At 45.8% G+C, this 60,948-nt stretch overlaps 1 protein-coding gene across 1 annotated transcript; it reads left to right on the forward strand.

The window, feature by feature from the left end:
- The first annotated feature begins 3,453 nt into the window (after positions 1–3,453).
- CORO1A (coronin 1A) lies at positions 3,454–60,589 on the forward strand. Its single transcript, XM_082261154.1, has 11 exons — positions 3,454–3,582; positions 11,150–11,355; positions 39,604–39,726; positions 40,322–40,451; positions 46,061–46,242; positions 48,405–48,524; positions 50,365–50,469; positions 56,093–56,238; positions 56,359–56,416; positions 56,499–56,714; positions 60,448–60,589. The coding sequence occupies exons 2-11, from the start codon at positions 11,158–11,160 to the stop codon at positions 60,544–60,546; spliced, it is 1,377 nt and encodes a 458-aa protein (XP_082117280.1). The 5' UTR covers positions 3,454–3,582; positions 11,150–11,157; the 3' UTR covers positions 60,547–60,589.
- Positions 60,590–60,948: the final 359 nt, after the last annotated feature.

Below are 60,948 nucleotides of genomic sequence, written 5' to 3' on the forward strand. Positions count from 1 at the left end.
GGGGCCTGGTGTGGTTTTTCTGCTAGCTGGTCAGGTCAAGGTTTTTAAGGGTTGGGTGTTCAGAAACACATTGGCTATACATTGGCTATTGGAGCAGCTTCATGTTGGCCTGTATGTCTACGACCTCCCTCTTGGTATCATAACTTCAACTTCCTGATATCAGACAGAAGGACATTTATAGCGTCAAATTTTAAAGAGTTTTTATGGTGTGGGTTAAGTGACTCTTCAACAACCAAGATCCAGGTAAAATTTCAAAAATGTTCAATATTTGGTAATCTGGTGCCCCCTGTGGCCTCAGTTATGGTTCCTTCATGACAGGAGGGGGGCCTGGTGCGGTTTTCCTGCTAGCTGGTCAAGGTTTATTGGGTTGGGTGTTCATAAACAACCTTCTCTACATTGGCTATTGGAGCAGCATCATGTTGGCCTGTATGTCTTTGACCTCCCTTTTGGTATCGTAACTTCAACTTCCTGATATCGAACAGAAGGACATTTTTAGCGACAAAGTTTAAAGAGTTTTTAATGGTGTGGGTTAAGTGACTCTTCAACAACCAAGATCCAGGTAAAATTTAAAAAATGTTCAATATTTGGCAGTCTGGTGCCCCCTGTGGTGTCCTTTATGGTTCCTTCATGACTGGAGGGGGGCCTGGTGTGGTTTTTCTGCTAGCTGGTTAGGTCAAGGTTTTTAAGGGTTGGGTGTTCAGAAACCCATTGGCTATACATTGGCTATTGGAGTAGCTTCATGTTGGCCTGTATGTCTACGACCTCCCTCTTGGTATCATAACTTCAATTTCCTGAGATCAGACAGAAGGACATCTTAAGCTCCAAATTTTAAAGGCAGTGGGGTTGATTTACTAAAACTGGAGAGTGCAAAATCTAGTGCAGCTCTGTACAGAAACCAATCAGCTTCCAGTTTTTTTTTTTAAACCTTAATTTAGCAAGCTGAAGTTGGAAGCTGATTGGCTACCATACACAGCTGCACCAGATTTTGTACTCTCCAGTTTTAGTAAATGAACCCTATAGTTCACGTTTATCAAAACACTGCCAATGCAGATAACGGGTGCCTGTAGATTAAATAAAACAGTGCAGCTTTGAGTAAAGTTAAAAAAAGTCCTTGCAATTGGCGTAGGCCATTTTTTGGATCTCCTGAAGCCTGACTGGAAAACTTGCAGAGATGACATCATCCTGCCTTGTTGCTAGGACGTTGCTAAGACACAACCAGCTGGTACTTTTCACCTTCACCATCTCAGGAGCGAGCTTTCAAATGCTGAGCTCCGAGCTTACTGAGAAAGAGCAGGGGAGGGGGTCAGAATCAGAGACAGAGCTTACTGCTATGATGATGGGGGGGAGCAGTAATGGCTTGGAGTGACTTAGCAACATCCTAGCAACAAGGCAGGATAGGAAGTTGCCATCTCTGGGAGTTTATCAGTCAGGCTTCAGGAGGTACAGATTTGAATTACCCAGGGGTCTCCAAACTTTCTAAACAATGGGCTAGTTTACTGTCCTTCAGACTTTAGGGGGGCCAGACTGTGGCCATCAGGAGTAGAAAATATCCTAGCAATAGCATCAGTTAGAATAAGCAATGCCAATCTTTGGTGTCAGTGAGAGGAATTGTGTCCCATAATTTGTGTCATTGGAAGGAGTTGTGCCCAATTGTGGGTGTCCTTGGTAGGAATTGTGACCCTTCATTGGTGCCATTGGGCCTTATCATTCGTGTAATTGGTAGGAATTGTGCCCCATCGTTGTGCCATTGGGAGGAATTGTGCCCCATTGTTGGTACTACTGGGAGGAATTGTGCCCTATCGTCAGGCACTGTGGAGGTGGGGGGTGCCACAAGGAAATTGGGGGGGGGGGGGGTTGTGTTTGAAGGGGGAATTTGGAGGGCTGCAGGGGATAACTATTGTTCTGCGAGGGGAAATTTGGAGGATGTTAAGAAGGATGACTTAGGGGGATTTGTGTTGGCAGGGGGATGGGGGTAGAAGATTTGTGCTAGCTGGGGGGATTTGGGGCCAATTTGTGCTGGGAGGGGAAAATTTGAAGTGGAGGGGGGGGGGGGGGACATGTAAAAGGACAGGACATTTTAGGGGTAGAGGATTTTTTATTTAAGCTGGGAGATTTGGGAAATGGGGGGTTGCAAAGATTTGTGTTAAGAGGGGGAATTTCAGCAGGGGGGTAGATTTGTACTGGGAGGAGGGGGATTTATGCTTAGGGGGTATGCATGCAGATTAGTGCTCAGTGTTTTTGTGGGAACATTTTTGCTGACACATGCTCATTGGCATGTTCGCCCTGGGCTCTAGATGACCTAGTCCCCGTACTGCCCATCGTTGGTGTCATTGGGAGGAATTGGGCCCATTGTTGTTGTCATTGGGAAGAATTGTGCCCCATCGTTAGTGTCATTGAGAGGAATTGGGCCCCATCGTTGGTGTCATTGGGAGGAATTGTGCCCTGTCGTTGGTGTAATTGGGAGTAATTGTGCCCCATTGTTGGTGTCATTAAGAGGAATTGTGCCCCATCATTGGTGTAATTGGGAGTAATTGTGCCCCATCGTTAGTGTCATTAGGAGGAATTGTGCTCCATTGTTGGTGTCTTTGGAAGGAATAGTGCCCCATCATTGGTGTCATTGGGAGGAATTGGGCCCCGTCGTTGGTGTCCTTAGGAGGAAATGTGCCCCATCGTTGGTGTCATTGGGAGGAATTGTGCTCCATCGTTGGTGTCATTGGGAGGAATAGCGCCCTATCATTAGTGTCATTAGGAGGAATTGTGCTCCATTGTTGGTGTCATTGGGAGGAATTGTGCTCCATCGTTGGTGTCATTGGGAGGAATAGCGCCCTATCGTTGGTGTCATTAGGAGTAGTTGTGCTCTATCACTGGAGTCATTGGGAGGAACAGTGCTCCATCGTAGTTGTGTCATTGATATGAATTGTGCCCCATCATTGGTGTCATTGGGAGGAATTGTGCCCCTTTATTGGTGTCAGTAAATGAAATAGTGCCCCAAGAGCCAGATAAACGCAGGCAACGGGCCACATCTGGCCCCTGGGCTGCAGTTTAGAGGCCATTGGCCTACCCCTTTAACAAGGGCATTATTCAACTTTGGTCAAAGTTGCACAGTTTGTTTTTATCTACAGACGTCACTTATCTGCATAGACACCGATGCCCAGACTTTCATTGGTCATCACAGAACGAACAAATACCTGAAAAAATGGATCTACAAGCATGAATGACGTCTCATGATTATACTTCTAGATCAGAAGCTCAGGATACCATTAGATGATCAGCATGACAGCCAGGCAATAAGCATTTTCAGAAATGAAATGCCACCAGCCTCCCAACGCAGCTCCTCTAACCCCTTAGTTGACCTAGACATGGGCACCATAATAACCCTCTGAGGCTCGGCCATAGTGCCATATCTGGGTTAACCCCTCCTCTGCTAGTGAGGAATCATGACCCCCCCTCGCTTCCTGCCCTCCCTCTTCTTTTTTTTTTTTTGCAGAATATGTTTTAGAGAAAAGCAGAACTCTGAGACAGACGGCAGGAAGCTGACAGAGAAGCACTGAGCATCACCCCGGGGCCGATCAGCAGTCACAGGTATGTGGTTGGGCACAGACAGAGGGCACAGAGAGTGGCAGGATGATGGCGGAGGGGGGGGGGGGGGTAGTCTTGTGATAGAGGTGATGGCTGTCATTAGACACAGCTGGACTGAATGATGGAGAGACAGAGAACAGAGACAGAGACAGTCCATTGCTGACTATCTATAGACCACACTGGCGGTGGCGAGCAGATGGCATTTTTCGGGCAATGAGTGTAGTGACCGGTATTTTCCTAGAACCATCCCTAACCAACTAAGATTGTAAAGGGCTAAGCAAACTGTTGGTACTATATAAAACCTGTATTATAATAATAATAATACTGTCTTAGAAGATCCCAGATTCTCAGTTGGTATCATTAGAACTTGTGATTTGTGCCACCATCTCCTGTGCCGCTGTATAAAGGGATCCACACAGGGGTGGGGGATACAGATCTGCCACTGATAGGGACTGTGAGACTTCTACAGCAATCCTGCCATATAAAGATCCCATGTGGGGGGGGGGGGGGGGGGCTTTATAGAAATCTCCAAACACTTCTACCATGAATGCATAAAACCCAGCCTGGCACATAGATTGTTATCACCTAGAAAAGTCAGAGCTCCATTACTGCCCAGAATCATGGATACAATAAACTGATTACATGTCTGATATTATCAATGGGTAATACAACATCTAATGTCACAAAAAGGTATTGTAATATTATAAAAGGGTTTATTTTAATATCTAATTATATAAAGGACTAATACAATATGTAAAATCTAATCTTATAAAGGTCTAATACAATATATAATATCTAAGCATATGAAAGTCTAATACCATAAATAATATCTAATCTTATAAAGGTCTAACACAATATACAATATCTAATCTTATAAAGGTCTAATACAATATATATTATATAAGCATATAAAGGACTAATACAATATATCATATCTAATCGTATAAAGGTCTAATACAATATATATCTAATCATATAAATCTAATCATACAATATTTAATATCTAATCTTATAAAAGTCTAATACATTATAAAATATCTAATCATATATATGACTAATACAATATATAATATCTAATTATATAAAGGACTAATACAATATAGAATATCTAATCTTATAAAGGTCTAATACATTAAAAAAAATATCTAATCATATAAATGACTAATACAAAATATATAACATCCAATCTTATAAAGGTGTAATACATTATATAATATCTAATCATATAAAGGTCTAATGCATTATAAAATATATAATCATATAAAGGACAATAAATAGTATCTAATTGTCATATAAAGGACAATAAATAGTATCTAATCTTATAAAGGTCTAATACAGTATATAATATCTAATCTTCTAAAGGTCTAATACAATATATAATATCTAATCTTATAAAGGTCTAATACAATATATAATATCTAATCTTATATAGGTCTAATGCATTATAAAATATTTTAATCATATAAAGGACTAATACAATAAATAATATCTAATCTTATAAAGGACCAATACAATATATAATATCTAAGCATATAAAGGTCTAATACAATCTATAATATCCAATCATATAAAGGACTAATACAGTATATAATATCTAATCTTATAAAGGTCTAATACAATATATAATATTCAATCATATAAAAGGATCAATATAATATATAATATCTAATCATATAGGTCTAATACAATATAGAATATGTATTCTTATAAAGCAGTAATATAATGTTACAAGGTATAACATAATAAGTTATGATTTGAAGTGCTAATACAACATTTAGTCTATTGTTATAATGGGTTAAAACAAAATGTAATGTCATAAGGAGGTATTATAATGTCATAAAGGGGTAATATAATGTATGTGAACATAAAGGACAGACACAACATCAAGTCTAATTTTATAAAGGGGTAATATAATGTTAAATGTCATAAAGAATTAGTATAAAATTTTAAACGGTAATATGACAAGTAAATATTTGAAGGTGTGTTATAATGCCTAGTCTCATCTTATAAAGTCATAATATAATGTTTTAAAGAGGTAATATAATGTCTAAGAACATAAAGGACTAATACAACATCTAATGTCTAATGTTTTAAAGGGGTAATATAACATTGAATGTCATAAAGAAGTATTAATGTTATAAAGAGGTAATATGACAAGTAATTATATGAAGGTGTATTATAATGTCTAGTCTAATGTTATAAAGCCATAATATAAAGATTTAAAGGAGTAATATAATATCTTATATCAAAATGAGGCATTACAATTTAATAAAGGGATAATATCATATCTACTGATATAAGGGACTTATACAAGATCTAGTCTAATGTTATAAAAGGGTAATATACCAATAATGCTATCAAGGGGTAATATAACATCCAATGTCGTAAAGAGGTAATACAATGTTTCAAAGGGGTAATACAACATCCAGTCTGTTATAAAGGAGCAATATAATGTCTGATGTCATAAAAAGGTATTATAATGTTATAAAAGGGTAACATGACATGAAGCGATATAACCATGTGTTATAATACCTAGTCAAATAAAAGGGTAATATAATGTTATAAAACGGTAATATAATATTCAGTGACATAAAGGCAGGGGAGGACTGGGCCAGGGGGGCAATTGCCCCCTGGGCCACTTTGATGCCCCTTAAAAAGGCTGCACCACTTCTTCCACAGACATGCCACTGACCTACTAAATGCGGGTTGAAGACAAGGACAGAGTGCAGCCCCCCCCCCCCCCCCCCCCAGCATGGATGGTGTAAGCTGTGTCTGAGCAGAGGCCGGTTCCTTGCCCCACTGGGGACTCTTTTCCCCCGGCCAGCCCCAACCAAGCTGTCCCAGCTTCCCCCAAGCGCCCCCTGCTGGCCAGGTTGGGAACCCGGATTTAGCCGGTGGATAGAAAGTACCTGAAGCAGAGCATCAGCCTGGAATGGGGGTCAGGTGGAGGCCAGGAAAAGGGAGAGTGGGAGGGGGGGCCGAGTTTTCTGCACCATGGACCTCTGGTTTGTATTTGCCCCCTGGGCTGAAAGTTGCCAGTCAGACACTGCATAAAGGGCTAATAAAACATCTAGTCCAATGTTATAAAGGGTGATATAGTAAAATAAAGGTGTATTACAATTCCTAATGTTCTAATATGACTTTTACTGTAATAAGGGGATACTGTTACATTGAGAAAGGCTGCTGCAGGCCTCGTTACACATTCAAAACATTGGAGTATTGTTTTTGAATGTTAAATGCATCAGAAAAAAATAACTTCAAAAGAAATATATACGGTATATGAAAAAGTCAGCTTAAAAGTCTGCCGGTCCACAAATGAGATGGGGCAGACATTTTCTCTTAAGTCCAGTGCTCAGATGTTGTAATATAATACTGAACCACCCTGGAAGCGACCATTCTGACTCCTTGTAGCTTTTTGCTCTCAGAGAATTAAGGTTTGACATGGATAATTGTTCACTGCGAAATATTTAGCTAAGGGTCTTAAAACTATGGCCCTCCAGCTGTTCAGGAACTACAATTCCCATCATGCCTAGTCATGCCTGTGAATGTCAGAGTTTTACAATGCCTCATGGGATGTGTAGTTCTGCAACAGCTGGAGGGCCGTATTTTGAGGATCCCTGAGCTATAGCAACATAAATGTGTGACATAAAAAGCGGGGTACTCCAGGCAGTGTTCTGATGTAAGCCATATAATGGGGTATTTGGGGGTCATACACAGTCCTGGGCAATGTGCAGATAATGATGAAACTTTGCAGAAGAAGGCTTGGCTTGTGCCTCTTGCTGATTAGAATTTCCTCCTTTTGATTTTTTTTTGATCTTTCACTTCTCTCTTCTGCTTTTGCTATAACGTTCTTACTTTCTTCTCCATATCTCAGTCACCACAACCGAGCCCAGAACCCTTTACACCATCCTGAGACAAAAGTGTGCAAAGTGCAGCAACTATACTGATCCATCTGTCATTGTTCTGCATATTCAAACATCCAATTCACATATACCACAAATTGGTCGCTACCAGGGCTTTTTTTCTCAGAAAATAGGTGCCGGAACTCCCCCTTTCTGAGTCAATTCTTGTCTCTGCCCCCTAACCACTTTCTTGATTCCACCCCCCACGCACCTCTCAGTACCGCCCCTTTTAGAGGATACAGAGCCAAGTACCATTTTCTGATGCTAAGTAATTTGTATGGCAACAATAGACCCCCCCAGTCACAATAGATGTCCCCCAGCAACAATGGACCCCTGCAAAAAATACCACCCCAGCCCAGCAATAGATCTTGAGCACCATGCAACAGATCTCCCAGCAGCAAGCATCGATAGACCCCTCCCTCAACAGCAAAAGACAAGCAACAATTGACCCCCCCCCCAGCAACATAAGCACCCCCCCCAGCAAACAGAAGCAACAGACGTCCTCAGCAACAATAGATCAACATGCAAAAAAAGATCCCCTCCAGCAACAATAGATCCCCCAGCAGTCAGCATTGATAGCTCCTCCAGCACACCCCAGCACCTCTTGTCATTACATTCAGTGATAGAGGTGCCGGAACTGCGTTCCCCCGCGTTCCCACTGAAAAAAAGCCCTGATCGCTAAATTCCAAAAATCTCTCCCCCCTATTTAAAGAGCCAATGTAGACTATTGATGCTTGTGATTAAAACATACAGATTATTAAAAACATGCTATCAAACAATACATCCTGCTTGGAGCCAAAAGGATAGTCCTCATAAAGTTAGAATTGAACAGCTAGCTTGTAAACTGCAAGTGAAAGTGTTCCAGTTTATATAATGTGTATCCTCCTATAGTCATGGGTGGTATTTGGATACAATGTGCTAGCAATCAAGCTTTGTAACCACAGTCTGCTCTTACAAATTCCCCTCCTTTATCTGAATATATTTATATTTAGAATCCCTTCCATTCTTCAGGACAATTATTTTTCAAGTCACTTTTCCTCCACCATGTTATGTCTCTCCTCCATGTCAACCCTCCTCTTTCAGGTCATTTTTCCACCTCCAGGTCACATCTCCTCCAGGTTACTTCTGCTCAAGGTCACCTTACCTCTTCCGAATCTTTTCGCCTCCTCCTCACCTCAGGCCACTTTTCCTTCTCTAGGACAGGTCACTTTTCTCCAGATCACATCTCATCCTCCAGGTCACTATTTCTCCTTTAGGACACTTCTTTAGGACACTTCCGCTCAAGGTCACCCTACCTCCTCCAAATCTTTTCTCCTCCTCCTCACCTTTCTTCCTTCAGGTCTCCTCCAGAAACCTCTCCTCCTCCAGATCACATCTCCTTATCCAGGTCAAATCTCCTCCAGGCCACGTATCCTCCTCCAGATCACATCTCCTTATCCAGGTCAAATCTCCTCCAGGCCACGTATCCGCCTCCAGATCACCTCTCCTTATCCAGGTCAAATCTCCTCCAGGCCACGTATCCTCCTCCAGATCACATCTCCTTATCCAGGTCAAATCTCCTCCAGGCCACGTATCCTCCTCCAGATCACCTCTCCTTATCCAGGTCAAATCTCCTCCAGGCCACGTATCCTCCTCCAGATCACCTCTCCTTATCCAGGTCAAATCTCCTCCAGGCCATGTATCCTCCTCCAGATCACATCTCCTTATCCAGGTCAAATCTCCTCCAGGCCATGTATCCTCCTCCAGATCACATCTCCTTATCCAGGTCAAATCTCCTCCAGGCCATGTATCCTCCTCCAGATCACATCTCCTCCTCCAGGTCAAATCTCCTCAAGGCAACGTATCCTCCTCCAGGTCAAATCTACTCCTTCAGGACACTTTTCTTCCTCCTGGTCACATCTACTCCTCCAGGTCACTTTTTCACCTCTAGCTCACATCTACCCCTCTGGGTAACTTTTTTCCTCCAGTTCACCACTCCTCGCACAGGCCACTTTTCCTCCTCTAGGACAGGTCACTTTTCTCTAGGTCACATCTTATCCTCCAGGTCACTACTTCTCCTTTAGAACACTCCAAGTCACCTCTTCTCCTCCTGGTCAAATGTCACCTCCATGCCCTCCTCTTCCAGGTCCTGTCTCCTTCTACCAGTAACGTCTCTTCTTCCAGGTCACTTTTGCCCCTCTTCACCTCTTCTTCTCCAGGTCACTAATTTTTCTTGAGGACATTTCTCCTTCTTCAAGTCACTTTTCTGCCTCTAGGTCACTTCTCCTCCTCCTCATCTCTTCTCCTCCAGGTCACCTCTTCTTCTACACATCACTTTTGCTCCTCTTCACCTCCTCTTCTCCAGGTCACTATTTTTTCTTGAGAACATTTCTCCTTCAATTCACTTTTCTGCCTCTAGGCCACCTCTCTTCTTCCTAATCACTTCCCCTCATTCAGGTCATGTTTCCTCCCCCTTTTCCTGCTCTCTTCAGGTCACTTTTCCTCCAGGTCAAGTCTCCTCCTAAAGGTCACGCTTCCTCCGCCAGGTCACTTTACCTCCTCCATGTCACACCTCCTCCTCCAGGTCACGTCTCCTCCTCCATGTCACTTTCCCTGCCGGGCACTTTTCCTTTTCCAGGTCTCATCTCATTCTCCAGGTCATGTCTCCTTCTCCAGGTCATATCTCATTCACCAGGTCACCTCTCTACCTCCAGGTCATGTCTTCTCCTTTGGGTCATGTCTACTCCACCAGGTTTTGTCCATCCTCCTCTAGATCCCTTCTCCCCCTCCATGTCACTTTCCCTGCCGGGCACTTTTCATTTTCCAGGTCTCGTCTCATCTCATTCTCCAGGTCATGTCTCCTTCTCCAGGTCATGTCTCCTTCTCCAGGTCATGTCTCCTTCTCCAGGTCATATCTCATTCACCAGGTCACCTCTCTACCTCCAGGTCATGTCTTCTCCTTTGGGTCATGTCTACTCCACCAGGTTTTGTCCATCCTCCTCTAGATCCCTTCTCCCCCTTCACTTTTCTTCCTCCAGGTCACCTCTCTTCTTCCAGGGCACTTTTGCTTATCCAGGTCATGTCTCCTCCTATAAGTCACGTCTCCACCACCAAGTCACTTTACCTCCTTCAGATCATGTTTCCTCCTTCAGGTCACCTTTCCTCCTTTAAACCCTATCTCCTCTTTCAGGTCTCTTCATCTCCCCCAAGTCACTTATCTACCTTGAAGTCCCTTCTCCTGCTCCGGGTCACATCTCATCCTCCACTTCTACTAGTTCAAAACTGATTGGAAGCTGTGAGGCATCACAGTTTCATTGGCTTCCTCTAGATCAGGCATCACTAAATGGCGGACCGCGGTCCGGATCCGAACCCAGTTAATGTCTCATCCGGACCCCTACGGTCACACCCTTTAGAGACGTTTTGCCCACAGCCATCACCACTGCCAGTCTCACAGAGCCAACAGCTGGAGGCAGGACAGCTATAGATAGAGGGCGCGGGCTATCCAAGTTAACAAGCAGGTGATTGGTTGCGAGGATACAGGGCGGTCATTGCACAAACATGCGATTTGGACCTCTGCTGGAAGAATATTTTACTGACTGGACCATTGTAAATTTTAATTCAATACCCCTGCTCTAGATCATTTCTCTTCCACCAATTCACTTATCTTGTTCATCTTCGTCTGTCCACAGCCCTCGCCATGAGCCGGAAAGTTGTCCGCACCAGCAAGTTCCGCCATGTCTTCGGCCAACCAGTGAAAGCCGACCAGTGCTACGATGACATCCGAGTGTCACAGAACACCTGGGACTCCAACTTCTGTGCTGTCAACCCCAAGTTCCTGGCCATTGTGGTAGAGGCCAGCGGGGGTGGAGCTTTCCTGGTCTTGCCTCTATCTAAGGTAGGTCAGAGAGGGCATTTAGATGGCTATTTTTGTTGTTGTTTTTGAGTGTGGTTTCTTACCTTCAGGACTCTGGTGTCATGGCATGGAGTTAGTGAAGGTAGTTCCTACCTCTATGCTGCTGTGTGTATTTAAAGCTTAGCTCCCAGCATGTCAAATAGAGTGGGAGGGGCTGCACTAAAAGCAAATCAGCTGCATGCACATGTGCCAACATGAAATATTGGCAGAGCTGAGGACCCATTAGAGTGTTGCTGCTCATTCCCTATTGAATAAACAGGCTGTGGGCAAGATTTGGCACTACTTTATTTCTTAACCACTTTACCACCGGAGGATTTTGCTGTCTTCCGTCCAGGCCACTTTTTGCGATTCGGCGCTGTGCGACTTCAACTGACAATTGCGCGGTCGTGCGACGCCGTACCCAAACGAAATTTACGTCCTTTTTTTCCCACAAACAGAGCTTTCTTTTGGTGGTATTTGATCACCTGTGCGATTTTTACTTTTTGCGCTATAAACAAAAAAAGAGCGTTTATTTTGAAAAAATAACAATATTTTTAACATTTTTTTATATGAAATTCCCCCCAAAAAAGATGTAAAAACCAATTTTTTAAAAAATTTTTTGGCCAATTTGTTTTCTGCTACCTATGTTTGGTAAAAAAAATCACAATAAGCGTATTTTGATTGGTTTGCGCAAAAGTTATTGCGTTTACTAACAAAGGGAAAGATTTCTGTCATTTTTGGTGTTTTTTTTTTTTTAACGCGCAATGGCGGCGATCTGCGATTTTTTTTTGTGGGACTGCGACATTGCGGCGGACAGATCGGACCCTTGACTGACATTTTTGACACTTTTGGGGTTACCAGTGACATTACTGCAGTAATCAGTGCTATATATATGCACTGTTACTGTAAAAATGACACTGGCAGGGAAGGGGTTAATTTTATTGGAGAGGGAGGGGTTAATGTATGCCTGGTGCTTACTGACGTGTAGGGGGGGAGGTGACTGAGTGACACAAGGACAGATCGGATGTCCAGCTATGCTGAACACTCCGATCTGTCACTCCCTGTCACTTGGGAGATGTGTAAACACAAGCGGGCGGATCTCCACACTAGATCCCCGGCGATCGGGGCAGAGCAGCGGCGATCGCCGCTGCTCCTCCCCTGGCCCGACTCCCGCTGTGAATGAAAACAGCGGGAGCGAGCCTCCGGCGGCGCGCAAGTGCCGCCCAGAAGGGGGAGTGTCTGACGACGTTAATACTACGTCGTCAGACGATAACGAACCACTTTGCCACAGTAATATTACCGTACTCAGTCGGCAAGTGGTTAAAGTGTTACTAAACCCACAACAGTAAAATCAGTCTGTATATGCAGTAAAGCATGCTTGTTACTCATTGTGGAACATAAGAGGTTTATCCTCTGCATTGTGTAAAAAGGTTGTTTGATCCTGTCTTCTCTGATTCTCCCCTTTTTCCACAATCCCCAAACCATCCCCTGATAGAACAGACCCTTTGGGGCATTCTGCACATGCTCAGTTTGGTGTGTATTGCTAGAGATTTTTTTTTTTCTTGAGAGAATGCATGTGATCAGCGCAGGGCCAATCAGCACTGTTGAGACAGAGGGTCAGGGGTCCTGCAGCCTCATCAGACAATCAGAGGAGAATGAAAACTCCTCTTACAAGCTTTAACCAGACATTGATAGAAGTCACAGGACTGCTATATACTGCTAATGAGAAAAGGTATTTAGCAGTTTATTTACTAAAATAATTGCATTTCCATGTTCTGTGTACTGTGGGAGACCAGATACTGTGAATGCAGGGTGCTGGGTTTAGTAACACTTTGAATCCAATAGAGAAAGTGGCGTCACCCTCTTGGCTGTACAGTCTGGCAAAGGTGTATGAGTCACAAAATTGGATGGACAGAATTACAAGCCTTTTGGCAGATAAGGCAATTCAAAGATGCTTAGTACAGATACAGTATATTACCAAAAGTATTGGGACGCCTGCCTTTACACACACATGAGCTTTATTGGCCGCACCCAGTCTTAGTCCGTAGGGCTCAATATTGAGTTGGCCCACCCTTTGCAGCTATAACAGCTTCAACTGTTCACAAGCTTTAGGAGTGTGTCAATAGGAATGTTTGACCATTCTTCCAGAAGCGCATTTGTGAGGTCAGGCACTGATGTTGGATGAGAAGGTCTGGCTCACAGTCTACGCTCTAATTCATCCCAAAGGTGTTCTATCGGGTTGAGGTCAGAACTCACTCATCCATGTCTTTATGGACCTTGCTTTATGCACTGGTGCGCAGTCATGTTGGAACAGGAAGGGGCCATCCCCAAAACTGTTCCCACAAAGTTGGGAGCATGAAATTGTCCAAAATGTCTTGGCATGCTGACCCCTAAAGCTGGATACACACCATACAATTTTCTTTAGATATTTTCCTTTACATTTACTAAAACCATATAATATGAGGTCAAACCTAAAAACTTTCAATTTGTATGCAATCAGGCAGGCCCTTGCACTACATAGAAAAGGTAAATCTGAAGGAAATCTAACCACAAAAGTTGTATGGTGTGTATCCAGCCTTAGAGTTCCCTTCACTGGAACTAAGAAGCCAAGCCCAACCCCTAAAAAACAACCCCACACCATAATCCCCCCTCCACCAAATGATTTGGACCAGTGCACAAAGCAAGGTCCATAAAGACATGGATGAGTGAGTTTGGGGTGGAGGAACTTGACTGGCCTGCACAGAGTCCTGACCTCAACCCGATAGAACACCTTTGGGATGAATTAGAGCGGAGACTGCGAGCCAGGCCTTCTCACCAACATCAGTGCCTGACCTCACAAATGCGCTTCTGGAAGAATGGTCAAACATTCCCATAGACACTCCTAAACCTTGTGGACAGCCTTCCCAGAAGAGTTGAAGCTGTTATAGCTGTAAAGGGTGGGCCAACTCAATATTGAACCCTACGGACTAAGACTGGGATGCCATTAAATGTCATGTGTGTGTAAAGGCAGGTGTCCCTAAACTTTTGGTAATATAGTGTATGTACTGTTGTAATCTAAATTTGAACAATTAAAGATTTTTCTAGACCAACGCTAATGCTGTGTCAACTCCTAAGGCTTCATGCACACGGATGGTGGGAGGCTGAAATTTGGGCAAATGCTGTCTTCTTAGTGAAGTGTAATATTTCTATGTGCCTAAGCTTCCTTTAGGTTGATCTGCTCTGGGAATAATCATGCAGATCATCGATCACAATTGCCTAGATCAGTGGTTTTTAACCAGGGTTCCTCCAGAGGTTGCTCGGGGGTTCCTTGAGCAATGGGCAATTTCTGCCTCTAAGTTCCCAATGACATCATTGATCTTTTTAGCTATCTGGAAGAAGGTAATTCCTCCCAATGCCCACAAGTGTAAGAGAATAGGTGCAGGAACTCCCACTTTTGGAGTTACCCCTTGTCTCCGCCCCCTACCCACTTCCGAGCACCGTTCCTAGGTTCCACCCCCTACCCACCTCCCAGTACGGCCCCTTTTAGAGAATACACAATCAAGTATCATTTGTGGTACTACATAATTTGCATGGAATTTTTTAATGATAACAAGAAAAGCAGTAAAATAACAACAAAAGACCCTCCAGCAACAGTAGATCCCTCTAGCAACAGTAGATCGGCCACAACAAAATACCCTTAGCAACAATAGACCCTCAGCAGCAACAACAGATCTCCCAATAGACAGCATCAATAGACCCTCCAGCAGCCATTTACAATAGATGGTTCCCTCAACAGTTGATCCCTCTCAGCAACAATCGACCCTCCCAGCAATATAAGACCAACCCCAGCAACAATAGACCCCCTCTGTAAAAATAGGCCCCCAGCAGCAACAGTAGACCTCCCCAGCAAAAATAAACCCCAACAAAAATCAATCACCTCCAGCAACAATAGATCCCCCACCAGCCAGCATCAAAAGACACCCGTAGCAAAGCCCAGCACCCCTTGCCATTACATACATTCAGTGCTGGAGGTGCCGGAACTGCGTTCCCCCACGTTCCCACTGAAAAAAAGCCCTGGTAAGGAGCATTCATCCCACTGACCATCACACTAATGTAAGATGAGTTGTGTGACCCTAGATCCATGAATGGTTTATCTGCAGATCAGACGTATTTGTGTGCAAACATTCTTCTAATCGTATAGGATTTATAGAAAGATATTGACCAAATTTACAAATCTCTTCATTCATCCCCTCCAATCCTATTGTGAATGAGTTTGTCTTTTCTATCAAGGGAATTTGTATCTTGAGATTAATGTTCCTCTAGCGCGGTGCACAAACGTCTGATCACGTCCTGTGTGTCAGGAAGCTGTGGTCGGGGACGGGATGTGGGCAGGCAGAGCAGGTGAAACAATTCTTCTGCAAGCATTAGAGACATATATGTACATAAATGAAGCTGCAAGAAAACAGAAGAGATCTCACACCGGATACACTCGGGTGTATCTTGTCCGCTGAGTAGTCAGAGGGCTGCCATCTGCAACAAGACATTTACTTCTCTGTCTGCTCTGAGTCGCTGAAAGCTGATTGGCTGCGTGCTTCTTGCAGATCGTCACTCTCTAAGTTTTTTTTTTTTTCTGTAAAATTTATTTACCCAAATCTTCAATTCATATAAAGGGCCTATTTATAAAACATTCGTTGTACGAATGTCAAAAGCATCCATGCAAGTTGAATGAAACATCACATATTTTAAATATCTAATAATGATGATAATATTGATATTAGGGATCGACCGATTATCGGCAAAGCCGATATATCGAGGGCCGATACGCACTTTCCCCGATATATCGGAATCGGCCACCTTGGTACGATATTTCGGGAAAGTGCTGTACCGGAGTGATGTCTGCAGCTAGAGGCATCACCCCGGTACTGGCGTCCATAGCCGATGGTCGGCTGTCTTGTAATGACAATCGATGCAGCCGCTCGGCTGTCATTACAAGGAGCAGGAGGGGACGCCCCCCCCCCCTCCCACCACCTTCCGCGGCTCGCCCGGGTCTCCCGTCCCACCGGCTGCCGAAGACCCGATAAAAGCCTGATCGGGTCTCCATGTAAAAACCCGGAAGTGATGTCATGACCGATATGCATTGGCCAAAATATCGCTATCGGCAACGAAAAACCGATATCGGTCGATTACTAATTGATATATTTTTATATCATAGAGAACAAAGTGGTTGTAAAGGTATTCGATGGTAAAAATGGCATGAAGGTTAAAAACCTTCCGTGTGCAGGACACCCCCCCCCCCCCAATACTACCTGAGCCCCCTCTCGATCCAGTGATGTCCATCAGATTCTTGGCTTTTCTGAAACTCATGATTTGCTTTTGGTGGCAGAGGGAGCCATTGGAGTCAATCACAGCCAATGAGCCAATTGGGAGACGAAGGGGGCAGGGCCCGAGCCACAGCTCTGTGTGCGAATGGAGACACAGAGCTGTGGCTCGGGAGCACGCCTGCTTGGGTGCCCCCAGAGCAAGCTGATTGCTGTGGGGGCACCTGGTGGGAGGGAGGGGCCAGGAGCATGGGCATGGGATCGGAGAAGAGGAGGATCTGGGCTGCTCTGTGCAAAACCAACTGCACACAGGAGGTAAGTATAACATATTTTTATTGTTATGTATTTTATGTATTTAAAGCTGGGACAAGGGGTGGGCAGCTGTCGCCCCCTGATCGCATGCAAGCTCCAAATCAGTGGCTAGCAGCCAGTGGACCGCAGCTTTATGTCTGCTCTGACAGATACTGGTACTTATATGGAGTAACATGTGACACCCCCCAGGTCATGTGTGGCTCATTGCCAATCACTAGGACGATGTCCCATTGGGGAGATTTCTCTCCACTTCCTGTCTTGCAGGCACAACTGGAAGCAAGAAGAAAATCTCTCCGATGAGCAAGAAACCCTCTCTTAGACACGTGTCCCCATTGAAGATTTCCCCTGTATTCCTGTTCTGGTGACAACTCAAAAATCTGATCTTTTGTTCACTTTTGGTCCCAAGGACAATGGCCACCAGGACAGATAGAGAGGGTGAATCTCTTCGTCCCCGTTCACACTAAGGCGACCTGTGAGGCGACCTGGTCGCCTCACAGGTCGCCGTAGGTCGCCTTCCATAGGGAAGCTGTGGACCCGTTCTAATAGGAGCGACACAAGTCGCTCCGACTTAGAAAAAGGGTCCGGAGCTTCTTTGGGGCGACCCGGAGGCGACCGCCATAGACTTCAATGTTATGAAGTCCGTGGCGGCCGCTCCGAGGTCGCGGCGCGCTGCTCGCACCGCGACCTCGGAGGTCGCCCCCCCCAAGTCGGATCGCGGCAATGTGAACGGGGTCTTAGGGGGGGACACAGACAGCAAAAAAAGCCAAATCGTGTTTTAATAACTTTAGGGTGGATGACTATATAAGCCTTTTTTTTAGTTATTCTCTACAAATAGTATTGAGGAAGACATTAGTCCAATAATTTTTGTTGAAATGATTATACAGTATACTGATAGATCCTTTTTTCTTTTTTTTTTTCTGATAGATTTATTTAAAACGAAAAAAAAAAAAAAAAAAAGTATAGGCTTTAGATACTTTTTGGGGTATAATTCTAAAGCATTTGTTGCAAGAACATCAGAAGCATTCATCCAATGAGATGTCCCGTATTTTGTCTAAGAGATGAATTCCTGTATCATCAGCTCCAACTAGTGGCTGAAAAAATGCGGTATTGTTTTTCTCATTATGGGATCTCAGAAAACTTTACTGCATTTTGACCACTACAATGCAAGCAGTACTGGGACAGGTTTGTCTGTGACTCAGGGCAGGAATGCAGAACTGCCCCCTCCTAATGCATGCCGTAGAATGGGTAGACCACCTTATGCCCATTTTTTGCCACCTTGCTCCAATTGTCCATGGTTGGCATGGAGAGTGCACTTCCCATGTGTGGCAAGTCCCTTGCTTTCTTGTCACTAGACAGTTATATGCACGGGCATGGTGTGTTTTTTATGTCGGGGAGGGTAAGTAGGGTCCAGGTATGGTAGTGAGAAGCGAGGGATAAGGGGTATGGGGAATACAAAGGAATACATTTCTACCACACCTGGACAGTGGGGATTTGATTGTACCACATATCCACTAAAGAAGGTTTCATATAAAATTACAATATTTTATTTGTACAGAAAACTCATTAAATTCATTAAAACACATACAAATCGGATGAACCACTTCTGGACCGGAAGATTTTCCCCCTTAAAGCGGAGTTCCAGCCTTTTCACTCACCTGTCCAACGGTCCAGCGATGCGGCCGCCCGAAGCCTCGATCCTCTCCCTCTGGTCTCGGCGGCGCCGGCATCACTGCTGTGGGCACCCGGCTGTGACAGTTTGCGGCTTCACAGCCGGGTACCCACTGCGCATGCGCGATTCGCGCTGCGCGTCTTGACTGGCCGGCAATCTTCTGGGACCTCTGACATGTCCCAGAAGATTGCAGGGAGGGAGGGGGGAGAGGAAAACTTCCGTTCAGGGCGCCGCGGCGCTCCGAGCGGAAGTGAGAGCGGGTACATGTCAAAACTAGGTACCCGCTCCCCCCCCCCAAAAAAAATGACATGCCAAATGTGGCATGTCAGGGGGTTAGAATACCTAAAGCAGAAGTTCCACTTTTGGGTGGAACTCCGCTTTAATGACCAGGCCCTATTTTGCGATTCGGCACTGCGTGACTTTAACAGACAATTGCACGGTCGTGCAACGCTGTACCCAAACAAACTTGATGTCCTTTTTTTTCCCCACAAACAGAGCTTTCTTTTGCTGGTATTTGATCACCTGTGCGGTTTTTATTTTTTGCGCTATAAACAAAAATAGAGTGACAATTTTGAAAAAAAAAAAAAAAACAATATTTTTCACATTCTGCTATATAACATTCCCAAAAAAAAAAAAAATCTAAATTTTTTAACATTTTAGGCCGATTTGTTTTCTGCTACATATTTTTGGTAAAAAAAAAATCGCAATAAGCGTATTTTGATCGGTTTGTGCACAAGTTATTGCGTTTGCTAACTACGGGAAAGATTTATGTCATTTTTATTGTTTTTTTTTTTTTTTTTAGTAATGGCGGCGATCTGCAACTTTTAGCGTGACTGCGACATTGCGGCAGACAGATCGGACCCCTAACTGACATTTTTGACACTTTTGGGGGGTACCAGTGACATTACTACAGTAATCAGTGCTAAAAATATGCACTGTTACTGTAATAATGACACTGGCAGGGAAGGGGATAACACTGTGGGTTATCAAGGGGTTAAATGTGAGCCTAGGGGAGTGATTCTAACTGTGAGGGGCGTGGCTTCTGAGATAACCACAGAGACCTGTGATCCTATATAGAAGGGTCACAGGCGCTCTGTGATCATTCCAGAGAGAAGAACGGTCGGATGTGTTTACAACAGCTGACCGTCCTTCTCTCTCAGTGGGAAACGATCGTCGGGCGGCAATCGGAGCTGCCTGAAACACGTGCCTGCTTCCCTGCTGACGATCGGGGCCCCCAGCTCCTCCCAGGTGAGTGACGTAGGTCTATGTCGTTTTGCCTGCCCAAGCCTCCCTGCCGCAGTAAATAGGCGGTAGTTGGTCGGGAAGTGGTTAATGATACATCTGCAAGGAGAATTAAATAATCTGAGTATATACAATATGGTTTGCTGACTGACCAACGCGTTTCGCTGACATAGCTTCTTCAGGATTTAACCAGTGTGTATTATATTACAAAGTATCCAGATATCCGTTTCTTGAAATCAAACAAGAGCCTGTAGGATACGGTAGGAGGTGATGTCGTCTTCAAACCCGCTGTATTGGAGGTGATGGAGAGAGGGAAAGACAAGAGATCTCTCCTAGTGAAATAGTCAATCCCCACAATAATCAGCTTGATGATAGGCGGGAGGGGGATACGCCCTGCCAGGGGCCAGGATAGATGAAAAATCTCCAATAATCCCTTCTAGTATTCCAAAATGGTCAGAATAAACTCCAGCAAGCACGAACAGCCAAGGTTTAGGGTACCGCCATGGTAGCTCTGGGTGGATGGTGGGCATGTGGGGGCACAGTGAGACAGTAGGGATTATCACAGCAGATCAGGGTGGCAGAGAAGGAAGGGAAGGTCAGTACCGGCTTTTTATGGTTTGTTCTTTAAAAATGTCAGTTAAAGCTGAACTCTAGACCAGGGGTCTCCAAACTAAGGCCAGTGGGCCAAATACAGCTGATTGCAAGATATGATGCTGTCCGCAGCTCGGGGTCGGTGGGTTCTCACACAGGGATTCAGGTCAGTTTATGGTCGCCGTTGCTCCCCATCTTCCACAACCCCCCATTCCTCTCCAGTACAGTTTTCCCCTGGCTGCGCTTTCTTTGTTCTGTCATTGGTTGCTAGGACCATGGCCACCCTACAACCACCCATACTTTATGCTTGCCCCAGCATTCCTAGGAGGATGGCTCATAGCCATGCTGTAATGGTGGACTCTGATGTATTGGTGGACTCTGGATGTAAGGGGAGACTCTGATGCAAGGGGGACTCTGATGGGTACTATGATGGAAGGGGGGAATCTGATGTATGGGGGCACACAATCTCCCATTCCCCTCCAGAATTTCATTGTACTGTTGTTGGTTGGACTCTGATGTATTGGTGGACTCTGGATGTAAGGGGAGACTCTGATGGAGATCGTGATATCAGGGGAGACTCTGATGGGGACCATGATGTAAGGGGAAATCTAATTTATTGATCGACACTGGTGTAAGGGGGACTCTGCGGGGGACTCTGATATAAGGGGGGATTCTGATGGGGACCATGATGTAAGGAGGACTCTGATTTATGTATGGATTCTGACCATGATGTAAGGGGGACTCTGATGGGGACCATGATGTATGGGGAGACTCTGATGGGGACCATGATGTATGGAGGACTCTGATTTATGGATGGACACTGGTGTAAGGGGGACTCTGATGGGGACCGTGATGTAAGTGGGACTCTGTTGGGGACTCTGATGTAAGGGGGGGCTCTGATGTAAGGGGGGACTCTGATGGGATCATGATGTAAGGGGGACTCTGTTGGAGACTCTGATGTAAGGGGGGACTCTGATAGGGACCCTGGTGTAAGGAGGGACTCTGATAGGGTCCCTGATGTAAGAAGGGACTCTGATAGGGTCCCTGATGTAAGGAGGACTCTGATAAGGACAATGATGTAAGGAGGGACTCTGATAGGGACCCTGATGTAAGGAGGGACTCTGATAGGGACCCTGATGTAAGGAGGACTCTAATAGGGACCCTGATGTAAGGAGGGACTCTGCTAGGGTCCCTGATGTAAGGAGGGACTCTGCTAGGGTCCCTGATGTAAGGAGGACTCTGATAAGGACCCTGATGTAAGGAGGGACTCTGATAGGGTCCCTGATGTAAGGAGGGACTCTGATAAGGACCCGGATGTAAGGAGGGACTCTGATAGGGTCCCTGGTGTAAGGGGGGCTCTGATAGGGTCCCCGATGTAAGGAGGGACTCTGATAGGGTCTCCGATTTAAGGAGGACTCTGATAGGGACCCTGATGTAAGGAGGGACTCTGATAGGGTCCCTGATGTAAGGAGGGACTCTGATAAGGACCATGATGTAAGGCTCAGGCTTATTTTGAAGGTTTTGCTGTGTTGAAGTTTTCTCTCTGTTGTTCTCTAGGTAATATTTCGGCCAATCAGTATTAGTGAAATAATAAATGATGTGACCCCGATAATGGAAAGTTTGGAGACACAAATGAATGCAGCTCTGTACTCACCAGCACATTACTCACTTCTTATTATTGTGTTATTACAAGCAGTGTGGGTCCCTGTATGTGACCTGGTGTCAGTCTCTTGCAGTCCCGTGCAGCAGGGCTGGAGTGTGAGAAGAAGAAGCAGTACAAGGAACTAATCAGTTCATGTGCTGACAAGAAGCATGCTGATAGGAGGAGAGAGCAGAGTGACCGAGAGGTTGGCTCATCACTGTGCTGCTTCTCCTTATACAGTCCAGTGACAGGCTGGGGGCGGGTCCAGGACACCCCCGGGGCTCAGAGAAAGTGGGTCGAATGATGTTACCCATCAGACTGAGGACACAGAAAAATGTACTGCGGGAAAAATCTCTGGATTGAAGCCGAATCCTGCAACAAAAGCTTCTTTTTCTATGTCATTTTTAATGGGCCGTTCATTTTATTCTTGCTGTGTTTGGCCGGAGTTCTGCTTTACCTACAAAATATCCCAGGAATTTTCTTTCGACCACTTCTGGACCGGAAGGATTTTCCCCCTTAATGACCATGCCATATTTTGCGATTCGGCACTGCGTTACTTTAACAGACAATTGCGCGGTTGTGCGACGCTGTACCCAAATAAAATTGACGTCCTATTTTTCCCACCAACAGAGCTTTCTTTTGGTGGTATTTGATCACCTGTGCGATTTTTATTTTTTGCGCTATAAACAAATAAAAAAGCGACAATCTGAAAAAAAAAAAACATTTTTCACAGTTACGTCTGTCGGTCTCCTACATTGAAGTACATGGAATACACATCTAAGCATTGCTATGATTATTTAGGAGTCACAGACTTCATGGCATCAGGCTATAGGTCTCACAGCGTATATCTTCTGAACTACGTAACACCTCCCTGCATGTAATGGGGATGAACAAGGGGTGGGGGTGTTCTGTAGTTCTAACACTTTCTAATCTATTCTAGAGTGAAAGGGCTGTTCTTCCAATAGGTACAGTATGGCGAGTGATGTCACCCTAGGGCAGGAAGTGGGTTACTGGCAGGATCACCAAGTAAAAAAAAAAAAAGGAAAGATGAGGAACTCCTGCAACCAATCTGTCCATATGCCAGCCTGTGGAGAGTTGCGATGTGATTGGCCGGTATGAGTTCAGCTAAAAACCTTTCCGTCTTTTCTGGCAATCCAAACTTAATGAAAGAATTTCACTTTAACGTGTCAAATTGCCGGCCCTCCAGCTGTTGCAGAACTACAAGTCCCATGATGCTTTGCAGTTACAACTATGACTAACATAGGCAGAGGCACGATGGGACTTGTAGTTCTGCAACAGCTGAAGGGTCGCCAGTTTGATACCCGGTGGCGGCGTGACCCTTCACAATTTTTGTAATTCTGATTGTACAATTAAATTGCACTGTGTGTGACCAGCATTATTACAAGCAGGATAATATCATTCCTGCTTTCCAAATGCAACACTGAGAGCAGACCCACACACACGCAGTCCAGGTCACACTGAGCTGTGATATCGGAACACAATGCTCTCTGTGTGTCCCCGTGACACCCTCGCTGTGTGTGAGCGGGGGGGGGGGGGGGGGGGGGCGGATGACATCGCTGCGGGGGAACCAAGTCATCCCATGACCCACATGCAATGTGAGCAGAGCAGACAGTCAGTTAGGGATTAACTCTTTACATCCGACCTCCTAACACCTAACCTACAACCTGCAAACTTTCTTCTGATATGGATGATGGGGTACCAATCCTTTCATTGACACCAATGATGGGGCACTATTCCTCCCACTGACACCAATGATGGGGCACTATTCCTCCCAGTGATACCAATGATGGGGCACTATTCCTCCCAGTGACACCAATGATGGGCAGAGATGTATAGTAACGAAGTAGAACTACTTAAGTACTGTACTTAAGTACCGAAATGCGGTATCTGTACTTTCCTAGAGTAGAATTTTTTTCTCCTACTTCTACTTTTACTTCACTACATTTTTTCGATGATTTCGATACTTCTACTCAAGTATTTTTTTTTTGTGCTGCATAGTTACTAGTTACTTTTAAAAAAATTACCACTGCCAGAACAGTAGATGGCAGGTTGCATAAAGCTCAAAAAAATGTGTATAATGTCATTTATAAATCAGCGCATACGAAAATAAAGGCTGTGTATAATAAAAGCTGCTATACCAAATCTTTCCAATAAAAAGAAAATATGAAACAAACAAATAAATGGTGCTACGGGGCTTAAAGTGCATCAAGAAACTACTAACAAACACAGGTTAATCATTTGAATAAATCATTTGAAATAATAAAAACAATATGATGTTCAAACTTTTGACTTATTTCTTTAATAACTACATAACACAGTACTTGTACTTCTACTTTCAGTACTTGAGTAGAATTTTTTTTTCAAAACTACTGGTACTTTTTACTTTTAGTACTTAAGTAGCAAATTTTTTGAAAAAACTACTTGCAATACTTAAGTAAAAAAAATGTTGAATACTTTAGTACTTCTACTTAAGTAACTTTTTCTGCGAGCACTTCCACTTCTACTCAAGTAATTTTTTGATCGAGCACTTGTACTTTTACTCAAGTAGAAATTTCGAGTACTTTATACAAGTCTGATGATGGGGCACTATTGCCCCCAGTGATACCAATGATGGGGCACTATTCCTTCCACTGACACCAATGATGGAGCACTATTCCTCCCACTGACACCAATGATGGGGCACTATTCCTTCCACTGACACCAATGATGGGGCACTACTCCCCCCAGTGATACCAATGATGGGGCACTATTGCCCCCAGTGATACCAATGATGGGGCACTATTCCTTCCACTGACACCAATGATGGAGCACTATTCCTCCCACTGACACCAATGATGGGGCACTATTCCTTCCACTGACACCAATGATGGGGCACTACTCCCCCCAGTGATACCAAGGATGGGACACTATTCCCCCCAGTGATACCAATGATGGGGCACTATTCCTTCCACTGACACCAATGATTGGGCACTATTCCCCCCCACTGACACCATTGATGGGGCACTCATCCTCCCACTGACACCAATGGTGGGACACTATTCCTCCCAGTGACACCAATGATGGGACACTATTCTTTCCACTGACACCTATGATGGGACACTATTCTTCCCACTGATACCAATGATGGGGCACTATTCCTCCCACTGACACCAATGATGGGGCACTATTCCTCCCACTGACACCAATGATGGGGCACTATTCCTCCCACTGACACCAATGATTGGGCACTATTCCTCCCAGTGACACCAATAATGGGGCATCATTCCTCCCACTGACATCAATAATTGGGCACTATTCCTCCCACTGACACCAATGATGGGGCACTATTCCTCCCACTGACACCAATGATAGGGCACTATTCCTCCCAGTGACACCACTGATGGGGCACTATTCCTCCCACTGACACCAATGATGGGGCACTATTCACTCCCACTGACACCAATGATGGGGCACTATTGTGGACCTACTGACCACATGTGCTATGTAATCCTTTTACTCCCATTGACCACAGTCTGGCCCCCTTAAAGGCTAAATGACAGTAAACTGACCCTTTGTTTAAAAAGTTTGGAGACCCCTCTTCTATAGTGTGTACTTGTCTCAGTCCACAGCACTAAGTGCCATTTCTGTCTGCTGTTTCCTTCCTCTACTATCTGCATGAGTCACTTTTGACAAGTTTCCCTAACACCAAGAAAAAAATGGTGACAGGGGAGGGACCTCCAGCTGATTGACAGCCTCAGCTCTGTTCCCGTGTGCTGTGTGAAAGGGAGGTGTGTCCCTTCCATCCAATCAGCTCTCAGAGCTCTCCTCACTGAACTCTGCAGCGTGTAACTTCAATGCTCCACCCCCTTTTTATGTACTCTAAAACAAACTTTCAGCACTTTGAATGGATGTAGAGAAGAGAAGACTGCAGATACAGAAAAACAGGTACAACTTATTTAGGAGGATTTTTTCATCTCTGTGTATCACCTGAGGCCAGTCACTTCACCGGGTATATGGAAGGGTTTACAACCACTTTAAGACAGTTGTGTCTCTATTTATAAAGCTCCATGAAAGAGGACCTGTCATGGCTGGGCTAACACAAGAATCTGAATATTCAGTCTAAAAGTGCACATATATAGTCAAAACATTTTTCTTTGATTAGGAATAGAGTGGTAAAAGATTAGATCTCCTTTCAGGTTTTTATTTCTAAAAGATGAAAGAGTCCGGAATGCTTTTAATTATTTGTAAGTTGGACATATAAAAGATCCAACGCGTTTCAAATTCCAAAAGCAATGCCCCTTCATCAGGGCTTAACAACACTAAGGACTTGATTGAAGGAAACAGTACCCCACAGAACTGTATTGAATCTGGTTTAACTCTATTTATGATGTGACCTTCTAAAGGCCAGGATGGCAAGAGGGCTTCCATTACACCTCTAGTTCAGACACCCCTGGAATATAGCACAACGAGTGAAAAGTCGCAGAGTGGCAGAAGTTCTGTCCAGGGAAGTTCCCATCTAGAGACAGGCTTGGCTGTGGGTTGCTAGAGAAGACCCACAGGATGGTAGTTGCACAGGACACTCGAACTTTTCTTAGAGAATAGGTGCAGGAACTCCCCCGAGTATTCCCTTGTCTCGGCCCCTACCAATCTCCGAGCAACGGTCCTTGGTTCCACCCTACTCTCCTCCCAGTACTGCCCCTTATAAAGAATACAGAACCAAGTAACATTTGTAGTATTAAGTAATTTGTACGGAATTTGTTAACGATAACAAGAAAAGCAGTAAAATAGATCCCTCACAGCCAGCAACAAGAGACCACATTAGCAACAATTGATTTCCCTGGCAACAATGGACTACCTACAATGGACTACCTACAACAAAATACCACCCCCCCCCCAGCAAAAATAGACCCCCAGCAGCAAAAAAAGACCCTCCCACAGCCAGCATTAATAGACTCTCCAGCAGCCACTAACAATTGACCCTTCCCCTCAACAGTAGATCCCTCCCAGAAACAACCCCCCCCCCAGCAACAGAAGACCCACCTCCAGCAACAATAGATCACCCAACAGAAACAATAGACCCCCCTCCCGCAAAAATATCCTCCAGTGACATTAGATCCCCATAACCAGCATCAATAGATCCTGTAGCACACCCCAGCACCACTTGCCATTACATAAATTCAGTGCTGGAGGTGCGTTCCCCCGTGTTCCTGCTGAAAATAAAAGTCCTGTTGGAACATACAACAGGTTGGAAGTGGTGTTGGGACAATCAGTGATTTGTCATTACTTCCAGGAGACAGCATGCAGGGTAGTATCCAGAGTTGAGATTAGGAGACAAGCCAAAATAACACCAGAAGGTCAGCAGAGGTAAACCATAGTTAGGGTCTAGCTGAGTTCAAACTGGTAATCAGTAGAGACAAGACGTGGTCAGGAACTAACTGAAGACAAACAGGATCAGCAGAGACAAGTCGTTGTCAGGAGCTCAAGCTTAAACCAGGAATACAGAATATTTTACTAATCCCCAAGTGAATTTGGGAAATTATTGTGACACTGACACACTTAACAAACACAACACAAGATCACAACAATGAACAGAACAATATACAAAAACACAACAAAATCAAATTAAAACTACACTACAAATAAAACCATCCATACAATTAAAATACAACATAGAATAAATAACACAGATCAGCAGAGACAGGCCAAGGTCAGGGACAAAAAGTAAATCAGCTGATATAAGACATGGTCAAGAATAAGTCGGGGTCAAAAGGGAATTTGGAGAGACAAGTCATGTTTAGGAACTAACCAAGGTCAAACCAGGAATTTTAGAGACAAGCCGTGGTCAGGAATTAGCCAAGGTGAAACCGGGAATATAAGAGACAAGCAATCATGAGGAACTAGCCAAGATCAACCTGGGAATGTTAGAGTCAAGTAGTGTTCAGGAACTAACCAAGGTCAGACCGGGAATGAGCAAGACAAGTAGTGGTCAGGAACTAACCAAGGTCAGACCGGGAATGTTCGAGACAAGTAGTGGTCAGGAACTAGCCAAGGTCAGACCGGGAATGTTAGAGTCAAGTAGTGGTCAGGAACTAGCCAATGTCAGAATGGGAATGTTAGAGTCAAGTAGTGGTCAGGAGCAAGCCAATGTCAGAATGGGAATGTTAGAGTCAAGTAGTGGTCAGGAGCAAGCCAAGGTCAGACCGGGAATGTTCGAGACAAGTAGTGGTCAGGAACTAACCAAGGTCAGACCGGGAATGAGCGAGACAAGTAGTGTTCAGGAACTAACCAAGGTCAGGCCGGGAATGTTCGAGACAAGTAGTGGTCAGGAACTAACCAAGGTCAGACCAGGAATGTTCAAGACAAGTAGTGGTCAGGAACTATCCAAGGTCAGACCCTATCCAAGGTCAGACCGGGAATGTTCGAGACAAGTAGTGGTCAGGAACTAGCCAAGGTCAGACCGGGAATGTTCGAGACAAGTAGTGGTCAGGAACTAGCCAAGGTCAGACCGGGAATGTTAGAGTCAAGTAGTGGTCAGGAACTAGCCAAGGTCAGAACGGGAATGTTCGAGACAAGTAGTGGTCAGGAACTAGCCAAGGTCAGACCGGGAATGTTCGAGACAAGTAGTGGTCAGGAACTAGCCAAGGTCAGACCGGGAATGTTCGAGACAAGTAGTGGTCAGGAACTAGCCAAGGTCAGACCGGGAATGTTCGAGACAAGTAGTGGTCAGGAACTAGCCAAGGTCAGACCGGGAATATTAGAGACAAGCCCTCATAGAAATTAGCAGAGACAAGCCATGGTTAGGAACCAATGACAAGCTGGGAATCAGCAGAGAAAAGCCATGGTTAGGAAATAAGGTCAAGCTGGGAATCAGCAGTGAAAATCCATGGTTAGGAACTAAGGTCAAGCTGGGAATCAGCAGAGAAAATCCATGGTTAGGAACTAAGGTCAAGCTGGGAATCAGCAGAGAAAAGCCATGGTTAGGAACTAAGGTCAAGCTGGGAATCAGCAGAGAAAATCCATGGTTAGGAACTAAGGTCAAGCTGGGAATCAGCAGAGAAAAGTTGTGGTCAAGAATCAGCCGAGAACAAACTGTCGATCAAGAGAGACAAGCCATGGTCAGGGTCTAAGAACCAGCCAGGAATAAGCAGAGACAAGGCATAGCCAGGAACTACCTAAGGTCAAACAGGGAATCAGCAGAGAAAAGCCATAGTTTGGAGCTAACCAAAGTCAAACCGAATCAGCAGAGACAACCTGTGGTCAAGAAATAGCCAAGCTCAAACTAGGACTCAGCAGAGACAAGCAAAGATTAGGAACAAACCAAGGATAAGCCGAGAATCAGTAGACACGAGCTGAGGTCAGGAATAACCCGGGGTCAAACTGGGAATCAGGAAAGAAAAGCTGTGGTCAGGGTCAACCGTCTAGCCAAGGTCAAGTTGGGAAGTAACATGATATGAAACCAGCAGGAATCAGCAGAGACAATCCAAGGTCAGGAACTTGACAAGGTCAAACAGGGAATCACTAGACACAAGCCGTGGTCAGGAATTAGTGGGGGGTCAAACCGGGAATCAAAAGAGACAAGCTGCCTGTGGTCAGGGTCTAGCCGAGGTCAAACTGGGAATTGGCAGAGATAAGCCGTGGTCAAGAACTGGCCAAGTTTAAACCAGGATCTTAGAGACAAGCCATCATCAGGAAGTAGTCAAGCTCGAACTAGGAATTAGCAGAGACAAACCACAGGCCCATACCAAGGTCAATCTGAGAAGCAAAAGAGACAAGGTAGACAAGCTATGGTCAGGAATTAGCTGAGGACAAACTGTTGATTAGGAGAGACAAGTCATGGTCTAGCTAAGATCCAACCGGGAGTCAGCAAGATGTAGTCAGGAACTACCCAAGTTCAAACCAGGATTTAACAGAGAGTAGCCATAATCATGAACTAGCTGAGATCAATCTATGAAACAGCAGAGGCAAGCCGTAGTCAGGAACTTGCCAAAGTCAGTAGCTGAAGGGCAGAGCAGAGACAGGGCCAAATACAGGCCAGGTCAGCAACAGGAAAGCAGATGTCAGGAACGGGTTCAGAGTTCAAGTTTCACGTTACCAGCTGAAAATCATCCAGCAACTTTCTAGTTCAATTCCTTTACTTCAATAGGCTGTCTGGCACCAAGATTGATATTATGCATGCTTGCCTGTGTGCGTGCATACATTCCCGCAGCATGCTCATCTGCATGAGCATGCTTGTGAAAATGTGTGTACGCACTTAACCAAATGGCAATGACCCTCATTCCTGCCCTACAGACCAATCAGGAGATGTTCGTATGTCTGCAGGAAGCATCCAACCATGGCTGACATCCCCCAGGTGGACAATCAATTGGAAAAAAATCTATTCTGGTTGACTACTATAACCGTGAGCAGCCAGAGCATAGATTCCTAAGAAGAAGCCCTCTGAAAGTTCAGTTGCCTGATCTTGCACAATGCAGAGATTGGATTGGTCTGTAGGTATATTTGGGGTCTGTGTCATCAATCAGATTCAGTCTGATATTGGTTTGAGATGTTTCTGAGATTATTCAGAATTCATTGACAGTTGTATCTCACCTGTAGGTGACCTACTTTTGACCTGCATTTGACCTACGTCAGTTGGGTTTTGTATCCTTGTAGAATTGTATGGGAAGGCAAAACCTACTTGAAGTTACAAAAGCCCAGTAGCCCCGACCTTCAGAGTCAGCTTTATACTTGGGGTTAGCTTCAGGATACTTGAAGGGAACTGTTATTTTTTACTTCTTTTCTTCACCAAAATCCCACAAATTGAACCACAAGTATCAAAAATGAATGCACAGCTATGTCTTTCTGTTCTGATGACACCCGTCCCCCCTCATTTTAATGTCCTGGTTCACACATTCCGCCTCATTTCTGGTGCTGGTGCCACCCTTTCCCCCTCATTTCTTGTCCTGGTGATACCCATTTCTCCCAATTTTCATGTCTTTATAACACCTGTTCTTCTCATTTCTCATCCTGGTGACACCGATTTCCCCTCGTTTCATGTCTGGTGACTCCCGTTCCCCCTCATTTCATGTCTGGTGACACCCGTTCCCCCTCATTTCATGTCTGGTGACACCCGTTCCCCCTCATTTCATGTCTGGTGACTCCCGTCCCCCCTCATTTCATGTCTGGTGACTCCCGTCCCCCCTCATTTCATGTCTGGTGACACCCGTCCCCCCTCATTTCTAGTCCTGGTGACAACCGTTCCCCCTCATTTCTAGTCCTGGTGACACCCATTCCCCCTCATTTCATGTCTGGTGACTCCCGTTCCCCCTCATTTCATGTCTGGTGACACCCGTCCCCCCTCATTTCTAGTCCTGGTGACACCCATTCCCCCTCATTTCATGTCTGGTGATTCCCATTCCCCCTCATTTCATGTCTGGTGACACCAATTCCCCCTCATTTCTAGTCCTGGTGACACCCGTCCCCCCTCATTTCTAGTCCTGGTGACAACCGTCCCCCCTCATTTCTAGTCCTGGTGACAATCGTTCCCCCTCATTTCTAGTCCTGGTGACACCCGTCCCCCCTCATTTCTAGTCCTGGTGACACCCATTCCCCCTCATTTCATGTCTGGTGACTCCCGTTCCCCCTCATTTCATGTCTGGTGACACCCATTCCCCCTCATTTTATGTCTGATGACACCTGTTCTTGATCACTTCTTGTCTTGGTGACACCTGTTCCCCCTCATTTCTAGTCCTGGTGACACCCATTCCCCCTCATTTCATGTCTGGTGACACCCATTCCCCCTCATTTTATGTCTGATGACACCTGTTCTTGCTCACTTCTTCCTGTCTTGGTGACAACCGTTCCCCCTCATTTCTAGTCCTGGTGATAACTGTTCCCCCTCATTTCATGTCTGATGACACCCATTCCCCCTCATTTCATGCCTGATGACACCTGTTCTTGCTCACTTCTTCCTGTCTTGGTGACAACCGTTCCCCCTCATTTCTAGTCCTGGTGACACCCATTCCCCCTCATTTCATGTTTGGTGACAGCCATTCCCCCTCATTTCATGTTTGGTGACACCCATTCCCCCTCATTTCATGTTTGGTGACACCTGTTCTTGCTCACTTCTTGTCTTTGTGACACCCGTTCCCCCTCATTTCTAGTCCTGGTGACACCCGTTCCCCCTCATTTCTAGTCCTGGTGACACCCGTTCATCCTCATTTCTAGTCCTGGTGATACCTGTTCCCCCCTCATTTCATGTCTGGTGACACCTGTACCCCTCATTTCATGTCATTGGGACACTTGTACACCCTCATAATATGTCCTGGTGACACCCGTTCCCCCTCATGTCATATCTAGTTACAGTTGTTCCTGCTCATTTCTCCTCTTGGTGACACATATTCCACCTTATTTCATGTCTGATGACACCTGTACCCCTCATTTCAGGTCCTGGTGACACCCATTCCCACTCATCTCATGTCTGGTGACAGCTGTTCCTGCTCATTTCGTCTTTGTGACACCTGTTCCCCCTTATTTCCTGTCTTGGTGAAAACCATACACCCTCATTATATGTCCTGTGGCACCTGTACACCCTCATTATAAGTCCTGTGACACCTGTACACCCTCATTATATGTCCTGTGGCACCTGTACACCCTCATTATAAGTCCTGTGACACCCATACACCCTCATTGTATGTCCTGTGACACCTGTACACCCTCATTATAAGTCCTGTGACACCTGTGCACCCTCATTATATATCCTGTGACACCCGTACACCCTCATTATATGTCCTGTGACACCCGTACACCCTCATTATATGTCCTGTGACACCTGTACACCCTCATTATATGTCCTGTGACACCTGTACACCCTCATTATAAGTCCTGTGACACCCATACACCCTCATTGTATGTCCTGTGACACCTGTACACCCTCATTATAAGTCCTGTGACACCTGTGCACCCTCATTATATATCCTGTGACACCTGTACACCCTCATTATATGTCCTGTGACACCCGTACACCCTCATTATATGTCCTGTGACACCTGTACACCCTCATTATATGTCCTGTGACACCCGTACACCCTCATTATATGTCCTGTGACACCTGTACACCCTCATTATATGTCCTGTGACACCCGTACACCCTCATTATATGTCCTGTGACACCTGTACACCCTCATTGTATGTCCTGTGACACCTGTACACCCTCATTATAAGTCCTGTGACACCTGTACACCCTCATTGTATGTCCTGTGACACCTGTACACCCTCATTATAAGTCCTGTGACACCTGTACACCCTCATTATATATCCTGTGACACCCGTACACCCTCATTATATGTCCTGTGACACCTGTACACCCTCATTATATGTCCTGTGACACCTGTACACCCTCATTATATGTCCTGTGACACCTGTACACCCTCATTATATATCCTGTGACACCTGTACACCCTCATTATATGTCCTGTGACACCTGTACACCCTCATTATATGTCCTGTGACACCCGTACACCCTCATTATATTTCCTGTGACACCCGTACACCCTCATTATAAGTCCTGTGACACCTGTACACCCTCATTATATGTCCTGTGACACCCATACACCCTTATTGTATGTCCTGTGACACCCATACACCCTCATTATATGTCCTGTGACACCTGTACACCCTCATTATATGTCCTGGGACACCTGTACACCCTCATTATATGTCCTGTGACACCCGTACACCCTCATTATATGTCCTGTGACACCTGTACACCTTCATTATATGTCCTGTGATACCCGTACACCCTCACTATATATCTGGGTGACACCCGTACACCCTCATTATATATCTGGGTGACACCCGCTCCCTCATTTTCTGTAAAGGGCTGCACAGCAAAGTCAGACAAGTCAGATCTGTCGCTTTCTGCTCAGATGTGGGAAAGTTGGTGACAGATGATTCTCGTCACTTTTTTTATTTTCAGTCCTGGCACGCTCTATCTGTGTGCAGCATTGTTATCAGCAGATCTCAGTGTCTTTCTGTAATTAGGGAAGTGTGACTCCGCACTGTAGTCATGTCCTTATTTGGTGATGTAAGTCTTCTGCTGCGTTACTTTCTGTAATGAGGGGGCGGAGCCCGCATGAAACACGCATGTGACAACATCGCACCTCTGTCGCAGGCCCCCTCACACTTCCCCTATAGGGTGTTACACAACTGCCGGAAAGATCTATAAAAACTGCAGCATGGCCTCAAGATTCAAATTTCTCTCTCTGTCTCTGAGCTGCACTGGGCGAGAGGAAACGAGTGATCTGATTGGCCGCAGGAGCTGCGATTTTTTCCTTCCGGTTCTATTATGCAATTATTTTTGAAAATGTTTATTGCTTGGAGATGGAAGCATCTCAGATCAAAGGATTGCTGATCAGATCTCCTGTGGGATCCAATTGTAATGTGCGTTGTGCGCTCGTTATGTTCACTTTCGATTGGCACCCCTAACCATCTTTCTTTGTGTGGTGATCTTATAGAATAAGAAGAATCAGTTTCATAAAAAACAAATAAATATTAAAAAGGCAAGAAAAGATATTGTGAAGATGTTGTGAGCAAAGAACGGACGACTGTAAGAAAAAGTAAATGATAGAAATTAAAACAATTGTAATGTGTGTGGCCAGCAAAAAGTTCCATTTTCATACGATTGGCATCAAAACCAACCAGAAACTGGCTGGATTTCTCACGTCTATGGTGCCAGTAAACACCAACACAAGAAATGATGGGGAATGGGTGTCCCCAACACAAGAAATGATGGGGAATGGGTGTCCCCAACACAAGAAATGATGGGGAATGGGTGTCCCCAACACAAGAAATGATGGGGAATGGGTGTCACCAACACAAGAAATGATGGGGAATGGGTGTCCCCTAAACAAGAAATGATGGGGAATGGGTGTCACCAACATAAGAAATGATGGGGAATGGGTGTCCCCTAAACAAGAAATGATGGGGAATGGGTGTCACCAACATAAGAAATGATGGGGAATGGGTGTCACCAACACAAGAAAGGATGGGGAATGGGTGTCATCAAGACAAGAAATGACGGGGAATGGGTGTCACCAACCCAAGAAATGATGGGGACTAGTGTCACCAAGACAAGAAATTAAGGAGAATGGGTGTCCCCAACACATGATATGATGGGGAATGGTTTTCACCAACACAAGAAATTATGGAGAATGGGTGTCACCAACACAAGAAAGGATGGGGAATGGGTGTCACCAACACAAGAAATGATGGAGAATGGGTGTCAACAACACAAGAAATGATGGGGAACGGGTGTCACCAAGACAAGAAATTAAGGAGAATGGGTATCACCAACACAAGAAATGATGGTGAATGGGTGTCACCAAGATGAGAAATTAAGGAGAATGGGTGTCCCCAACACATGATATGATGGGGAATGGGTTTCAACAACAAAAGAAAGGATGGGGAATGGGTGTCACCAACACAAGAAATGATGGGGAATGGGTGTCGCCAAGACGAGAAATTAAGGAGAATGGGTGTCACCAAGACAAGAAATTAAGCAGAATGGGTGTCACCAACACAAGAAAGGAAAGGAAATGGGTGTCAACAACACAAGAAAGGATGGGGAATGGGTCTCACCAACACAAGAAATCATGGGAACGGGTGTCACCAGGATATGAAATGAGGCGGAATGGGTGTCACCAGGACATGAAATTAGAGGGAACGGGTGTCACCAGGACTTGAAATTAGAGGGAGTAGGTGTCACCAGGACATAAAATGAGGGGGAATGGGTGTCACCAGGACATGAAATTAGAGGGATCGGGGGTCACCAGGACATGAAATTAGAGGGAATGGGTGTCACCAGGACATGAAATTAGAGGGAACGGGTGTCACCAGGACTTGAAATTAGAGGGAGTAGGTGTCACCAGGACATAAAATGAGGGGGAATGGGTGTCACCAGGACATGAAATTAGAGGGATCGGGGGTCACCAGGACATGAAATTAGAGGGAATGGGTGTCACCAGGACATGAAATTAGAGAGAATGGGTGACACTAGAATATGCAATGAGGGGAGGGCAAATGTCACCATGACATGGGTGTCATCAGGAGAAAAAAAGGGGGAGAGAAAGGATGTCACCAAGACAAGAAATAAGGGGTAACAGGTGTCACCAGGACATGAACTTAGAGGGAATGGGTGTCACCAGGACATGAAATGAGTGGAATGGGTGTCACCAGGTCTTGAAAAGAAGGGGAATGGGCGTCAGCAGGAAATAGGGGGGAACAGGAGTCACACAGGACATTTAATGAGGGGGAACAGAATGTCTTTAGAACAGGAAGACTTGGATGGCATTACCAACCCTAAAGATTTTCTAGCCCTTTCCTTCTCTACTAAAGATTTGTGCTTTTGTTGCAGTCTGTGTCCTTATCAGAGGAATATCATATCACTTCCTAACTCTGCCACCAGGAAGTGAGGGTAAATTTCCTCAATGGGGACACACAGAGCAATAAACACCTGGCAGTAGTTCTATGCCTTCCCTGCTCTAATTAACACAAAAACCTGTCTGGAGTTCCACTTTAATGTGTCTGTGTGTAACTCACATGTCCAAGCCATTAATTTGTGGATAAAGGTTGAACTCTCCTTATAATCTGGAAGGAAGAAAGGGGAGGGGAAATGAGGGGAGATGAGCCTCTTGTTTTATTACGTCTGATATCTGACCGAAAACATCAATTGGCTCCGGACTTAAAGCGGAATGCCGGGATCAGTAAATATTGTCTATATACATTTATCATGTGTGTTCTTCTAGGCCACAGATCCTAGTCACTGGTGAGTACGGCACAAGCGGCAGGATGGTGCAAGCCATAGGACAGCTACTATAGATCCTGGTTGCTGTTTCTAACACCCCATTGTTGCAGCTACAGACCATTGGACCCAGAGCTGTCTGAAATCCAAAGTTGCAACATAAGAGGCAGGAAGAGATAATCATAAGATAGTAAGGGAAGTCGCAGGTCTAAGAAATGCACCAAGGAAATGGCTTTCAAGGGACATCTTGCACCTGCTTCCAGAGGAAACTTATCTGAGACCCACAGCTGGAAACAGAATCCCATCAAATTACCCATAAAATGGCCGTCTGACTCTTTGTTCCACTGTCTCAGAGAGTGGCAGAGAAGGAAAGGTGATTAATGACGATGTACCTATAAACACGTCATTTACCAGCCTTTCTCAACCCTTTTTTATACCCAGAGGAACCCTTTGACATTATTTTCCAGCATGAGGGAACCCCTTTTGTGATCATTTTTGTGCTCAGCAAGATGTAGGAAGTTTAAATAAAATAATAAAAAAGTAGCATTTATAGGCATGGATTTATTAAAAAATGCAGAGCTACGAGCTATTCACCCTGTAAACATATACTGTACTGTGCAAATGGGGGCAAAATTGGATGTTATTAGGCTGTTTTCTTCTCAGGTCAAATGTGTAAATCAGGAAAGTACCTGATTATGGCTACTAGAGGGCACTGATGATCACAGAAAAAAAAAAACTGTGATTGTAATCTCCATCTAGTGGCCATAAAGCGGTATTTTTTTTTATTCACACATAACGACCTGGAGAGAAAAAAGTCTAATAATATTCCTTTTTACCCCATTTGCACAGAATAAATGGGCATGCATAGGGAAAAAAGCTCTGTGATTTTTTATATAAATATACCACATAGTGGAGCATATTTGAAAACTGGGATCGATCTTTTTGACAACCTCCTGCTCTATACAACAAATGTATTTTCAATAAAAAATTAAATATATATTTAAAATATTAATAATTGCCACCATTGGTACACAAACAGTTATAATTGTAGAGTTCTTTTTTTTTTTTTCCAAAATTATAATTTTAGAGTTCTAAAAAGTCTGGTCAGTATACCCCCTTACAATGGGGATCAGTGCAGAAAAAGCTCCCTTACATTAGTGATCAGTGGAAAAAGGCCCTCTTACATTGGTGATCAGTGAAGAAGGGCTCTCTTACATTGGTGGTCAGTGAAGAAGGGCTCTCTTACATTGGTGGTCAGTGAAGAAGGGCTCTCTTACATTGGTGGTCAGTGAAGAAGGGCCCCCTTACATTAGTGATTAGCGGAGAAGGGCTCTCTTTATCTCTTATAATAGTGATGAGTGGAGAAAGGCCCTCCTATATAAGTAATCAGTGGAGAAAAGCTCCCTTACATTAGTGATCAGTGGAGAAAGACCCTCTTAAACTGGTGGTCAGTAGAGAAGGGCTCTCTTATATTAATCAGAGGAGTAGTCCCCCCCCTTACATTGGTACATTGGGGGTCAAAGGAGAAGAGCTCCCTTACATTAGTCGTCAGTGGAGAAGAACCCCCTTTCATTGGTAATCAGTGGAATAGGGCCCCCCCCCTTATATTGGCAGCTTATATTGGTAGCTAGTGGAGGAGGTCCCTCTTTTAGTGATCAGTGGAGAAGGGCTCCCTTAAATTAGTTATCAGTGGAGAAGCACCCCCTTACATTGGTGGTCAGTGGAGAAGGGCCTCCCTTACATTGGTGGTCAGTAGAGAAGGGCTCTGTTTTATTAGTGATCAGTGTAGAAGAGCCCCCTTACATTGGTGGTCAGTGGAGAAGGGCCTCCCTTACATTGGTGGTCAGTGGAGAAGGGCTCTGTTTTATTAGTGATCAGTGGAGAAGGGCCCCCTTATATTGGGGATCAGAAGAGAAGAGCTCCCTTACATGAGTTATCAGTGGAGAAGAACCCCCTTACATTGGTGATCAGTAGAGAAGGGCCCTCATTGCATTGGTGGTCAGTAGAGAAGTGCCCCCCTAAACATAGGTGTTCAGTGAAGATGGGCCTCTCTTACATTGGTGGTCAGTGGAGAAGGGCCCCCCTTACATTGATGGTCAGTGAAGATGGGCCTCACTTACATTGGTGATCAGTGGAGAAGGGCCCTCTTACATTCGTGATCAGTGAAGAAGGGCCTCCCTTACATTGGTGGTCAGAGAAGATGTGTCCCTCTACCATGGTGTTAAAGTGAAGATGGGCCTCTCTTACATTGGTGGTCAGTGAAGATGGGCCTCTCTTACATTGTTGTTCAGTGAAGATGGGCCTCTCTTACATTGTTGTTCAGTGAAGAAGGGCCTCCCTTACATTGGTGTTCAGTGAAGATGGGCCTCCCTTACATTGGTGTTCAGTGAAGAAGGGCCTCCCTTACATTGGTGGGCAGTGGTGAAGGGCCCCCTTACATTGGTGGTCAGTGGTGAAGGGCCCCCTTACATTGGTGGTCAGTGAAGATGGGCCCCCCTTACTTTGGTGTTAAGTGAAAAAGGGCCCCCCTTACATTGGGAATTAGTAAAAAAGTGCCCCCTTACGTTGATGGCTGTATACATGAAAAAAAACTAAAAACAGTGGTGCCCACTGCTGAAGGAACCCTTAGCAACTTTTAGATGAATACTGGCTGAGAAAGGACCCCATAGGTCATTTAAAATACTGTAGTTATTAATGTCACCCTTGTGTTTTCTCTCTGCAGACCGGTCGCCTGGATAAGTCACAGCCCCTGGTCTGCGGTCACACGGCCGCAGTGCTGGACATCGATTGGTGCCCCCACAACGACAATGTCATTGCAAGCGGCTCAGAAGACTGCAGTGTCATGGTAAGATCCGCGGCAGGGAGGCTGTATGCCACCAAGGGTTTTAATCAATTGTTTCACAGATAATATGCACATTGGCAGCCAAAGCTAAAACCTGAATATAGGAGTAGATTAAAATGGGTAAACATTCCAACCTAGATATGAAGGGACAAACCCTGTGTGCGAAAAGTTGTCATTGTGAATGGTTTTCTGTAATGGTCATCAACCCGCTATTATTGTTCTTTGCACTAAGAAGGCATCTTAAGATCTTTTTATAATGTTTCCCTAAAATTAACAAATTGACCCAACTTTTTTTTTTTTTTATGCTGTTCCATATTTTAATCACTGAATTTTCTATATAGGGGGGAAATCCTTCCTGTAGTGGTTATCCCTGTAGCAAAAATATTTAGTATTTGGTTGGAAGCACACTTTATTGCTCACTAAATGGCCCAAATCAGGGATAGGAGAGGGCAGTTGATTGGCCAGGGTGAGGAGGTTGGTGTCTTTAGTCAGGTAATATCTGCCCTGAGAAAGAGGAATAGCAAAGTTTTGTCACTGTACTATTACATCGCCTTATCTTATGTGTTCACCGGTACCAATATTCCCTTCTGTCTTTCAGGTGTGGGAGATCCCGGATGGAGGTCTGACCCGCTCAATCACAGAACCCATCGTCACCTTGGAAGGGCACACAAAGCGGGTTGGAATTGTCCTCTGGCATCCGACCGCCCAGAATATATTACTGAGTGCAGGTAAGGAAGGACCAAGAACTATAGGAAGGATTTATTAAGGTGTAGATTCATTTGGGTAGCTGCGATAATTAAATTGGTGACTTTGGCTTGCAAAGATATCTTCTTGTCCTATCCCAGCCAGAACCAATCATGGATACATCACTTTACCATGTAGAAGTGAAGAATTGTACATCATTCATGGGCAGATTTTCCAACAGGCTGGATAATTTATCTGTGCTCCATAATGCAAAGATGGTACAATTATCTTTGTATGCTTTTTTTCGGGATATGGTCTAAAGCCAACTGTATGAATCGAATTTGCTGTGTCCAAAATCTGTTCTTTATGCATTATCATGAAAATCTTGGAAAAGACCCCAAAAAATACCTGATCACTGTGTGTACCATGGCTTTGTTTATGTCAAGGCAATAAAAACCATTGATGATTACTACAGTAAGTCAAACTAGGACTTAATGGTCACCTGATGTATGTTTATTAACGAAAGGCATGTGATCATTCTGTCTTCCTCTGGTGATCATCAATGGCTTTATTGATCATAAGGCTTATGGTTTACCAACAAACCACTGATGATCACCAGGTAAAACTAGGACCTAATGGTCACCTGACCTATAGTAAAAAACAAAAGCCATAGTGATCATTCTGTCCTCCTTGATCTGGTGATCATCAATGGTTTTATTAATAAACAAAGCCCTGTGATCGCAATCATACAGCTTATGGTTTACCAACAAACCACTGATAATCGCCAGGTCAAACTAGGAATAATGGTCACCTGACCTATAGTAAAAAACAAAAGCCGTAGTGATCATTATTACTCCTTAACCTGGTGATTATCAATGGCTTATGGTTTACCAACAAAATACTTTGTTAAAAAACAAAGCCATGTGATCGCAATTATGTGGCTTTTATTTACCAACAGAACCACTTATGATCACCAGTTAAGGCCAGGACTTAATGGTCACCTGACTTATATTTATTAACAAAAGTCATGTGCTTATTCTGTCCTTATTGATCTGGTGATCATCAATGGCTTTGTTGATAAACAAAGCCATGTGATTGCAATTATAAGGCTTATGGTTTACCAACAAACCACTGATGATCTCCAGGTCAAGCTAGGACTGAATGGTCATCTGACTTATATGTATTAACAAAAGCCATAGTGATCATTCTGTCCTTCTTGGTCTGGTGATCATAAATGGCTTTGTTGATAAACAAAGCCGTGTGTTCGCAATTATACAGCTTATGGTTTACCAACAAACCACTAATGATCACCAGGTCAAGCCAGGAGTTAATAGTCATCTGACCTATGGTAAAAAACAAAAGCCCTAGTGTTCATTATTACTCCTTAAAGCGGAGTTCCACCCGAAATTTATACTTACCTCCATCTTCTCGCTCCCGGTCACCTGAAAAACAAATGGACAATCGCAATTTTTTTTTTTTTTCACTTACCTTTTAGAGAAAATATACTCACCTTACTTCCTTCTTCCTCCCCTCGGCGGCCACGGCGATTCGTCACTTCCTGGCTTTTGCAATGATTCCTGGGAGCTGAACGTCATCGCTCCCAGGAATCATTGCGCCTGCACCGGCCCCGACGTCAGTTCCGGGGCGCGCGCGTCATTCCCTTCTAAACAGCTTCTGGGCATGCCCAGAAGCTGTGGAGGGATGACGCGCGCGACCCGGAAGTGACGTCGGGGCCGGTGCAGTGCATCGTGGGACCGAAGAAGGAGGAAGAGGACCGAAGAGGACGCGGAAGAGGATCGTGCTGGCTTCAAGCTGCCCACACCTGAGATGGCAGCGCTGGAGAAGACAATTTCAAGGTAAGTATTTCTCCTGAAAGGTAAGTGCAAATCGGGACAGATCAGAGGCTAGCCATTGTGGAATGTGCTAGCCCTGACTGTCCCGGGGGTATTTTTGTAAAAAAATGTATAACCAGGGTGGAACTCCGCTTTAACCATGTGGTTATCAATGGCTTATGGTTTACCAACAAACTGCTTTGTTGAACAACAAAGCCATGTGATCGCAATAATGTGGCTTTTTTTTACCAACAGAACCACTGATGGTCACCAGTTCAGGCCAAGACTTAATGGTCACCTGACTTATATTTATTAACAAAAGCCATGTGATTTTTCTGTCCTCCTTTATCTGGTGATCATCAATGGCTTTGTTGATAAACAAAGCCATGTGATTGCAATTATATGGCTTATGGTTTACCAACAAACCACTGATGATCTCCAGGCCAAGCTAGGACTGAATGGTCATCTGACTTATATGTATTAACAAAAGCCATAGTGATCATTCTGTCCTTCTTGGTCTGGTGATCATAAATGGCTTTGTTGATAAACAAAGCCGTGTGTTCGCAATTATACAGCTTATGGTTTACCAACAAACCACTAATGATCACCAGGTCAAGCCAGGAGTTAATAGTCATCTGACCTATGGTAAAAAACAAAAGCCCTAGTGTTCATTATTACTCCTTAACCATGTGGTTATCAATGGCTTATGGTTTACCAACAAACTGCTTTGTTGAACAACAAAGCCATGTGATCGCAATAATGTGGCTTTTTTTTACCAACAGAACCACTGATGGTCACCAGTTCAGGCCAAGACTTAATGGTCACCTGACTTATATTTATTAACAAAAGCCATGTGATTTTTCTGTCCTCCTTTATCTGGTGATCATCAATGGCTTTGTTGATAAACAAAGCCATGTGATTGCAATTATATGGCTTATGGTTTACCAACAAACCACTGATGATCTCCAGGTCAAGCTAGGACTGAATGGTCATCTGACTCATATTTATTAACAAAAGCCATGTGCTTATTCTGTCCTTCCTAATCTAGTTATAATCAATGGCTTTGTTGATAAACAAAGCCATGTGATCGCAATTATACAGCCTATAGTTTGCCAACAAACCACTGATGATCACCAGGTCAAGCTAGGACTTAATGGTCACCCGACCTATGGTTAACAACAAAAGCCTAGTGATCATTATTTCTCCTTGATCTGGTGATCATCAATGGCTTATGGTTTACCAACAAACCACTGATGATCACCAGGTCAACCTAGGACTAGATGGTCACCTGACCTATTTTAAAAAAACAAAAGCCTAGTGATCATTATGTCCTCCCTGATCTAGTGGTCCTTAGCAGCTTTGTTGGAAAACAAAGCCATGTGATTGCAATGATGTGCCTTTTATTTACCAACAGAACCACTTATGATCATCAGTTCAGGCCAGGACTTAATGGCCACCTGACTTATGTTTATTAACAAAAGCCATGTGATTTTTCTGTCCTCCTTGATCTAGTGATCATCAATGGCTTTGTTGATAAACAAAGCCATGTGATCGCAATCATATGGTTTATGATTTACCAACAAACCACTGATGATCTCCAGGTCAAGCTAGGACTGAATGGTCATCTGACTTATATTTATTAACAAAAGCCATGTGCTTATTCTGTCCTTCTTGATCTAGTTATAATCAATGGCTTTGTTGATAAACAAAGCCATGTGATCGCAATCATACAGCCTATAGTTTACCAACAAACCACTGATGATCTCCAGGTCAAGCTAGGATTGAATGGTCACCTGATGTATGTTTATTAACAAAAGCCATGTGATCATTCTGTCTTCCTCTGGTGATCATCAATGGCTTTGTTTATAAACAAAGCCGTGTGATCGCAATTATGAGGTTTTTATTTACCAACAAAATCATTGATGATCACCAGGTCAAGCCAGGACTTTGTGGTCGGTCACAAGACTTATATTTAATAACAAAAGCCATGTGATTTTTCTGTCCTTGATCTGATGATTATCAATGGTTTTGTTGATAAACAAAGCCATGTGATCGCAATTATATGGCTTATGGTTTACCAACAAACCACTGATGATCTCCAGGTCAAGCTAGGACTAGATGGTCACCTGACCTATTTTAAAAAAACAAAAGCCTAGTGATCATTGATCTAGTGGTCATTAGCAGCTTTATTGGAAAACAAAGCCATGCGATTGCAATGATGTGGCTTTTATTTACCAACAAAACCACTGATGATCACCAGTTCAGGCCAGGACTTAGCGGTCACCTACCTTTTATTTATTAACAAAAGCCATGGGATTTTTCTGTCCTCTTTGATCTGGTGATCATCAGTGGCTTTGTTGATAAAAAAGCCATGTGATTGCAATCATATGGTTTACGGTTTACCAACCAAGGTGATCACCAGGTCAACCTAGGACTAGATGGTTACCTGAACTATTTAAAAAAAACAAAAGCCTAGTGATCATTATGTTCTTCTTGATCTTGGTGATCATCAGTAGCTTTGTTGAAAAACAAAGCCATGTAATTGCATTGATGTGCCTTTTATTGACCAACAAAACCGATGATGATCACCAGGTCAAGAATAAGATAGGACCTAATGGTCACCTAACTTAGGTTTATTAACAAAAACCATGTGATCATTCTCTCCTCCTTGATTTGGTGATCATCATTAGGAAGGAAAGTATGTTGCCCATGTATAAGGATCAGTAGATTTGCGTAGCGAGCAAGGGCTGTATGCAGACTCTTATTATAGTCTTTCTGGGCAATCTCAAACCTAAAAAAGCCCAACAGCAGCATCAACTCTTCTTTTGGCTTCCTGGAGAAAAAGCTTCTCTTAGCTCCCTCCAGTGCTGTTGCTGTGGTTTAGTTGTTTTGTTCTCTTTCAAAGGGGAAGATCAGAGATCAAATTGAACAAATCTTCCCCTTCAGAAGAGACCATGTGACCATTGCTGGGACAAGGTCAACTAGAGCCCAGGTCGAACATTCCAAATTGCACCCCCCCCCCCCACAAGATGTACGAGCATCCCCCCCCCCCCCCCAGAAAAAAAATCAAGCACTTTTCTGCATGCTTACACCCTAAGTATGAATTCCCACTCCTCCTAGAACAAATCTGCCCCCCCCTGCTGAAACCTTCCTCCCGGTTCAAATACTCAAATCTTTGCTCCCCCCCCTCCAGCTCAAATCCTCTCTCTCCCCATATGCCCCCATCACAAATCCCCCCCCCCCCCCAAAAAAAATAATAATTCCCCCCTCCAAGCACCAATCCTCTGCCTCTAAATTTCTCCTTCCCTCCCTCCATACCCACCTCCCAGCACAAATTCCCCTCCCCCAATACCCCATCCTAGCACAAAAAAAGTAATCTCCTAGCACAAATGCCCCCCCCCCTCACCTTGATATTACCTTTTCTAACACAACCCCCCTCCCCATACCTCATCCCAGCACAAATCCTCTTCTGCCATCCCCCTACCAACATGAATTCCCCCGAATTGCTGTTCCCCAAATTTCCCCCCTTAGAACAATTCTTAACTCCTTTCACCCCCTAAATTCTCCTTTTCAATACACAAATCCCTTCCCCCAATTTCCTCATGGTGCCCCCCCCCCCTTTCACATGATACCACATTTCCCAGGGCAGCCGGCCCTCCTGCCCACCCCTTGTCCTGGGCCCTGCATGTGACCAAATACCTGGGGTCTGAAAGCAGCACTAGAAGGAGATTGGAGCACCCTGTTCTCCAGGAAAGGCCGTTCGCTCTATATACCGATCCCAGCAAAACTCAGTTGTTTAAATCTTTGCTCTTCTTCAACAGGATGTGACAACGTCATCTTGATCTGGGACGTGGGGTGCGGGCAGTCAGTCATCTGCATAGATGAGACACACACGGACCTCATATACAGCGTGGCCTGGAACCAGGATGGCAGTCTCATCTGCACCTCCTGTAAAGACAAGAAGATTCGGGTCATGGAGCCCAGAGCCGGAACCATTGTAGCGGTACGTCTGCAAAAAATGTGTGCTGATGACATCAGCAACGCAAAGGGGGCTGTGACGGTACACGCCATCACTGGGAGAGACAGACAGATACTTAAGGGACACTGAGAAAAAGGTTTGGATAACTTCAAATGGGAGAGTAATATTTATCAACAACATCTCTCAAGTAATATGAAGATTTAATCCCACCACTGCCACCAATGCAACGGATCAACCGACACCCCGACTGGGTACCTCCATTGATGGATGCTTCTAGTGCTTCCCGAGGGCTTCAAGCACTCCACCAGACACCATAACCACCGCAGAGCCCACGAACCGCCGCAGCTTGGTTGGGGTCCCATCGTCTCCTACCCACCCTGGACCTACGACAAGGCTCCAAATTCCAGTGGGTGAACCTCTCTTTTCCCAGAGAGTGAAGCAGGAACAGGAACACCCCAACCAAGCTGCGGCAGTTCATGGGGTCTGCCGGGGTTATGGCGCCTGGTGGAGTGCTTGAAGCCCTCGGGAAGCGCTAGGAGTATCCGTCAACGGAGGTACCCAGTTGATCCGTTGTAGGGGCTTATTCCATATGGCAGAACCACAGACAGGGATGATAGGCATCCAATCGGGTCTCGTTTTACATAAAGGTACCCTCATGGCATGATTAAAATGTAACTCTAAGACACATCGACAGATCATAGCCTTGTTGCTAAGGGCTATAGACCTTTGTCCAAGTGTGAGGGAGTAAACACCTAGGGCATTACCAGCAAAAATGTTTATTGGATCCAAAAAAACATAGTAGGGAACAGAATTGAAGAAAGGGGGCATGTCCCCCGAAACACGTTAGCCTTCCAACTGTGTCACACATGGTCAGATACCATCGCCTGACAGCTGGAGTTGATATTTGATACGCTTGTTCCCTACTTTTTGGGCTTTTGGATCCAACAAACATTTTTGGTGGGGATACGCAGGGCAGCTTCTGTTTGTCTGATTGAATTGAGCTGTCTGATGAGAAGGTGGGGGGGGGGGGGGGTCGGCTGCTCTATTTTTTCTGCCCCCCCTCCAAAAATTAAAAGTCAGCAGCTACATATACTGTAGCTGCTGACTTTTAATATTAGGACGCTTACCTGTCCTGGAGTCCAGCGATGTCGGCACCACAGCCCACGTTTCCATCTGCTGTCGGGAGCTGCCGCCACCGCCATTGCTGGTAAGGGAACTCGGCACTGAAGCCTTGTGTCCCTACTGTGCATGTGCGAAGCCCACTGCACTCTCTTACTGGCCTAGAAGGGGAGAAAGGAGGAGGGAGGAGAAGGGGGCTGAACCTCTGACGTAGCTCGCCGCGGCGAGGTCAGACGGAAGTGGGGACAGGGTACCTGTCAAAAACAGGTACCCGCTCCCCCCCTCCCCCTGAAAGGTGCCAAATGTGCACCAGAGGGGGGAGGAGACAGATAAGCGGAAGTTCCACCTTTGAGTGGAACTCTGCTTTAAGCTATTGAAGTCTGTAAACCTTTTATTCAACAGAATGGCTATGGAGACAGCGGAAGGCATGAGCCTACGGGGCCACCTAGTGGCTCAAAAGGAAAATATACAATATTTTATAACAAAGAAAATAAAAAGTGATTTTTAAAAGGGGATGTCCACAACCAAAACAAAGAACCCGCCTCATTTCCTGGCTGGAGGACGTCCAGCATCAACTAGCTCTTTCCCTCCCATCCTGACTGTCCCTGGCCCGCCCCTTTCATTCATTGGATTTCAGTTCTTTGAATCATGGAGACTCAGCATCACATGTGGGTGTTACCTACTATGTACTATGTAAGTACAGCCTGCCTGGGAACGCCCACTCCGCCAGACTGACACCCACCCATGCAGGCATTTTTCCTCCCACTGCTTGCATGAGGGCTGAGGGCTCTTGAGAGGAGTACTGAGGCCGGGTGCTTTGATGTGTTAGGAAGCTTTGGACAGCACCCTGCTGGCCCCTCCCACCAGCCATGATCTGTTTGCATTGCATAGAGAAGCACAGAGAACCAGTGATGATATCACTGAGGCTAAAATAGGCTTTGTAATGAAAATAAACATATTTAATTAAAAAAAATGAGATATGAAGAAGAGGGAAGAAGGAAAAAAAGCAGATTGAGTTTCAGCTTTAAGTTGCCTAGAAGAGCCTCATATTGTGTTTGTCTGTACAGGAGAAGGATAAGCCCCACGAGGGCAGCAGACCGGTCCGCGCCATCTTTGTGTCCGATGATAAGATCCTGACCACTGGATTCAGCAGAATGAGCGAGAGGCAGTTGGCCTATTGGGACACGGTGAGTGGACACGTTCAGTGATGTATTTTGGTTTTAGAGCTCTACCTCTAAAGAGGAAGGGGGAGAGAAAAGGGGTGAGAGGGAGAAAGGGGGTGAGAGAGAGGGGGTGAGAGATAGAGAGAGGGGGATGAGAGGGGGGATGAGAGAGAGAGGGGGGGGGGTGAGAGAGAGAGGGGATGAGAGAGAGGGGGTGAGACAGAGGGGTAAGAGAGAGGGGGGTGAGAGAATGAGGGGGGAGGAGAGAGAGGGTGTGAGGGGGTTTGAGAGAGAGAGGGGATGAGAGAGAGAGGGGATGAGAGAGAGGGGGTGAGACAGAGGGGTAAGAGAGAGAAGGATGAGAGAATGAGGGGGAGGAGAGAGAGGTTGTGAGGGGGGGGGGTGAGAGAGAGAGAGGGGGATGAGAGATAGAGAGAGGGGGTGTAAGAGAGAGGGGGTGAGAGAGAGAGAGAGGGGGGGTGAGAGAGAGGGGGTGAGAGAGAGAGGGGGTGAGAGAGAGAGAGGGGGGGTGAGAGAGAGAGGGGGTGAGAGAGAGAGAGAGAGAGAGAGAGGGGGGGAGAGAGAGGGGGGTGAGAGAGAGAGAGGGGGGGTGAGAGAGAGAGGGGGTGAGAGAGAGAGAGAGAGAGGGGGGGTGAGAGAGAGAGGGGGTGAGAGAGAGAGAGAAAGAGGGGGGGTGAGAGAGAGAGGGGGTGAGAGAGAGAGAGAGAGGGGGGGGTGAGAGAGAGAGGGGGTGAGAGAGAGAGAGAGGGGTGAGAGTGAGAGAGAGAGGGGTGAGAGTGAGAGAGAGGGGTGAGAGAGAGAGAGAGGGGTGAGAGTGAGAGAGAGGGGTGAGAGAGAGAGGGGTGAGAGAGAGAGAGGTGGGAGAGAGGGGGAGAGGGAAAAGGTAGGGGGAGGGAGAGGTGGGAAGAGATGGGGGAGGAGAGAGAGGGGGGGGGTTGAGAGAGGGGGTAAGGAAGAGAGGGGGGAGAGAGGGTGGAGGATGAGAGAGAGGGGGGCTCTCCTATCCCCCCCCCCATACTAAACCAGGAGCCCCCCCTGAAAATGCCACCAAAGGCAAACACCTTGTTTGCCTTGTGGTAGATACGCCCTTGGACACATGTATATGTGTATCTCTCTGCAGCACTGACAGTGTCATATTACAGGCTCCTATGTTTTATAGTGTGGGGAGTCCCCACAGCACATGATGTATCATTGAGGAAGATTATTTTACCATTATAATTGGAAAGCATTTTACAATATAGAGTAGAAGAAGTAGACTCTGCATGAGCTAGGCGTTCATGTTAAGTGCAGCGTACTCAGTAAAATTTCCAGTGATTTATTACCTCTCACAGATATCACAGTACTCCTCCTGACAATGCCTTAATCTGCTTTCCTCTCCAGAAGGATGGAGCCATCTTTGTTCAGGCATCATTCATGGTCACTGTCTACTTCCTGGACTGAGATGTTGGGTCAGAGATGAGACAATTGTATAAATTCTGGTGGTCCTCGGCTGTGTTCACAAATGTCTGACACAGATCAGCCCCTGCTGCGGCCTCCTACTTTGTAACATGCTACAAAGTTACAATATACAGTCTGATTACTGGGGTAGAGGCAGTGCTGGGACAAGGTCATCCATGGGCAAAGATGCCAAATTGCAGGGTACCCTCATACCTGTAAATGATTGTGTCCCGGGCAGCTTTCCCTCCTGCCCACCCCTTGTCCCGTCCCTGGGTGGAGGAGACTGAGGAAGTGCTTCCTCCTGCCTGCAGCAGACCGATGATATAGTCCCAGGCTAGGCAAAGTCCCCGAATGGAAAGTGCCAGAATTCTAAAATGAAGTTAAACCTAAATCTTTCTCCCTACAGAAGTCCCTGGACGAGCCGCTGACCCTGCAGGAGCTGGACACGAGCAGTGGGGTCCTCATCCCGTTCTTCGACCCCGACACCAACATCGTCTACCTGTGCGGCAAGGTAACTGACCTGGGGGGGAAATTCCACCTTTAACCAATTGCCGACCAGCCGCCACAAATATACAGCTGCAGGTTCCCGCAAATCGCCGTACCTGTATGGCAGTTCGCGGAAGGGATCGTGGGGGCGCACTCCCCTTCGCCAGCGGGGAGGCTGATTTGCGGGGCCGGTGGCCGCGATTGCTGCTGGGCACCCATGGAGGCAGAACGGCGGTCTGCTGTTGTAGACACAGCAGATCATTGTTCTGTCAGCAATCAACACAGAGCTCTTATGTCCCCCTATTTAGGAACACAGGTCTCTCTGTGTTGATTCCACAAGCCCATCCCCCTCACAGTTAGAAAGCACCCACTTGGCACACATTTAAACCTTTGATCACCCCTGGTGTTAACCCCCTTCCTTGCCAGTGTCATTATTACAGTAACAGTGCATATTTTTAGCACTCATTACTGTAGTAATGTCACTGGTCCCCCCAAAAGTGTCAACAATGTCAGTTAGGGGTCCGATCTGTCCGCCGCAATGTCGCAGTCCCGCAAAAAAACAGCATGCCCATTCGGTAAGATGGCCCTGCATATCCGTGACAATGGTGGTGCTCCACAAGTCGTGCTCCCCTATTGGTCCCACACTCACCAGAGCTCAGTCCCCCCCCAAGGGGGTTCGCCGAGTTTTATCTTGTTTAATGTCTAAAGATGTGTAAAATGTGAGTGTGTACATTATAGTCTTAAAATAAAAAGCGCATGGTTCTAATAATATTGCGCTATGAACTCTTCCTTATGTCTCCTGAGTAAAATGGGAAGCGTGAGGAGTGGACATAGATTGTCCCAACAGCGGAACCGCTGGTGAGACGGATCGTATCAGGCAGAAGTATACAGAACCTGAAGACCATTTATATATGGAAAAAGGCGATGTTTAACCGATCTGGTCATTCCCTATAGGGATTTAAGGGGACATTTGGATGTGGACCCTGAGTGGGCTGATCCGGTCAGAGCTAACTTTTCTAACAGGCCTAATACCCCCTTGAGGGGGACTGAGCTCTGGTGAGTGTGGGACCGGTAAGGGAGTGTGGGACCGGTAGGGGAGTGTGGGACCAGTAGGGGAGTGTGGGACTGGTAGGGGAGTGTGGGACTGGTAGGGGAGTGTGGGACTGGTAGGGGAGTGTGGGACCGGTAGGGGAGTGTGGGACTGGTAGGGGAGTGTGGGACTGGTAGGGGAGTGTGGGACTGGTAGGGGAGTGTGGGACTGGTAGGGGAGTGTGGGACCGGTAGGGGAGTGTGGGACTGGTAGGGGAGTGTGGGACTGGTAGGGGAGTGTGGGACTGGTAGGGGAGTGTGGGACCGGTAGGGGAGTTTGGGACTGGTAGGGGAGTGTGGGACTGGTAGGGGAGTGTGGGACCGGTAGGGGAGTGTGGGACTGGTAGGGGAGTGTGGGACTGGTAGGGGAGTGTGGGACCGGTAGGGGAATGTGGGACTGGTAGGGGAGTGTGGGACTGGTAGGGGAATGTGGGACCGGTAGGGGAGTGTGGGACTGGTAGGGGAGTGTGGGACTGGTAGGGGAGTGTGGGACTGGTAGGGAATGTGGGACTGGTAGGGGAGTGTGGGACCGGTAGGGGAATGTGGGACTGGTAGGGGAGTGTGGGACTGGTAGGGGAGTGTGGGACTGGTAGGGGAGTGTGGGACTGGTAGGGGAGTGTGGGACCGGTAGGGGAGCGTGGGACTGGTAGGGGAGTGTGGGACCGGTAGGGGAGTGTGGGACTGGTAGGGGAATGTGGGACTGGTAGGGGAATGTGGGACCGGTAGGGGAGTGTGGGACTGGTAGGGGAGTGTGGGACTGGTAGGGGAGTGTGGGACCGGTAGGGGAGTGTGGGACTGGTAGGGGAGTGTGGGACCGGTAGGGGAGTGTGGGACCGGTAGGGGAGTTTGGGACTGGTAGGGGAGTGTGGGACTGGTAGGGGAGTGTGGGACCGGTAGGGGAGTGTGGGACTGGTAGGGGAGTGTGGGACCGGTAGGGGAGTGTGGGACCGGTAGGGGAGTGTGGGACCGGTAGGGGAGTGTGGGACTGGTAGGGGAATGTGGGACCGGTAGGGGAGTGTGGGACTGGTAGGGGAGTGTGGGACTGGTAGGGGAGTGTGGGACTGGTAGGGAATGTGGGACTGGTAGGGGAGTGTGGGACCGGTAGGGGAATGTGGGACTGGTAGGGGAGTGTGGGACTGGTAGGGGAGTGTGGGACTGGTAGGGGAGTGTGGGACCGGTAGGGGAGCGTGGGACTGGTAGGGGAGTGTGGGACCGGTAGGGGAGTGTGGGACTGGTAGGGGAATGTGGGACTGGTAGGGGAATGTGGGACCGGTAGGGGAGTGTGGGACTGGTAGGGGAGTGTGGGACTGGTAGGGGAGTGTGGGACCGGTAGGGGAGTGTGGGACTGGTAGGGGAGTGTGGGACTGGTAGGGGAGTGTGGGACTGGTAGGGAATGTGGGACTGGTAGGGGAGTGTGGGACCGGTAGGGGAATGTGGGACTGGTAGGGGAGTGTGGGACTGGTAGGGGAGTGTGGGACCGGTAGGGGAGCGTGGGACTGGTAGGGGAGTGTGGGACCGGTAGGGGAGTTTGGGACTGGTAGGGGAGTGTGGGACCGGTAGGGGAGTGTGGGACCGGTAGGGGAGTGTGGGACCGGTAGGGGAGTGTGGGACCGGTAGGGGAGTGTGGGACCGGTAGGGGAATGTGGGACCGGTAGGGGAGTGTGGGACCGGTAGGGGAATGTGGGACCGGTAGGGGAGTGTGGGACTGGTAGGGGAGTGTGGGACTGGTAGGGGAGTGTGGGACCGGTAGGGGAGTGTGGGACTGGTAGGGGAGTGTGGGACTGGTAGGGGAGTGTGGGACTGGTAGGGGAGTGTGGGACCGGTAGGGGAGTGTGGGACTGGTAGGGGAGTGTGGGACCGGTAGGGGAGTGTGGGACCGGTAGGGGAATGTGGGACTGGTAGGGGAGTGTGGGACTGGTAGGGGAGTGTGGGACCGGTAGGGGAGTTTGGGACCGGTAGGGGAGCGTGGGACTGGTAGGGGAGTGTGGGATCGGTAGGAGAGTGTGGGACCGGTAGGAGAGTGTGGGACCGGTAGGAGAGTGTGGGACCGGTAGGGGAGCACGGCTTGTGGAGCACCACCATTGTCACAGATATGTTCGGAGCACTTTGAAGAGCACCTGTCACTTTATTAGTAGAGGATCATTCTTTGGAATAGATATTCTTTACATTTGAATACGAACTTTTGAGCTCAGTTCAGCACCATAATGTTACAATACTTTTATTGAGATTTTTTCTTGGCAGTAGATATTGCTTCAGCGCTTTAATTTATCATTAGTCACTTTTATGATATTGATTGTTATTTCCGTACAGGATGCTTTTTTGCATTGAAGTCAATAGGCAGCGTTTTTTGCAGTGAAGCCAATGGGACACAATTTGGCATTGGAGTCAATAGGGGCCATTTTTGCATTGAAGTCAATGGGATGCGATTTTGGATTGAAGTCAATAGGGGTTTTTTTTGCATTGAAGTCAATAGGGGTTTTTTGCATTGAAGTCAATGGGATGTGATTTTGCATTGAAGTCAATAGGGTTTTTTTTTTGCATTGAAGTCAATGGGACGCAATTTGGCATTGGAGTCAATAGGGGCCATTTTTGCATTGAAGTCAATGGGATGCGATTTTGCATTGAAGTCAATAGGGGTTTTTTTTTGCATTGAAGTCAATAGGGGTTTTTTTTTGCATTGAAGTCAATGGGATGCGATTTTGCATTGAAGTCAATAGGGGTTTTTTTTGCATTGAAGTCAATAGAATTTTTTTGCATTTAAGTCAATGGGAATGCGATTTTGCATTGAAGTCAATAGGGTTTTTTTGCATTGAAGTCAATAGGGTTTTTTTTTGCATTGAAGTCAATGGGATGCGATTTTGCATTGAAATCAATAGGGGTTTTTTTTTGCATTGAAGTCAATAGGGTTTTTTTTTTGCATTTAAGTCAGTAGGATGCAATTTTGCATTGAAGTCAATAGGGTTTTTTTTTGCATTGATGTCAATAGGGTTTTTTTTGCATTGAAGTCAATGGGATTCGATTTTGCATTGATGTCAATAGGGTTTTTTTTTGCATTGAAGTCAATGGGATGCGATTTTGCATTGAAGTCAATAGGGTTTTTTTTTTGCATTGAAGTCAATGGGACACAATTTGGCATTGGAGTCAATAGGGGCCATTTCTGCATTGAAGTCAATGGGATGCGATTTTGCATCAAAGTCAATAGGGTTTTTTTTTGCATTGAATTCAATAGGGTTTTTTTTTTGCATTGAAGTCAATGGGATGCGATTTTGCATTGAAGTCAATAGGGTTTTTTTTTTCATTGATGTCAATAGGGGTTTTTTTGCATTGAAGTCAATGGGATGCGATTTTGCATTGATGTCAATAGGGTTTTTTTTTTTGCATTGAAGTCAATGGGATGCGATTTTGCATTGAAGTCAATAGGGGTTTTTTTGCATTGAAGTCAATGGGACACAATTTGGCATTGGAGTCAATAGGGGCCATTTCTGCATTGAAGTCAATGGGATGCGATTTTGCATCAAAGTCAATAGGGGTTTTTTTTGCATTGAATTCAATAGGGTTTTTTTTTTGCATTGAAGTCAATGGGATGCGATTTTGCATTGAAGTCAATAGGGTTTTTTTTTTCATTGATGTCAATAGGGGTTTTTTTGCATTGAAGTCAATGGGATGCGATTTTGCATTGATGTCAATAGGGTTTTTTTTTTTGCATTGAAGTCAATGGGATGCGATTTTGCATTGAAGTCAATAGGGGTTTTTTTTTGCATTGAAGTCAATGGGACACAATTTGGCATTGGAGTCAATAGGGGTCATTTCTGCATTGAAGTCAATGGGATGCGATTTTGCATCGAAGTCAATAGGGTTTTTTTTGCATTGAAGTCAATAGGGTTTTTTTTTGCATTGAAGTCAATGGGATGCGATTTTGCATTGAAGTCAATAGGGTTTTTTTTTTCATTGAAGTCAATGGGATGCGATTTTGCATTGAAGTCAATAGGGTTTTTTTTGCATTGAAGTCAATAGGGTTTTTTTTTGCATTGAAGTCAATGGGATGCGATTTTGCATTGAAGTCAATAGGGTTTTTTTTTTGCATTGAAGTCAATGGGACGCAGCATGCCATTATCTGCACCTTTTTTTTCTATCAGCAAACCGGCGATAACCGTATTTTGGCCTATAATTTTCAGCGGTTGATATATCGGTGCATTCCCTTCTTTGTACCTTTTTATAATGAGGCGTGTCCCAACCCTACACAGTTTTCCAAGGTATTAAAAGTCCCATAATGTAGCTTCAGTAACCGTCAGCTGTGCACACATTCCAGAGACAAGCTACACAATACTAATAAAGAAAAATTGGGGGGAGAGAAGTGCAGTTGCATGGATGTTAAATTGTAAAAAAAATGTGTATTCAATGGAGTTGAATGTGGAATTCAATCAGAGAAAGAAGTCTAAAAGCCTGTTGAAAGGGTCTATTGATCAGAATGAGGGTGGAAGGTGATTGGATACTTATTTTTCTGGGGTGGTGTATAGTCTCCTACCTTATATAATGGTAAAATATACTTCTACTCACAGGGGGACAGCAGTATCCGGTATTTCGAGGTGACGGACGAGGCTCCATACGTTCATTACCTGTCGCTGTACAGCAGTAAAGAGTCCCAGCGTGGGCAGGGCTATATGCCCAAGAGGGGCCTGGAAGTCAGCAAGTGTGAGATTGCCAGGTCAGTAAACCTTAAGGAAATTTGTTAGCAGGTTGTTCAATCTGATTGTAAAGTGTATGGTCAGCAATGGCCAACTACACCTCTCTGAGCTCTGATCTTACGGCTGGGCCTTATTTTTAGGTTTTACAAGTTGCATGAGAGGAAGTGTGAGCCGATCGGCATGACTGTGCCCAGGAAGGTAAGAGGGCCGCCACCGGTATGGGACGGGGAGGGAGGAGCCAAGCATTCATCATGTGACCAGCGATGTCTCTCTCTTGCAGTCAGACCTCTTTCAGGAGGATTTGTACCCAGACACTGCGGGCCCAGAACCATCTCTCACCGCCGAGGAATGGTTATCGGGGAAGAACGCCGCCCCCCTACTCATCTCATTGAAGGACGGATACACTCCCAGCAAAAGCAGAGAGCTCAAAGTCACCAAAAATATCCTCAGCAACCGTTTTCCCAAACGCAGCCAGTCATCCAATGGAGGCAATGGGGTAAGTGGTCACATGGGCCCCTGGGAAGAATCCTCTAAGGCATTTATAAAGTCAACTTTGCCTTAAAAAGCTGAGGTAGTGAGTACCTGCTGGGAGGAGGGAGCAGGGTGAACTGAGCTGCAGGGTCACTGCTGGGAGGAGGGAACAGGGTGAACTGAGCTGCTGATTCACTTCTAGGAGGGGGAGCAGGCTGAGCTGAGTTTGTGTGTACTGTGTTGGGTGAGCTTAACTAGTAAGTCCTTGATAGGAAGAGGAAGCTAATTTGCTGGGTTATGGCAAGGAGGAAAAAACACAGGGGCTGAGCTGCTGAGTCACTGCAGGGAGGGGGGAGCACAGGGGCTGAACTGCTGAGTCACTGCTGGGAGGGGGGAGCACAGGGACTAAGCTGCTGAGTCACTGCTGGGAGGGGTGAGCACTGGGGCTGAGCTTCCGAGTCAATGCTGGGAGAAGGGAATGCAGGGGCTGAGCTGCTGAGTCACTGCAGGGAGGAGGGAGCGGAGGGGGTGAGCTGCTGAGTCAATGCTGGGAGGGGGGGCACAGGGGCTGAACTGCTGAGTCAAAGCTGGGAGGGGGAGCACAGCGGCTGAGCTGATGAGTCAATGCTGGGAGACAGGAGCAGAGAGGGTGAGCTGCTGAGATCCCTGCTGGGAGGAGGAACACAGGAGCCGAGCTACTGAGTCAATGCTGGGAGAAGGGAGCACAGGGGCCGAGCTACTGAGTCAATGCTGGGAGAAGGGAATGCAGGGGCTGAGCTGCTGAGTCACTGCAGGGAGGAGGGAGTGGAGGGGGTGAGCTGCTGAGTCAATGCTGGGAGAAGGGAGCACAGGGGCTGAGCTGCTGAATCAATGCTAGGAGGGTGAGCACAGGGGCCGAGCTGATGAGTCAATGCTGGGAGACAGGAGCAGAGAGGGTGAGCTGCTGAGATCCCTGCTGGGAGGAGGAACACAGCAGCCGAGCTACTGAGTCAATGCTGGGAGAAGGGAGCACAGGGGCCGAGCTACTGAGTCAATGCTGGGAGAAGGGAGCACAGGGGCCGAGCTACTGAGTCAATGCTGGGAGAAGGGAGCACAGGGGCTGAGCTGCTGAATCAATGCTAGGAGGGGGAGCACAGGGGCCGAGCTACTGAGTCAATGCTGGGAGAAGGGAGCACAGGGGGTGAGCGCTGAGTTAATGCTGGGAGAAGGGAGTACAGGGGCTGAGCTGCTGAATCAATGCTGGGAGGGGGGAGCACAGGGGCTGAGCTGCTGAGTCAATTCTGGGAGGGGGAACACAGAGACTGAGCTGCTGAGTCACTGTGGGGAGAGAGGAGCACAGGGGCTGAGCTGCTGAGTCACTGCTGGGAGATGGAAGCAATGGGGCTGAGTGGCTGAGTCAATGCTGGGAGGGAATAGCACAGGGGCTGAGCTGCTGAGTCACTGCGGGGAGGGGGAGCACAGGGAGGGGGTTGGGAGAAGATCTGTGCTAGGTGAGGAGATTTGGGGGCAATTTGTGCTGGGGGGGGTTAAAGTGTGGCGGGGGGGGAGAATATGTGTACTAGAAGGGGTCATTTCAGTAGAGAATTTGTGCTAGGAGCTAGGAGGGGGTGCACAGGGGCTAAGCTGCTTAGTTGAAGCTGGAAAGAGGAAGGGGTGGGGTGGGGGGGCTGGGGGCTGAGCTGCTGAGTCATTGCTGGGAGGGGGAGCAGGGGGGATCTAACCTGTAGGGATGATCGAACGGTTCGGGTCCACCATCGGTTCGGTCCGAACATTGGGTGTTCGAGGTTCGGCTGAATTTAGAACTTTTTGCCCAAAAAGTTCGGAATTCGGCAACCAGAACCGCCCAAAATGCAATGCTTCAGGAAATGGGCTTTAAAAGCCCGTGATTGGACCAGAACCATTAGCAAAAGCCAATTGAGGGGGCAGGAGAATGCTAGGAATGTGATTGGAGTGACTAGGGGGTCCCTAGACCAATCATTAGTGAATACGCCCCCCAGTATATAAGATCGCCCCCGCCATATTTCCAGCATTGTTATACTGGACATGGAAGAGAGTGGAAGCAGTTCTGTTAATTTTACTTTAAAAGTGTCATTTAGCTATTTTTAGTGTGAGGAAAGGGATATCTAGTGTAGTTAGAGTGCTCCTTTACACTTAAGTTAGCTTCAAAAATTTAGTTTCTGTAGGGAAAGTGTTAAGTGTAAGGGGACCGTAGTGTAGTGTAGGGTTAACTGACAGTGACTGCTATGGCAGGGTGACAAAACCCTTCCATAGCAGGGTGACCGCTATAGAGAAATGATCATTTCTCTGAGTTGCTTTGGGACAGGAATGTGGCTTCTCACCAGCCAAGCATTTTTTAATGCTGCAGGGGCTGCCACTGCCAGTGCTTTTTTGAGGACATGTTTGATGTCAGACATGACATCTGAATATGTGTATAGGGGGGATATATAGACATATATGTCTGAATATATACCCCTAGACATATATAGGTGTGATAGTAGCAGAAATAAATGCTTGCGCTAATGAAATCATTTACAGTAATATATTTCTGCTACTATCACACCTATATATGGCTAGGGGTATATATTCAGACATATATGCCTATATATACCCCCTATACACATGTTCAGATGTTTTGCCTGCCTCAAAAGAACCCCAAAAAATGCCAAAAAAAACGCTAGCGTCAAAAAAAAAAAATGCCCAGGTGTGTTTTTGCTGGCATTTTTTGGGGAATTTTGGAGGCAGGCAAAACATCAGAACTTGTGCACAGTACCACTATACACAAGTTCAGATGTTTTTCCTGACTGCAAAGAACCCAAAAAAATGCCTTCTATTAAACCGGCAAGGTGTTACAGCAGAGAAGCCATATTCCTGTGCTTAAAGTTTTCTAATACAAACGATCTTTTTTTTCTGGTTCTGGACATGCTACAGAGCTGAAACTTCACATGCACACCTTTTAGACCCCCCAGATACTAAATCCAAAGTAAAAATCAAAAAAATCTCTTTTTTTTTTTTTTTTTTTTAATTTTTCAATAATTGGCTTTTTTATCAAAAATGACAATTTTTAAGAACTTTTTTTGTGTGATTTTGTGTCTGGGGGGTCTAAAAGGTGTACCTGTGAAGTTTCAGCTCTGTAGCATGTCCAGAACCAGAAAAAAAGATCATATAGGTGTTAAAGTTAAAGGAGGCTCCCGAACCACATCCTTGTTCTACTGAAAAATTATCTTTTTTTTTTTCATGGTTCTGGACATGCTACAGAGCTGAAACTTCACATGCACACCTTTTAGACCCCCCAGATACTAAATCCAAAGTAAAAATCAAAAAAAATCTCTTTTTTTTTTTTTTTTAATTTTTCAATAATTGGCTTTTTTATCAAAAATGACAATTTTTAAGAACTTTTTTTTTGTGTGATTAATAGTTAATGGGGCATGACCCAGAACCCTAGGCACTTTTTAGGGGCATTTATTGGGTTTTAGGGCTTAAAAATGGTGTTTTTTGATTACAGAAGTTCGGGTCCCATTGATTTCAATGGGGTTCTGAAATCCGGGCCGAACTTTCGTGAAGTTCGGGTGTTCTGGTCGAACCGAACTTTTCAAAAGTTCGATCATCCCTACTAACCTGTTAAGAGACCAACTTGAACAACTTTATTGCTCCTGCTGTGAACTTTGAAGATGAATGTACTCCTTATTACAGTAAATCACATCCATTTGGAAGGGTCTTGCTAGTTTATGGAAACAATTGTGAATTTCTCTCCTTATCAGGACGGCACCCTGGAGCAGCTCTTAGAGGAAATAAAACAACTGAAGGTGACCGTGGCAGAACAAGAGAAGAGAATCGCACAGCTGGAGGCAGCCAAATAGCTACAGACCACATAATCCATACCCCCCCCCTCCCCCATATCAATGGCAGGACAACACTGTCAATACCATTCATCAGATTGCCTGAAATAAAAACTGTCTGTATTGCATAACTAAATTTTCTCCTTTGTTGCAAAAGAATTTTATTGGCTGCCGTGGGCAATGGATGCTGTCAGAGAATTTGATAAATGGGCCCTTTTGTATGAGTATGTTTCCCTGCAGCAACGTAAAGTCAGGCTGGACAAAAGAAAACATTTTTTTAATTTGTTGCTATATGGCAATACAGACAGTTCATATTTCAGACTTTGATAAATAAAGCCCTTTGTGGGCCTCTCTCTCACATGTGTGGTTATTTGGGGCCTTTGCACTGTACTGGTAAATTCGGGGGGGGGGGGGGGGATGCAG

This window comes from Pelophylax lessonae, assembly GCF_965119305.1.
Source record: "Pelophylax lessonae genome assembly, chromosome: 6".
Classification (NCBI taxonomy): Eukaryota; Metazoa; Chordata; class Amphibia; order Anura; family Ranidae; genus Pelophylax; species Pelophylax lessonae.

Coding starts and splice junctions, on each gene's coding strand:
- CORO1A (XM_082261154.1), top strand. CDS start 11,158: ATGAGCCGGAAAGTTGTCCGCACCAGCAAGTTCCGCCATGTCTTCGGC. Junction 46,243..48,404: donor GAGCCGGAACCATTGTAGCG/GTACGTCTGCAA, acceptor TTGTCTGTACAG/GAGAAGGATAAGCCCCACGA. Junction 50,470..56,092: donor TCGTCTACCTGTGCGGCAAG/GTAACTGACCTG, acceptor TTCTACTCACAG/GGGGACAGCAGTATCCGGTA.